Source organism: Oncorhynchus gorbuscha, linkage group LG11 (assembly GCF_021184085.1).
Source record: "Oncorhynchus gorbuscha isolate QuinsamMale2020 ecotype Even-year linkage group LG11, OgorEven_v1.0, whole genome shotgun sequence".
Taxonomy (NCBI): Eukaryota; Metazoa; Chordata; class Actinopteri; order Salmoniformes; family Salmonidae; genus Oncorhynchus; species Oncorhynchus gorbuscha.
Window position 1 is genome coordinate 24,273,407 of NC_060183.1, and position 72,089 is coordinate 24,345,495.

The following is a 72,089-nucleotide window of genomic DNA, read 5'->3' on the forward strand; positions in this document are numbered from 1 at the left end:
GGGAGCTTTTGATCTCCTCAAGAAGCGTTTTACATCCGCTCCTATCCTTGTTACTCCTGACGTCACTAAACAATTCATTGTCGAGGTAGACGCTTCAGAGGTGGGCGTGGGAGCCATTCTGTCCCAGCGCTTCCATTCTGACGATAAGGTCCATCCTTGCGCGTATTTTTCTCATCGCCTGTCGCCATCGGAACGCAACTATGATGTGGGTAACCGCGAACTGCTCGCCATCCGCTTAGCCCTAGGCGAATGGCGACAGTGGTTGGAGGGGGCGACCGTTCCTTTTGTCGTTTGGACTGACCATAAGAACCTTGAGTACATCCGTTCTGCCAAACGACTCAATGCTCGTCAAGCTCGTTGGGCGTTGTTTTACGCTCGTTTCGAGTTCGTGATTTCTTATCGCCCGGGAAATAAGAACACCAAGCCTGATGCCTTATCTCGTCTCTTCAGTTCTTCTGTAGCTTCTACCGACCCCGAGGGGATTCTCCCTGAAGGGCGTGTTGTCGGGTTGACTGTCTGGGGAATTGAGAGACAGGTAAAGCAAGCACTCACTCACACTGCGTCGCCGCGCGCTTGTCCTAGTAACCTTCTTTTCGTTCCTGTCTCTACTCGTCTGGCTGTTCTTCAGTGGGCTCACTCTGCCAAGTTAGCTGGCCACCCCGGCGTTCGGGGTACGCTTGCTTCTATTCGCCAGCGGTTTTGGTGGCCTACTCAGGAGCGTGACACGCGCCGTTTCGTGGCTGCTTGTTCGGACTGCGCGCAGACTAAGTCAGGTAACTCCCCTTCTGCCGGTCGTCTCAGACCGCTTCCCATTCCTTCTCGACCATGGTCTCACATCGCCTTAGACTTTATTACCGGTCTGCCTTCGTCTGCGGGGAGGACTGTGATTCTTACGGTTGTCGATAGGTTCTCTAAGGCGGCTCATTTTATTCCCCTCGCTAAGCTTCCTTCCGCTAAGGAGACGGCACAAATCATCATTGAGAATGTGTTCAGAATTCATGGCCTCCCGTTAGACGCCGTTTCGGACAGAGGTCGGCAATTCACGTCACAGTTTTGGAGGGAATTCTGTCGTTTGATTGGTGCTTCCGTCAGTCTCTCTTCCGCTTTTCATCCCCAGTCTAACGGTCAAGCAGAACGGGCCAATCAGACGATTGGTCGCATATTACGCAGTCTTTCTTTTAGAAACCCTGCGTCTTGGGCAGAACAGCTCCCCTGGGCAGAATACGCTCACAACTCGCTTCCTTCGTCTGCTACCGGGCTATCTCCTTTTCAGAGTAGTCTTGGGTACCAGCCTCCTCTGTTCTCGTCCCAGCTCGCCGAGTCCAGCGTTCCCTCCGCTCAGGCTTTTGTCCAACGTTGTGAGCGCACCTGGAGGAGGGTCAGGTCTGCACTTTGCCGTTACAGGGCGCAGACTGTGAGAGCCGCCAATAAACGTAGGATTAAGAGTCCTAGGTATTGTCGCGGTCAGAGAGTGTGGCTTTCCACTCGTAATCTTCCCCTTACGACAGCTTCTCGCAAGTTGACTCCGCGGTTCATTGGTCCGTTCCGTGTTTCTCAGGTCGTCAATCCTGTCGCTGTGCGACTGCTTCTTCCGCGACATCTTCGTCGCATCCACCCAGTCTTCCATGTCTCCTGTGTCAAGCCTTTTCTTCGCGCCCCCGTTCGTCTTCCCTCCCCCCCGTCCTTGTCGAGGGCGCACCTATTTACAGGGTACGGAAGATCATGGACATGCGTTCTCGGGGACGTGGCCACCAGTACTTAGTGGATTGGGAGGGTTACGGTCCTGAGGAGAGGAGTTGGGTTCCATCTCGGGACGTGCTGGACCGTTCGTTGATTGATGATTTCCTCCGTTGCCGCCAGGGTTCCTCCTCGAGTGCGCCAGGAGGCGCTCGGTGAGTGGGGGGGTACTGTCATATTTTGTCATTGATTGTCATGTCTTGTCCCTGTGCTTCCCCTTCTATTCGTTTCCCCCTGCTGGTCTTATTAGGTTCTTTCCCTCTTTCTATCCCTCTCTCTCCCCCTCCCTCTCTCTCTCTCTCTCTCTCTCTCTCTCTCTCTCTCTCTCTCTCTCTCTCTCTCTCTCTCTCTCTCTCTCTCTCTCTCTCTCTCTCTCTCTCTCTCTCTATCGTCCGTTCCTGCTCCCAGCTGTTCCTCATTCTCCTAACTACCTTATTTACTCTTTCTCACCTGTTCCCTATTTTTCCCTCTGATTAAGTCCCTATTTCTCTCTCTGTTTTCGCTTCTGTCCTTGTCGGATCATTGTTTGCTGTTCTGTTTCCTCGTTCCGTCCTGTCGTGTTTTTGCCTTCTTCAGATGCTGCGTGTGAGCAGGTGTCTAGATCAGCTACGGCCTGCGCCTTCCCGAAGCGACCCGCAGTCTGTGGTCGCATCTCCAGTTGTTCCCCTCTACTGACTAGAGGGTTTCAGTTTTCCTGTTTTGACTTGGAATAAACTCTGTTTCTGTAAAGTCGCTTTTGGGTCCTCATTCACCTGCATAACAATTATAGTGGATTTATCGGTAGTGACAGTGTTTCCTATCCTCAGTGCAGTGGGCAGCTGGGAGGAGGTGTTCTTATTCTCCAAGGACTTCAGTGTCCCAGAACTTTTTTGAGTTTGTGTTGCAGGAAGCACATTTCTGCTTGAAAAAGCTAGCCTTGGCTTTTCTAACTGCCTGTGTGTATTGATTTCTAGCTTCCCTGAAAAGTTGCATATCACGGGGGCTGTTTGATGCTAATGCAGAATGCCATAGGATGTTTTTGTGTTGGTTAAGGGCAGTCAGGTCTGGAGAGAACCAGGGGTTATACCTGTTCCTGGTTCTAAATTTCTTGAATGGGGCATGCTTATTGAAGATGGTGAGGAAGACATTTAAAAAAATAACCAGGCATCCTCTACTGACGGGATGAGGTCAATGTCCTTCCAGGATACCCCGGCCAGGTCGATTAGAAAGGCCTGCTCGCTGAAGTGTTCCAGGGAGCGTTTGACAGTGATGAGTGGAGGTCGTTTGACCGCTGACCCATTACGGATGCAGGCAATGAGGCAGTGATCGCTGAGATCTTGTTTGAAAACAGCAGAGGTGTATTTAGAGGGCAAGTTGGTTAGGATGATATCTTTGAGGGTGCCCGTGTTTACGGCTTTGGGGTCGTACCTGGTAGGTTCATTGATAATTTGTGTGAGATTGAGGGCATCAAGATTAGATTGTAGGATGGCTGGGGTGTTTAGCATGTTCCAGTTTAGGTCGCCTAGCAGCACGAGCTCTGAAGATAGATCGGGGGCAATCAGTTCACATATGGTGTCCAGAGCACAGCTGGGGGCAGAGGGTGGTCTATAGCAGGTGGCAACAGTGAAAGACTTGTTTTTAGAGAGGTGGATTTTTAAAAGTAGAAGTTCAAATTGTTTGGGTACAGACCTGGATAGTAGGACAGAACTCTGCAGGCTATCTCTGCAGTAGATTGCAACACCGCCCCCTTTGGCCGTTCTATCTTGTCTGAAAATGTTGTAGTTAGGAATCGAGATTTCAGAATTTTTGGTGGTATGTTAACCCTTTGTGCAATTACAGATTAATTTAGTTTTTACCATGAAATCTTCATTTAATCAGAACCAGTATTTTTGATCTGACATAACAGGTTTATATTTACCAATACCATATGTTGGTGTAGAGGAAATCATGTGTGTAGTAGAAAAACAAAATTAAAAAGGAATGCGTGCAGGTGCAAAAATAAGTGAACCACAGGTTGCATTAGTTAAATCAAGTAGGTATGTAGAATCAGGTGCGTAAATAATTGGGTACCAAATGAACCAATCAAAGGAGAGATCATTAGGAAAGCGTTTGGGTGGGATAAATAAAGATAAGAAACCTGGTCAGTTTGATGTTACCCATCCAGGTGAATGCATAACACACCATGCCGAGAGGAAAGGAGAGGACATCTAAGAGGACATCGGTCTGGGAAAGGCTATAAAATCATCTAAAAAATATATCAGCTCCATCAGTCCACTGTAAGGCAAATCATTTACAAATGGAGAGCATTTAACATGACAACAACTCGGCCTAGAAGTGGACGCCCTTTCAAAATATCCCCAAGAGCCTCAAGAACAATAATAAATCAGGGAAAAGCCAACCCAAATATTGCATCTAGAGATTTGCAGACCTCCCTTGCTGCATCTCCGGTAACTGTGCATACTTCAACAATAAGAAGAACACTGAATCTAAATTCCTTTCATGGGAGGGTTGCTAGGAGAAACCTCTGCGGTCAAAAAAATAACCCAACTGCCCATCTTAACTTTGCCAGAAACCACCTGGACAAACCTGAAGCTTTCTGGAAGTCAATTCTTTGGACTGATGAGTCCAAAATGGACCTTTTTGGTCAATCAACACCTCTATGTTTGGCAAAAACCCAACACGGCCTACCTCCAAAATAACCTTATCCCAGCAGTCAAGCATAATGGTGGGAATGTCAAGATCTGGGGCTGCCTTTCCTCCTCTGGACCTGGATGACTCCACATCATTAAGGGAACCATTAATTCTTAGGTATACCAGGAGATTCTTGAACCTCAGGTCATCAGTCAAGGAGCTAAAGCTGGGCTGAAAATGGGTCTACAACCCAAAGCATTCAAGCAAAACTACCAAAGAATGACTCAGGAGAAAGAAGACTTGTGTTTTGGAAGATGCTGTGGCAGGACCTGAACCGGGCAGTTCATGCCAGACAACCCTCTGTCACGCCCTGACCTGAGATATCTCTGTTTTCTTTATATTTTGGTTAGGTCAGGGTGTGACTAGGGTGGGTACGCTAGTTTTGTATTGTCTAGGGTTTTAGTATTGTCTATGGGTTTTGTATGTCTAGGGTTTTGTAGGTCTAGGTGTTTTGTAATTCTATGTTGGCCTGATATGGTTCCCAATTAGAGATAGCTGTTTATCGTTGTCTCTGATTGGGGATCATATTTAGGTAGCCATTTCCCTTTGGTGTTTGTGGGATCTTGTTCTATGTTTAGTTGCCTGTCTGCACTATTCGTATAGCTTCACGGTTCGTTTGTGCTTGTTTGTTTTGTTTTGCTGAGTTTTGGTTTTATTAAAAACATGTGGAACTCTACTCACGCTGCGCCTTGGTCTCATCTTTATAACAAACGCAGTGATGTGCATGGTGTCTACAGTGCCCAGTGCATCTTGTGCTAGCGCCCCGCACTTGCCGGGCTCAAGTGAGCATCCAGCCAGGACGCATTGTGCCAGCTCTATGCTCCATATCTCCAGTGCGCCTCCACAGTCCAGTAAGTCCTATGCTGCTCCCCGCACTTGCCCTGAGGTTCGTGTCACCAGCCCGGTACCACCAGTGCCGGCACCACGCATCAGACCTCCAGTGTGCCGCCACAGTCCAGTACGTCCTGTACCTCCTCCCTGCACTCGCCCTGGGGTGCGTGTCATCACCTCTGTACCACCAGTACCGGTCCCTCGCATCAGGCCTCCAGTGAGCCTCCACATTCCAGAGCTTCCGGCGACAGTTCCCAATCCAGAGCTTCCAGCGACAGTTCCCAGTCCAGAGCTTCCGGCGACAGTTCCCAGTCCAGAGCTTCCACCGACGGTCCCCAGTCCGGGGTCTCCAGCGATGGTCCCCAGTCCGGGGTCTCCAGCGACGACGATGATCCGCAGTCCAGAGCCTCCGACGATGATCCACGGTCCAGTTCTGCAAAGGCGGAGGGATCAGTGTAAAGAAGGGGGGCTGCATCCAGAACCGGAGCCGCCACCGAGGGTAGATATAGGTTCAGGTTTGCGGCCGGGAGTCCACACCTTTGGGGGGGAAGGGGGTACTGTCACGCCCTGACCTGAGATATCTCTGTTCTCTTTATATTTTGGTTAGGTCAGGGTGTGACTAGGGTGGGTACGCTAGTTTTGTATTGTCTAAGGTTTTTGTATTGTCTAGGGTTTTGTAGGTCTAGGAGTTTTTGTAATTCTATGTTGGCCTGATATGGTTCCCAATCAGACACAGCTGTTTATCGTTGTCTCTGATTGGGGATCATAGTTAGGTAGCCATTTCCCTTTGGTGTTTGTGGGATCTTGTTCTATGTTTAGTTGCTTGTTTGCACTATTCGTATAGCGTCACGTTTCGTTTGTGCTTGTTTTGCTGAGTTTCGGTTTTATTAAAAACATGTGGAACTCTACTCACGCTGCGCCTTGGTCTCATCTTTAAAACGAACGTGACACCCTCAAACCTCACTCAATTGGCTGAGTTCTGTAAGGAGGATTGGGGAAAAAAATCCTCAAAACAGATCTCATAGACTGATTACTGGCTATAAGAGACATTTACTCCATGTTCTCTCTGCTAATGGAGGTTACACAAGCTATTGACTGAAGGGGTTCAAATCTCAGTTTCTGTTAAGTAAACAATGAATATATATATTTTGGGGTTTATGTAATTTACTTGGAATGTCTTTATTGTCAATTGGGGTTTAGATAAGGATAATATATGATTATTTCAATATTTTAAAGCAAAATAATGACCAGCCCTGTAGGGTTTACATACTTTCCAGCAGCACTGTATATAAGACATGCAGTATTAAAACAGGATTCAAAAACTAAAGACTGTTGTCTAGCAGCACACAAAGTCGAGGCGGGATTGCTATATACTATTCTCTCTGCTTAGTGAACTGGTGGATGGGGGACAGGTCAGCAGACACATATAGTACAATGTACAATGTACATAGTATTCATAAACCCACACAAACAAACAGGCACACTTATGAACAAGTGCATGCTTCCAAACAGAGGGATGTGGAGGAGGCTTTGGACACAATGTACATTTTAGAACTCTTCTATATTGGGCTCGCCTCGGTTCCTATGGCAACAGTGACAGACGGCCACACACTGCCCATGAGTTCCTCTTGTCTCACCCCCCCCCACACACACACACACTGGGTACAACTGGGGTAGAGGTATCTGGTGTTGTGTGCCCCCACCACCATCCCCCAAGGGCGAGAGTAGGTGAAGTGAGGTCTAGAAGCCAGCTGCCTACAATTTTTGACAAGTGCATGCACATACTCTTTCTCTGCCAACACACACACACACACACACACACACACACACACACACACACACACACACACACACACACACACACACACACACACACACACACACACACACACACACACACACACACACACACACACACACACACACACACACACACACACACACACACTTCCAGTCTCCATCTCTCTGGCACACATGCCCTCATACATCCTCATTTACATGCCACTTTCTCTCTCAAAAAGTACACATGCACACACGTGTGCACAGAGACACCGTTGTCTCAAATGTCAGTTCTTCCTCTTTTCCTTTCGATGTGCTTTCGACACGCACACACAGATCCTCCCCTGCTCTCCAGCTTTGATCTGAGGGAACAGAAGATATTTTTTTCTCATCTCTACCAGACCTGGAACATCCCTCAGCAGTCTGCTCCGACCTAGAGAGCTATTTCACATTGCAATCATCGGGTCAAGACCTCATGCTCCAGGGTTTCCCACTGCGATGGAAAAATATTGTTCCATCTCTAGTTCCTACAGTGTGTCTGATACTTCACTGTTGTGGAAATGTCAAAATGTTGTAAAATACCATCCACCATCACATAGAATTTCTATGTTTCATCCAATCATGCCCTGCATCACCCAACATGCTGTGAAAACATTGAAATTCTAAGATTTAGATTTACTGCCCTGGTAATTATTTTCCATTTAACAGTTGTGAATCACTCGGTGTACATTTGAAATAGTCAACCAGTCATACAGCTGGATATTTACTGAAGCAAACCAGGTTACAAGGCCTTTTCAAAGTGCACAACAGCTGCATGCCTAGAGATGCATTCACAGTCCACCAGCAAGCCTCCAGTAGTCTCTGGTCTACATTTCAAACACTGAGGTAATATTACCATAATATTAAGTCAATCCATATTCCGTGATGTTTTTGATGGGAAATTCATCAAGCCTCAATTTCTCAAACATTCATAGAAGAAGAAAATAATTTGCTTCACGGGGCAAAGGACTTGATCTTAAGGAATTGTGACGGGTTGTTTCCTGCACACACATTGATGCTGATATATTCATTTGATCATAAGCACACTGCACTGACATAATTGGGCAAACATACACTTGATAGATGAGATACTGTGATATCAGGCATGATGAATGCTGCCTGTCAATCACAGTCTCCTCCTGTTACGGATATTAGCCTCTGCTGAGAGAGCGTAACTGAAGAGGATCTAACACTTGATATGTAGACGGCTGCTATCCGTCCGAGTCAATTTGCCCTGCTATTTCCCATCCTTTGACCATCTTGCTCATGTAACGGAGTTAAGAATGGAGGGGAGAGTGAGGTATTCACAATGTTTTTACATTCAGTATCACTACATCAAGGAAAATATAGTATTATTTCTAACAAAGATATCTACATATATCCCTGGAAATAATCTAAATGAATTAAACAGTATTGAAAACATAGCTTTTAAAAAAGTGGTCTCGGCACAACTTACCCCGGGGTAAGTTGAGCATAGGGACAGGGTAAGTTGAGCCGCCTTGGGGTAAGTAGGCGATGGTGTCCTGTGACAGTGGGTGCTGGTAGGTCAAAGATGAATTCATGGAACAGAGTTGTGGTATATTGTATATCTTAAATGTACGTCTACATTTAGATATAGATCTCTCTGTTCAATATCACTTACCCTTCCATTTCTTGACCAGTTGTCTGGGACAAGGTATGGGGTAAGTTGAGCATAGGGACAGGGTAAGTTGAGCCGCCTTGGGGTAAGCAGACGATGGTGTCCTGTGACAGTGGGACAGTGGGTGCTGGTAGGTCAAAGATTAATTCATGGAACGGAGTTGTGGTATATTGTATATCTTAAATGTACGTCTACATTTAGATATAGATCTCTCTGTTCAATATCACTTACCCTTCCATTTCTTGACCAGTTGTCTGGGACAAGGATGTTGTTTCGATGTACCAAATCGTAGGAACGTACAAAAGCTGAAGAACAAATTCACATTTAGGTACTTTTAGCAGGTTCTGGAGTTATGGGTGAATGCATGAAAAATTAAAAGGAAAACTTTGCACTGCCCCTATATATAGGACCTTCCACCCCCATCTGAGATATGGATGCCTGATGAAGACCTAAGGGGCAAAATGTAGTTATAATGAAATCACCTAGGTGCATGAGCAGCAGCGTGTTGCGTTTTTTTTTTTTTGGGGGGGGTTGAGATTATTCATATGTTTAACAAGCTCAGACTCCGTAGCCGTAGTTACGCCTTGCATTTACATGTGGTTGTCATCATCCAGTCAAGATGATCCGATCACTATGTGATCGAGATTTGTTGCGTCTACTCATGGTAACAAAATGTGTCTCTTATCTGCCCACATCATCTGTATTGTGACCAAATTATCTGGTCCCTCCCTGTATGCTAATTAACCCAACCTGCCTTGCACCTCCCCTTGTGGCACAAGCTGTATAAATCGACAGAAAACAGCACACTTTCATAGTCAATAGTTCTATACTCTCATCCTTAGAGCCCACTTTTGTTATCCAATTATTTAAGACTGGGCGTCCACAGCAATGCAAATAAATATTCTGAGAATCTCTCCCATCCCTAAAACATTCAACATACAAATGAGCTGAGTATCTCGATGTGTGTAAAAAAATAAATAAAAATAAAGCACATTATAAATAAAAATGCCACTTAGGTCCTAATGCATACACTAAAAACATAAACAGGTCAAGTTACAGAATAGGCTACAAAGGGCATCTCTGAATGGCACAGCACATTTATCCACACAGGTCTGGACAGGGTTGATCTTTATGCATGGATGTTTAGATATGTTGTCTTTATATTAGTGTAATCTTGTATTGTAAACTAGATGTACATTTTCCATGAAGAAAAACTGTGTGTCTTGCTTCAGTTCTTTGAAACTATTTTTGCGACTATGGATGGGATATGTGAAAGTTGGTTTGGTGTCTCTTGCTTGAAGGGTTCAAGAGTTACTGTTGCTGAGTCATTTTATTCAAATGTAGCACATTTATATAGGTGTAGTTTACAAAGATCCTAAAGAATTTGAAGTTAGGATAGCCTGAATGTTTTAAAGTTGTTTTAATGTTTTAAAGATAATTGCCGGGAAGAGTATCATACAACCCATTGGGTATCTCACTGCACCCTCATAGGACATATGCAGACGGACGGATTAAAAGTATGTTTACACTGTAATACTTTTGACTGACAACTTTCTAACTTCGCCCATACCCTTTGGACTTTATAGCATTCCCAGAAGGCATGGAGTATTGAGTTATTGTTAGTTTTACATTGTTATCTTATGTGCATCTGTTTGGACATCTTCTGCACTTTATTCTTAGCTTGAAAATGCTCAAAGATTCACAGTATTTAATATAATATAATGCAATCTAAAATGATTGCATTACAATATCCATGTATTATTTTCATAACTGATATAGCTACTGAATTAGACTATACCTCACCCTCCCACAGTTAATTTTAGATCTAACTTTAGTCATTTAGCAGATGCTGTTATCTAGAGCAACTTACGGGAGCAATTAGAGTTAAGTGCCTTACTCGTGGGCACGTCGGCAGATTTTTCATCTAGTCAGCTCGGGGATTCGAACCAACTGACTTTTCGGTTACTGGTCCAACGCTATTAAACGCTTGGCTAACATTAGGTCTACACATTATTCCTTGTTATACACTTGTCATTCAATGTGCTCTTCTACTGCAACTCCATCATTGTCCGTCCCATGCATCCCCAATACATTTCCAGTTCAGTTTATATTCTGCTATTACACTCCTTGGCCATTCTGTATGATGTTTTTAAATATTTGATTTTGCGCTGGCATTGGACGTGGGATGGCGAGAACCCTATTTATTTTGTTTGGGACGATATCTCTACGTAAATATATTTTTCTACATGCCCATTTTATTAAGAGCTGGACACGGTATTGGACTGTGGCATCCGTTTAAAGTGCCAGTAGCCAGATGGTTTCTAATGAAGACTATGAACTTAATTCAACTGACCGGTGGGATTTTTTTTTAGGGCAGGACAACTGTGACGTTGGCCAAATGTATGCGATCGTAACCATGTCATAATATGTCATAAAAGCTAATATGGTCATAACACTTTCGTGACACTTACAGTCCATTCAATGGATTTTCTTTATTTGTACTATTTTCTACATTGTAGAACAATAGTGAAGACATCAAAACTGTGAAATAACACATATGGGATCATGTAGTAACCAAAAAAAGTGTTGAACTAAGCAAAATATATTTTATATTTGACATTCTTCAAAGTAGACACCCTTTGCCTTGATGGAAGCTTTGTACGTTCCTAGCATATATGATTATGATGGTCATAATGCTTCTTGACAGTGTCATGAAGTGTATTTTCTTAGTCCAAGTAAAGTGACACAGGATGGTCATAATGCTTCATGACAGTTATTTAAAATGTGATTTAAAAAAAAGCATGACTGTAAAGAGTTCATTACAACAACAAAGGATTTAAGGGTCCCGCTTTAAATGATGTCCAGCTTAGGCTTAATAAAACCTTCATAATGCCTTCATTAGCACTACATAAATGTCTTACAAAGCATCTACATTTACATTTAAGTAATTTAGCAGACGCTCTTATCCAGAGCGACTTACAAATTGGTGCATTCACCTTATGACATCCAGTGGAACAGTCACTTTACAATAGTGCATCTAAATCTTAAAGGGGGGGGGGTGAGAGGGATTACTTATCCTATCCTAGGTATTCCTTAAAGAGGTGAGGTTTCAGGTGTCTCCATTCCTAAAGAAAATAATGTACTTTTTACTCCCTACATTTTTCTTGATACCCAAAAGTACTCCTTGCATTTTGAATGCTTAGCAGCGCAGGAAAATGGTCCAGTTCTCGCACTTATCAAGAGAATACGTGGTCATCTCTACTGCCTCTGATCTGGCGGACTCACTAAACACATGCATCATTTGTACATTTTGTTGGAGTGCGCCCCTGGCTATCCATACATTTTAAAAACAAGAAACTGGTGCCGTCTGCTTTGCTTAACATAAGGAATTTGAAATGACTTTTACTTTTGATACTTAAATACATTTGATCAATTACATTTACTTTTGATAGATAAGTATATTTAGAACCAAAAACTTTACTCAAGTAGTATTTTACTTTTACTTGAGTAACTTTCTATTAAGGTATCTATACTTTTACTCAAGTATGACAATTGTGTACTTTGTCCACCACTGGTTCTGACACACACGCGCACACACACACACACACACACACACACACACACACACACACACACACACACACACACACACACACACACACACACACACACACACACACACACACACACACACACACACACACACACACACACACACACACACACGCAAGTTTTACAGGTCCATCGACCCATTTAAATACCTCGAACACCCTACAATAACCTGTGGATTGCTCATGAGATCACCTTCATAAATCAGCAGAACGTTAATAACCTATTCATTGACACTTTATGTAGTGTCCTGTTAATGCTTTGTTTGAAGTGAGACACCTTCGGTCATTCATAACAAATCTATAAAGACTTAATGACACAAATGTATTTCTCCCATGACCCTGTACTTAATTTAAAGTCAGACCCCCTTGGTCATTTATAACACATACATAAATGCCTTGTATCATATGACTCTGTACTTTCCATAAATTCACACACCTTCCATAACACATACATAAAGGCTTAATGACGTAAACACAAATGTATTAACACTTCGGGAATGATTACTAACAGCCAAAACAAATAAACATTAAAGACGTTTAAACTATACATTTCCTTTTATCTGTACATTTTTAAACAACACAAATACATTAAGTTTCAAAACATCCAGCAATGCAATTACATTGAACATTACACAGGGCTGTGAATGGTGGAGGAATGGTTCTTGCCTCTCTTCCTGCTGGAGGTACTACATGTTGATTCCAACCTTAAAAGTAACAACAACGAACGTTAGCAGGTCTGTTAGGAAATGACTTTGTCACACTATTTGGATAAGGGTATTCTGTGCTGCGCCAGAAACTCAAAATGGGAAGATGGGGAAACTTCATTCAATTCGTATGATTATATTCCTCGTTCATTGACAAATCTCATAATGTGACTATGAGACGTGGCTGTATCTAGGGGGATTTGTATTTAGCTGAGCTTGATAGCGAGCAAAATTTTGGCGAGCTAGCAATTGCTGTGAAGTCACAAGGAATTATTTGAAATTATGATTGAGTTAGCTACAGTATGTAATCTAACTCAACACTTAACTACTACAAACACATTTAAATGACAATAAATAAAGGTTAACTTACTTGCTTTTTGCTGTCCAGTGGCAGCCCAAGTGGGCATTTGATTTGCGAACTCATCACATGATCAGCGTCTCAACGGCAACACTAAAAAAGTACTTCTGGGTCATAGGATTTCAGAAAAGTGCCCCACATAATAGCAGAAAAGTGTCAATATTCATGAAATATTCATGAAATATCCAAAATAATTGTCTTGCAATAACAATGATTCATATTTGCTCCTATTTAAGTGACATTTGCATTAAACGTGGGTTTTAAAACATGTTCCAAGATCAAATAAATGTGTATGGAATACATATTGGCTTAGAGCAATAACTATTCTGGATGCAGTAAAAGTATTGCAGGGAATACTCAGAAGGGTCTGTAGAATTGATTTATGGTGTCATTTCACGGGGCTCTGAATAATATGGAGTGTTGCTGGCCTTTTACTCCACCCATTCCATTGGTGGCCGAATCACATGTGCACTTACTGCACTACAGAGAACTCTTTAACCAGACAACAGTGCAGGTCATGCTCACTAAATTAAAGGGCAACTACACTCAAAACTACACTCCCAGTGTCAAAGGTGTGTACGGGGGTCGAAGTCAGGTGTAGGAGAGCAGAGTGTAGGCTTTAATTCCGTTCCAAAATACACAGCACATAAAAACAATAACGTGTCAAAAACACAGAACATCACATTTATTTATACAGCCCTTCTTACATCAGCTGATATATCAAAGAGCTGTACAGAAACCCAGCCTAAAACCCCAAACAGCAAGCAATGCAGGTGTAGAAGCACGGCGGCTAGGAAAAACTCCCTAGAAAGGCCAACCCCTAGGAAGAAACCTAGAGAGGAACCAGGCTATGAGGGGTGACCAGTCCTCTTCTGGCTGTGCCGGGTGGAGATTATAACAGAACATGGCCAAGATGTTCAAATGTTCATAAATGACCAGCATGGTCAAATAATAATAATCACAGTAGTTGTCAAGGGTGCAACAAGTCAGCACCTCAGGAGTAAATGTCAGTTGGCTTTTCATAGCCGATCATTGAGAGTATCTCTACCGCTCCTGCTGTCTCTAAAGAGTTTAAAACATCAGGTCTGGGACAGGTAGCACGTCTGGTGAACAGGTCAGGGTTCCATAGCCGCAGGCAGAACAGTTGAAACTGGAGCAGCAGCACGGCCAGGTGGACTGGGGACAGCAAGGAGTCATCATGCCAGGTAGTCCCGAGGCATGGTCCTAGGGCTCAGGTCCTCCGAGAGAGAGAGAGAGAGAGAGAGAGAGAGAGAGAGAGAGAGAGAGAGAGAGAGAGAGAGAGAGAAAGAAAGAAAGAGAGAAAGAGAGAATTAGAGAGAGCATACTTAAATTCACACAGGACACCGGATAAGACAGGAGAAATACTCCAGATATACTCCCGACACATAAACTACTGCAGCATAAATACTGGAGGCTGAGACAGGAGGGGTCAGGAGACACTGTGGTCCCGTCTGATGATACCACCGGACAGGGCCAAACAGGCAGGATATAACCCCACCCACTTTGCCAAAGCACAGCCCCCACACCACTGGAGGGATATCTTCAACCACCAACTTACCATCCTGAGACAAGGCCGAGTATAGCCTGCAAAGATCTCCACCACAGGGGGGGGGATCCACAATACCAAACAAACAATTACACACAAAGACATGATGGGAAACAGAGGGCTAAATACACGTAGAATGATTAGGGAATGAAAACCAGGTGTGTATGGGACAAGACAAAACAAATGGATATATGAAAAATGGAGCCCCCGAAAAAGGAGAGGAGCCGACTTCGGTGACACCCAGACCCCAAAAGTCATCCCCTTAAGTGGTATAAGTGTTGTTGTGATCACAGAAAAACATTTTTTTCTATTAAAAATGTGTGAAAAAAAACACGGGGGTAACAAGAAAAAAATGGGGGAAATTCGAAACCTGGAAAAACAAAACCGAGAAAATGGAATTTGGCAACAAAAAAACAGAAGTAGGCATAACATACAAATTGATTTTAAAAGGCCCTACCAACTTTTGAGTGTGTGTCATCCTGCAGCACAGCATTTTGGGGGAAGTTGAGGTCAGGTCCAATGTTGACTATGCACCCAAGAGGGAAAGAGGTTGGGTCATCCTAGAAATGTTTTCGTGAAATATAATATATAATATTTAGTAGATGCTTTTATCCAAAGCTTGAGTCATGCGTGAATACATTTTTACATATAGGTGGTCCCAAGAATCTAACCCAATATCCTGGCATTGCAATTGTCTACCAAGATGCATGACAGGGTTATAAATGCTTTGTGAAGCCTCCATTTAATATGATTTATAAGGCCTTTATTAAGCGGTGCTTATGACACTTTATAAAGCAGAGGTTTATTTGCCCTATAGGGCGGCGCACAATTAGCCCAGCGTCGTCCGGGTTTGGCCGGTGTAGGCCGTCATTGTAAATAATAATTTGAATTTGTTCTTAACAGACTTGCCTAGTTAAATAAAGGTTCAATAAAACATTTTTTTTAAATGTCATATTTGACATAGTGAGTTATGTCACATTTGACATTGTTTGTTATGTCACACAGTTATGCCACATTTATGAACCCTTTATAAAGCATGTCATATGATTATAGATGCTTTGTAAGACATTTATGTAGTTCTTATCAAGACATTATGAATTCTTTACAAGCTGGATGTAATTTAAGAGGGACCAATTTAAGAAACACACTTTCAAACTAAAGGAAACTTCTTGGCAGCCATAAAATAACGCAATATATGTCACAACAGGTATAAATATATAGGTTGTGACAGTGTTATGACAAGTTATGTCAGCTGTCATGACCTATTATGACACGGCTATGATCATGTTATGACACTGGGTGTCAAGTAAAATGCTACTCTTTTTTGTCAGGATTTGTTCACACTTCAAGGATATCCATACAAGATGTGTTTTCGACGACCTCCGGAAGTGGTCAGGAAGATCTAATCACAATCAGATCACAATTTATCTTTTGATTGTCTACACCTGTGTGCCTCTGCTACATAGCCTCTCTTTCTTACAGGTACATGTTATTTTCTTTTATTGTCAATGTAGCTCTTCAATGTAATTCAGTCTATTTTTTCATCCCTTGCTGTTACTCGAATGGACTTCTTCTCTTCTTCTCTTCCCTTGGCTGCTATCTCAACAATCTCAAGGGGGGCCGGACCCCTGCTTGTTTAACCTTTCTAGCGACAACATTCCACTGAAAGGGCAGCGCGCGAAATTCAAAAATAATTTTTAGAAATATGTAACTTTCACACATTAACAAGTCCAATACAGCAAATGAAAAGATAAATCTCTTGTTAATCTACCCATCGTGTCCGATTTCAAAAATGCTTTACAGCTAAAGCACAACATATGATTATGTTAGGTCATAGCCAAGTTGAAAAAACACAACCATTTTTCCAGCCAAAGATAGGAGTCACAAAAAGCAGAAATATAGATACAAATTAATCACTAACCTTTGATGATCTTCATCAGATGACACTCATAGGACATCATGTTACACAATACATGTATGTTTTGTTCGATAATGTGCATATTTATATCCAAAAATCTCAGTTTACATTGGCACCTTACGGGCAGTATTGTTTTTATTCCAAAACATCCGTGTCACGCCTTGCTCTTAGTGTTTTGTGTTTTCGTTGATTGTTTGGTCAGGCCAGGGTGTGACATGGGTTTGTTTTGTTGTATTTCGTATTGGGGTTTTGTGGTTATTGGGATTGCGGCTGAGTAGGGGTGTTGTATGGGCTTGGCTGCCTGAGGCGGTTCTCAATCAGAGTCAGGTGATTCTCGTTGTCTCTGATTGGGAACCGTATTTAGGTAGCCTGGGTTTCGCTTTGTATTTCGTGGGTGAATGTTCCTGTCTCTGTGTAGTTTCACCAAATAGGCTGTAATTAGGTTTTCACGTTCCGTTTGTTGTTTTGTTTTTGTATTAAGTTATTTCATGTATCGCTCTTCATTCATTAAAGACATGAGTAACCACCACGCTGCATTTCGGTCCGACTCTCTTTCTACAAACGAAGAACGTCATTACAGAATCACCCACCACACACGGACCGAGCAGCGTGGTAACAGGCAGGAGGAGCTGCGAAGGGAGGACGTTATGGACAGCAGAAGCTTGGAGTATACTACGTGGGAAGAAATAGACAGGTGGGCGGTCGACCCAGAGAGAGTGCCGGAGCCCGCCTGGGATTTGCTGGAGCAGTGCGAGGAGGGCTATAGGAGAATGGAGTCGAAGAGAAAGACACGGCAGCACAGAAAGAAACCCGAAAGTCACCCCCAAATATTTATTGGGGGAGAGCTCAGAGGGAGAGTGGCTGAGTCAGGAGTCAGACCTGAGCCAACTCTCCCTGTTAATAATGAGGAGCAGCTGCAGTGGGAGAGGCTGCACCACTTGGAGAATTGGACATGGGAGGAAGAACTGGACGGAAAAGGACCCTGGGCTCAGCCTGGTGAATATCTCCGCCCCAAGGAGGAACTAGAGCCGGCTAAAGCGGAGAGGCGCTGGTATGAGGAGGCAGCACGGCGACGCGGATGGAAGCCCGAAAAGCAGCCCCCAAAAATTATTGGGGGGGGCTTACAGGGAGTATGGCTACGCCAGGTAGGAGACCTGCAGAAAGTCCCTGTGCTTACCGGGGGGCTAGAGAGACCGGCAGGCACCGTGTTATGCTATGGAGCGCACAGTGTTTCCAGTGCGGGTGCATAGCCCCGTGCGGTTCATACCAGCCCTTCGTATTGGCCGGGCTAGAGTGGGCATCGAGCCAGGTAAGGTTGGACAGGCTCGGTGCTCAAGAGCTCCAGTGCGCCTGCACGGTCCGGTCTATCCAGAGCCAACTCTCCTTGTTCATCGTGAGGAGCCAAGGAGGAGACCAGAACCAGAGCCGGTGTTAGAGGTGAGCGAAGCAGAGACGGAGTTAATGGGGAAAGTGGAGGAGAGAGTAATGAGGGAGTTGCTAGTATGGTGCTATAGGTACGATATTCATCCGGCGGAGAGTGTCGGGGATTTAATGGCACCTGGGTCAGCGCTCCATACTCGTCCTGAGGTGCGTGTTAGTCGGCTGGTGAAAAATGTGCCAGCCTCACGCACTAGGCCTCCTGTGAACCTACCTAGACTTGCACGTCCTGTGCCAGTCCTGCTCTCAGGCTCTCCAGTACACGTTCACGGTCCAGTCCATCCTGTGCCACCTTCACACACCAGTCCTCCGGTAGCAGCTCCCCGCACCAGGCTTCCTGTGCGTGTCCTCGATCCAGTAGCACCAGTTCCAGCACCACGCACCAGGCCTTCAGTGCGCCTCGCCTGTTCAGTACAGCCAGAGCCTTCCTTCCCTCCTGCGCTGTCGGAGTCTCCTGCCTGTTCAGCGCTATCAGAGTCTTCCTCCTCTACAGCGCTGCCGGAGCCTCCTGCCTGTTCGGAGCAGCCAGAGCTGTCAGTCTGCATGAAGCAGCCAGAGCTGTCAGTCTGCAAGGAGCTGCCAGTCTGCAGGGTGGTGTCAGCCTGCATGGAGCAGTCAGAGCTGTCAGTCTGCATAAAGCAGCCAGAGCTGTCAATTTGTATGAAGCAGTCTGAGCTGTCAGCCTGCATGGAGCAGTCAGAGCTGTCAGTCTGTATGAAGCAGCCAGAGCTGTCAGTCTGCATGAAGCAGCCAGAATTGTAAGTCTGTATGAGGCAGCCAGAGCTGTCAGTCTGCAAGAAGCAGCCAGAGCTGTCAGTCTGCAAAGAGCTGCCAGTCTGCAAGGAGCTGTCAGCCTGCATGGAGCAGTCAGAGCTGTCAGTCTGCATAAAGCAGCCAGAGCTGTCAGTTTGTATGAAGCAGTCAGAGCTGTCAGCCTGCATGGAGCAGTCAGAGCTGTCAGTCTGTATGAAGCAGCCAGAGCTGTCAGTCTGTATGAAGCAGCCAGAGCTGTCAGTCTGCAAGAAGTAGCCAGAACTGTCAGTCTGCAAAGAGCTGCCAGTCTGCAAGGAGCTGTCAGTCTGCAAGGAGCCGTCAGTCTGCAATGAGCTGCCAGTCTGCATAGAGCAGCTAGATCCGCCAGTCAGCCATGATCTTCTAGATCTGCCAGTCAACCAGATTCTTCCAGATCTACCAGTCAACCAGTCTCTTCCAGATCTGCCAGTCAACCAGAATCTTCCAGATCTGCTAGTCAACCAGAATCTTCCAGATCCGCCAGCCAGCCAGGATCTACCGGAGCCGGCTACCTACCTGAGCTTCATCTCAGTACTGGGCTTCCTCTCAGTACTGGGCTTCCTCTCAGTACTGGGCTTTCTCTCAGTACTGGGCTTCCCCTCAGTTCCGGGCTGCCCCTCACTCCCGGGCTGCACCTCAGTCCCGGGCTGCCCCTCAGTTCCGGGCTGCCCCTCAGCCCTGAGCTGCCCGTCAGTCCCGAGCTGCCCCTCAGTCCCGAGCTGCCCCTCAGTCCCGAGCTGCCCCTCAGTCCCGAGCTGCAGTAGTCACGAGCTGCTCCTCAGTTCAGTGGGGTTCTGGGTGAGGACTATTAGGCCATGGTCGGCGGCGAGGGTGGATTATCCCAGGAAGCGAAGGTGAGGAACTAGGACATTAATGGAGTGGGGTCCACGTCCCGAGCCGGAACCGCCACCATGGACAGACGCCCACCCGGACCCTCCCTATGGTTTTGAGGTGCGTCCGGGAGTCCGCACCTTAGGGGGGGGGTTCTGTCACGCCTTGGTCTTAGTGTTTTGTGCTTTCGTTGATTGTTTGGTCAGGCCAGGGTGTGACATGGGTTTGTTTTGTTGTATTTCGTATTGGGGTTTTGTGGTTATTGGGATTGCGGCTGAGTAGGGGTGTTGTATGGGCTTGGCTGCCTGAGGCGGTTCTCAATCAGAGTCAGGTGATTCTCGTTGTCTCTGATTGGGAACCGTATTTAGGTAGCCTGGGTTTCGCTTTGTATTTCGTGGGTGAATGTTCCTGTCTCTGTGTAGTTTCACCAAATAGGCTGTAATTAGGTTTTCACGTTCCGTTTGTTGTTTTGTTTTTGTATTAAGTTATTTCATGTATCGCTCTTTATTCATTAAAGACATGAGTAACCACCACGCTGCATTTCGGTCCGACTCTCTTTCTACAAACGAAGAACGCCGTTTCAATCCGGTGATTTTGCAGAAATACTCATAATAAACATTGATAAAAGATACAAGTGTTTTTCACATAATTAAAGATAGACTTCTCTTTAATGCAACCGCTGTGTCAGATTTTTTAAAATCTTTACTGTCACGTCCTGACCGTAGTTCCTTTTTTATGTCTTTTATGTGAGTTGGGGTGGGCATTCTATGTTTTGTTCTGTTTTGTATTTCTGTGTTTGGCCTGGTATGGTTCCCAATCAGAGGCAGCTGTCTATCGTTGTCTCTGATTGCGAACCATACTTAGGTAGCGTGTTCCCACCTGTGTTTGTGGGTAGTTGTTTTCTGTCTCTGTGTCTGCACCAGACAGAACTGTTTCGTGTTGGTCTATTTTTGTTATTTTGTCTAAGTGTTCTGATTTAAATTAAATATTAACATGGACACTTACCACGCTGCGTTTTGCTCCCATCTTGACTATTCTTCCTCAGACGAAGAGGAGATTCGTTACACTAACGGAAAAAGCATAATTTGAGAACGGCGCTCAGAACCCAAAACTGCCAGAGGAATATCCGCCATTTTGGAATCAACAAAGTTAGAAACAACACCATAAATATTCACTTACCTTTGATGATCTTCATCTGAAGGCACTCCCAGGAATACCAGTTCGACAATAAATGACTGATTTGTTCCATAAAGTTCCATCATTTATGTCTAAATAGCCACTTGTTGTTAGCGTGTTCAGCCCAGTAATCCATCTTCATGAGGCGCGAGCATTTCGTCCAGACAAAAACTCAAAAAGTTCCGTTACAGTCCTTTAGAAACATGTCAAAAGATGTATGGAATCAATCTTTAGGATGTTTTTAACATGAAACATCAATAATGTTCCAACCGGAGAATTCCTTTGTCTTCAGAGAAGCACTGGAACGAGAAGTAACTCTGTTGGGAGCGCGCGTCATGAGACCAAGGCTCTCTGCCAGACCACTGACTCAAAGAGGTCTCATGAGCCCCTCCTTTATAGTAGAATCCTCAACCCAGTTTCTAAAGATGGTTGACATCTAGTGGAAGCCCTAGGAAGTGCAAACTCATCCATATCTCAATGTGTATTCGGTAGGCCAAGCTTTGAAAAACAACGAACCTCAGATGTCCCACTTCCTGGTTGGATCTTCTCAGGTTTTCGCCTGCCATAGGAGTTCTGTTATACTCACGGACATCATTCAAAGAAAAGAGTGTTTTCTATCAAATACTAATAATAATATGCATATATTAGCATCTATTCATCCAAAAGTGAAAATGCTGCCCCCTATCCCAAAAAGGTTAACGTTTGTAACACGGGGAATGATGATATCTGCTCTGTAAAAATACAAATGCACATCTTGAGTTCATATCTATGACACGTTACAAAAATACTATGCATATTATGCATAAAACTGACCAAATCTACTTGGTTTAGACACAAGCAATTTGATTTGGCTTCCTAACTTGCTTACCACTTTTTCCATGTGGTTTCTTCCTTGACAAACTCCATGAAATTATGACCTCATCCTGAATATTTGGTCACATGATTAATTTTGTATATGGTTTCCTAGAAATAAGATGTGGCTCAACTAACCCTTTGGCTCAACTAACCCCACTCTCCCATACCATAAGCTCATGCTACAGATAGCTTGAAATGTCGCCGATGGAGCTATTGAATTAGATTTGTTAGCTGAAATGGTTGGCATGTTACCAAAGAGGGCCGTCACATGTGCTAGCAAAGCAGAGGTCCTGGGTTCGAGCCTCGGTGTCAGCCGAATCAGGAGGAGGCACTCGTTAAGCAAGCAGTATGATTTCTGTAACACTCACAAACCAGTCTTCAATTTCTGCTAACTGCCTTGCCTCCTAACAATTAAATGTAGCATAGCCTAGCATCTCCCCATAGCCCGAGCTTAACAACTCAACACCTCTACTGAGCTTGACAACTCCATCCACCCATGAAACATCTTGGCTCCTTCCATCCTTGCCTATCAGCTCCACACAGCTTGTATTTAGAGACCCTATTCCTCTCCGGCAAGATCCGAGGTATAGGCTGCTGGAGTGGTTAATGCTAACTGAATTAGTCTGCAGTTCAGTCGCTATGCTACTGTAGCTAGCTAGCTACCTCAGGTCACCTGCCCTTCAAAGAGCGGGAGAACATTCTATTGCACATTACAATATTCCACACGCTAACTTCAGCACTCTCTCTGCCACATTGACCTTTCCGGAGCTTTTGTATTGTGTGACCTAATTAGCTTAGTGCAGCAGCTGCTACAACCCACCATTTCCCAATCATCCAACTCAGCCCCATTATGAATATACCACTAATGCCTCAGATCAAAGAAGGCAACATTAGCACGTGCTGAAGGGTGGCGGCTGATAATTATTTTCGTCCACCGTGGCATATACCAATTGCTCTCGACCTCTTTGAGGTCCGCCAGATAACTCCTATCTACGGATGTGTTAATTGGTCTTTCAGCAGGAAGTCGGCTTATTAAAGCAGTCTGAGGGGCTAGTGTACACACCAGACCAAAGCCTCGGGAAATGAGACGTGCTTTGAGCTGACCTTCAGCTAATGTGCAGTCGAAAGGACAGTCTAGGACTGGATTTGCATACACAGATAGACCGAGTGGAATTAAATGCAGGGAAGAAGGAGGATAAACTAAGACATTCAGCCATTTGTAGATGTTAATGTTAATGCGAATTGTCATCTTAACATTATATAAAAAGTTGGCATCAGTGGTGTACAGAAAGTTTTATTTTAGCTCGATATTAAACATTTTTATTTGTTTGCATGTTAAAGACATTATACATTTGTGCATTTACATAATTCAACTGGCTGGTAAAGACCAGTGTAGGATCAGGATGTAACTGGGGTAAACAGTAGGCTACTCAGTACAGAGCTAAAAATCAACACTACACAATGTGATCATAATGCCTACACAACCTAATAACAGTCTGTGACAACTGACTCGACACTTATGACAACTGACATGACACTGTTCTGATGTATAATGTTGTGTGATGTTGAACGAAACTATAAATATTCACCATATCACACAGCAAAACAGTGTATGTCATAAGTGTAAGGCTACACATAAGCAAGTTATGCAAGCATTGGGACCGCCATTTCAAGTGTCTCTAGACTACCCCTGTCATTATCTACATTATTGCACAGACAGACAGTGGGACCTAAGGCAGAGCTATTAAGCGTTCTTACAACCAATGGGAGACTGATGCTTCACCCTTTGAGTGATCACAGAAAAGCTGCGCCCAGATTGAGGTCTATGAACCATCGATCTCTGACTACGGACACCCTTAAATTGTGACATCTGACCAGGGCACTGCAGGACTAGCAGGTAGGTGTTCGAGAGACAATGAAGGACTAATTAAGATGATTTGGACATATTTTGACAATGTAATTAGTACAACAGATGTATTTACATAGCATATGTGATGGAATGAGACCGACTTTGATGAGATAGAGATAGTAGAACAGACGTATTGTATAATACGTAGTGACTTCAGAAAGTATTCATACCCCTTGATTTATTCCACATTTTGCTGTGTTAGAGCCTGAATTCATATAGAATTAAATATGTGTTCCCCTTCTCTCCTACACAATACCCGATAATGACAAAGTGAAAACATATTTCTAGAAATTTGTGCAAATTTATTGAAAATGAAATACAGAAATGCCTATTTTAAGTATTCACGCCCCTGAGTCAATACATGTTAGAATCACCTTTGCCTGCAATAACAGAGTCTTTCTGGGTAATTCTCTAAGAGCTTTGTACACCTGGATTGTACAATATTTGCACATTATTCTTTAAAACATTTTCCAGCTCTGCGAAGGGGGTTGTTGATCATTGCTGGACAGCCCTTTTACAATCATGCCATTGATTTTCAAGCCTATTTAAGTAAAAATTGTGACGAGGTCAGGAACATTCAATGTCATCTTGGTCAGCAACTCCAGTGTATATTTGGCCTTGTGTTTTAGGTTATTGTCCTGCTGAAAGGTGAATTTGTCTCCCAGATTTTGAACCAGGTTTACCCTAGGATTTTGCCTGTGCTTTGCTATATTCCGTTTATTTTATCCTAAGAAACTCGCTAGTCCTTGCCGATGATAAGCATACCCATAACATGATGCAGCCACCATAGTGCTTAAAAATATGAAGAGTGGTACTCAGTGATGTGTTGTATTTGCTCCAAACATAACACTTTTTATTCAGGGCATAAAGTTAATTTCTTTGCCACATTTTTAGCAGTCTTACTTTAGTGCCTTATTGAAAACTGGATGCATGTTTTGGAATATGTTTTATTCTGTAAATGCTTCCTTCTTTTCAGTCTGCAATTTAGGTTCGTATCAATGCTTCTATTACAGCCATTCAAATTAAACTTTGAAACTGTTTTAAGGTCACCATTGGCCTCATGGTGAAATCCCTGAGGAGTTTCCTTCCGCTCCGGCAACTGAGTTAGGAAGGACCCTTGTATCTTCCAAGTGACTGGGTGTATTGATACACCATCCAAAGTGCAATTAATAAGTCCAGCTTGGTCAAAGGGATATTCAATGTCTGCTTTTAAAAATGATTACCCATCTACCAATAGTTGCCCTTCTTTGTTAAGCATTGGCAAACCACCCTGGTATTTGTGGTTGAATCAGTGTTTGAAATTCACTGGTTGACAACTGAGGGACCTTACAGATAATTGTATGTGTGGGGTACAGAGATGAGGTAGGCATTCAAAAATCATGTTAAAAACTATTATTGCACACAGAGTGAACCCATGCAAATTATTATGTGACTTTAGTCACATTTTTACTCCTGAACATATTTAGGCTTACCATAACAAAATATTTGACTACTTACTGTCTCAAAACATTTCAGCTTTACATTTTTATTTAATTTGTAAACATTTCTAAAAACATAATTCCACTTTGACATGATGGGGTTTTGTGTGTAGGACAGTGACACAAAATATAAACTTTATCCATTTTAAAATCAGGCTGTAACACAACAACATTTGGATAAAGTTAAGGGGTTGTGAATACTCTCTGAAGGCACTGTATATATATATATATATATATACACATGACTACATGACCAAAAGTATGCGAACACCTACTCGTTGCACATCTCATTCCAAAATCATGGGCATTAATATGGAGTTGGTCCCTCCTTTGCTGCTATAACAGCCTCCACTCTTCTGGGAAGGCTTTACACTATACGTTGGAACATTGCTGCAGGGACTTGCTTCCCTTTAGCCACAAGAGCATTAGCAAAGTCGGGCACTGATGTTGGGGGATTAGGCCTGGCTCTCAGTCGGTGTTCGTTCCAATTCATCGACAAACCATTTCTGTATGGACCTCATTTTGTGCCCCGAGGCATTGTCATGCTGAAACAGGAAAGGGCCTTTCCCAAACTGTTGCCACAAAGTTGGAAGCACAGAATAGTCTAGAATGTCATTGTATGCTGCAGCATTAACTGTGACCTTAATTGCCTACCGTCTGTAAGCTGTTACTGTCTTAACGTTAACGTTAGAGCTGTTAGTGTCTTACCGACACTAACGTTCCCTTCACTGTAACTAAGGGGCCTAGCCCGAACCATGAAAAACAGCCCAAGACCATTATTCCACCTCCTCCAAATTTTACAGTTGGCACCATGAATTGGGGCAGGTAGCGTTCCCCTGTCATCCACCGATCCCCGATTCGTCCATCGGACTGCCAGATGGTGAAGCGTGATTCATCACTCCAGAGAACGCATTTCCACTGCTCCAGAGTCCAATGGTGATGAGCTTTACACCACTCCAGCCGACGCTTGGCAATGAGCATGGTGATCTTAGGCTTGTGTGCGGCTTCTCAGCCATGGAAACCCATTTGTTGCTCCTAGACGTTTACACTTCACAACAACAGCAAATACAGTTGACAGGGTAGCTCTAGCATAACAGAAATTTGACGAACTGACTTGTTGGAAAGGTGGCACCCTATGACGGTTTCATGTTGAAAGTCACTGAGCTCTTCAGTAAGGCCATTGTATTGCCAATGTATAAATATATAAACTCAGCAAAAAAAGAAACGTCCCTTTTTCAGGAGCCGGTCTTTCAAAGATAATTAGTAAAAATCCAAATAACTTCACAGATTTTCATTGTAAACATTGTTTAAACACTGTTTCCCATGCTTGTTCAATGAACCATAAACAATTAATGAACATGCACCTGTGGGACGGTCGTTAAGACACTAACAGCTTACAGACGGTAGACAATTAAGGTCACAGTTAGCACAACTTAGGACACCAAAGAGGCATTTCTACTGACTCTGAAAAACACCAAAAGAAAGATGCCCAGGGTCCCTGCTCATCTGTGTGAACGTGCCTTACGCATGCTGCAATGAGGCATGAGGACTGCAGATGTGGCCAGGGCAATAAATTGCAATGTTCGTACTGTGAGACGCCTAAGACGGCGCTACAGGGAGACAGGACAGACAGCTGATCGTCCTCTCAGTGGCAGACCACAACACCTGCACAGGATCGGTACATCCGAACATAACACTTGCGGGACAGGTACAGGATGGCAACAACAACTGCCCGAGTTACACCAGGAACGCACAATCCCTCCATCAGTGCTCAGACTCTCAGCCTATTGCGGACAGAGGCTGGACTGAGGGCTTGTAGGCCTGTTGTAAGGCAGGTTCCCACCAGACATCACCGGCAACAACGTCACCTCTGGGCACAAACCCACCGTCGCTGGACCAGACAGGACTGGCAAAAAGTGCTCTTCACTGACGAGTCATGGTTCTCTCTCACCAGGGGTGATGGTCGGATTTGCGTTTATAGTTGAAGGAATGAGCGTTACACCGAGGCCTGTACTCTGGAGCGGGATCGATTTGGAGGTTGGAGGGTCTGTCATGGTCTGGGGCGGCGGTGTGTCACAGCATCATCGGACTGAGCATGTTGTCATTGCAGGCAATCTCAAAGCTGTGCGTTACAAGGATGACATCCTCCTTCCTCATGTGGTACCCTTCCTGCAGGCTCATCTTGACATGACCCTCCAGCATGACAATGCCACCAACCATACTGCTCATTCTGTGTGTGATTTCCTGTTAGACAGAAATGTTAAATGTTCTGCCATGGCCAGCGAAGAGCCTGGATCTCAATCCCAATGAGCACATCTGGGACCTGTTGATCGGAGGATGTGGACTAGGACCAATCCCCCCCAGAAATGTCCGGGAACTTGCAGGTGCCTAGGTGGAAGAGTGGGGTAACATCTCACAGCAAGAACTGGCAAATCTGGTGCAGTCCATGAGGAGATGCACTGCAGTACTTAATGCAGATGGTGGCCACATGAGATACTGACTTACTTTTGATTTTGAACCCCCCTTTGTTCAGGGACACATTATTCCATTTCTGTCAGTCACATGTCTTTGGAACTAGTTCAGTTTATGTCTCAGTTGTTGAATCATGTTAAGTTATTGCAAATATTTACACATGTTAAGTTTGCAAAAAAAAGAACGCAATTGACAGTGAGAGGACGTTTCTTTTTTTGCTGAATATATATATAAATATATATATATTTTCAGTTGAAGTCGGAAGTTTACATACACTTAGGTTGGAGTCGTTAAAAGTTGTTTTTCAACCACTCCACAAATTTCTTATCAACAAACTGTAGTTCTGGCAAGTCGGTTAGGACATCTACTTTGTGCATGATACAAGTAATTTTTCCAACAATTGTTTACAAACAGATGATTTCACTTACAATTCACTATGTCACAATTCCAGTGGGTCAGAAGTTTACATGCACTAAGTTGACTGTGCTTTTATAACAGTTTGGAAAATTCCAGATAACAGTTTGGCCATAATGACCATTGATATGTTTGGAGGAAAAGGGGCGAGGCTTGCAAGCCAAAGAACACCATCCCAACGGTGAATCACGGGGTGCTTTGCTGCAGGAGGGACTAGTGCACTTCACAAAATAGATTGCGGAAAAGGAGGGAAAATTATGTGAATATATTGAAGCAACATCTCAAGACATCAGTCAGGAAGTTAAAGATTGTCCATTTGGAAGAACCAAATGGACAATGACCCCAAGCATACTTCCAAAGTTGTGGCAAAATGGCTTAAGGACAACAAAGTCATGGTATTGGAGAGGCCAACACAAAGCCCGAAGAATACCCGAAACGTTTGACCCAAGTTAAACAATGTAAAGGCAATGCTACCAAATACTAATTGAGTGTATGTAAACTTCTGACCCACTGGGAATGTGATGAAAGTAATAAAAGCTGAAATAAATCATTCTCTCTCTTATTAGTCTGACATATCACAATCTTAAAATAAAGTGGTGATCCTAACTGACCTAAGACAGGGAATTTTTACAAGGATTAAATGTCAGGAATTGTGAAAAACTTTGAAATGTTGAAATGTATTTGGCTAAGGTGTATGTAAACTTCCAACTTCAACTGTATGTAGAGTACCAGTCAAAAGTTTGGACAGACCAACTTATTGCAAGGTTTTTTCTTTTGACTATTTTTACTATTTTCTACAATGAAGAATAATAGTGAAGACATCAAAACGATGAAATAACACATATAGAATCTTGTAGTAACCAAAAAACTGTTAAACAAATGAAAATATATTTTATATTTGTGATTCTTCAAAGTAGCCACACTTTTCCTTGATGACAGCTTCGCACACTCTTGGCATTCTCTCAACCAGCTTCATGAGGTAGTCACCTGGAATGCATTTCAAGTAAAGGTATGCCTTGTTAAAAGTCCATTTGTGGAATTTTTTTCCTTCTTATTGCATTTGAGCCAATCAGTTGTGTTGTGACAAAGTAGGGTTGGTATACAGAAGATAGCCCTATTTGGTAAAAGACCAAGTCCATATTATGGCAAGAACAGTTCAAATAAGCAAAGAGAAACAACACGCCATTATTACATTAAGACATGAAGGTCAGTCAATACGGAACATTTCAAGAACTTTTAAAGTTTCTTCAAGTGCAGTGCAAAAACCATCAAGAGCTATGATAAAACTGTCTCTCACGAGGACCTCCACAGGAAAGGAAGACCCAGAGTTCCCTCTGCTGCAAAGGATAAGTTCATTACCAGCCTCAGAAATTCCAGTACAGATCAATGCTTCACAAGTAACAGACATCTCAACATCAACTGTTCAGAGGAGACTGCGTGAATCAGGCTTTCAATGGTCAAATTGCTGCAAAGAAACCACTACTAAAGGACACCAATAAGAAGAAGAGACTTCCTGCCAAGAAACACGAGCAATGCACATCAGACCGGTGGAAATTTGTTCTTTGGCTCTGAGGAGTCCAAATTTGAGATTTTTGGTTCCAACCTCCATGTCTTTGTGAGAGTTTGTGAACTGATGATCTCTGCATGTGTGGTTCCCACAGAGGAGCTGTGATGGTGTTGGGGTGCTTTGCTGGTGACACTCAATTCTAAATCAATCACAGACAAGGCACACTTAACCAGCATGGCTACCACAGCATTCTGCAGCAATACGCCATCCCATCTGGCTTGCGCTTCGTGGGACTATCATTTGTTTTTCAAAAGGACAATGACCCAACACACCTCCAGGCTGTGTAAGGGCTATTTGACCAAGAAGGAGAGTGATGGAGTGCTGCATCAGATTACCTGGCCTGTACGATCACCCAACCTCAACCCAATTGAGCTGGTTTGGGATGAGTTGGACCTCAGAGTGAAGGAAAAGCAGCCGACAAGTGCTCAGCATATGTTGGAACTCCTTCAAGACTTTTGGAGAAGCATTCCAGGTGAAGCTGGTTGAGAGAATGCCAAGAGTGTGCAAAGCTGTCATCAAGGCAAAGGTTGGCTACTTTGAAGAATCTAAACACTTTTTCAAATGTAACACTTTTTTGGTTACTACATGATTCCATGTGTTATTTCATAGTTTTGATGTCTTCATTATTATTCTACAATGTAGAAAATAGTATAAATAAAGAAAAACCCTTGAATGAGCAGGTGTGTCCAAACTATACATACATACATACATACATACATACATACATACATACATACATACATACATACATACATACATACATACATACATACATACATACATACATACATACATACATACATACATACATACATACATACATACATACATACATACATACATACATACATACATACATACATACATACATACATACATACATACATACATACATACATACATACATACATACATACATACATACATGTGAAGACGGAAATTGCCATGAGAACTCATGGCTAGCAGGGTGGTGTTGTTATTCATACTAGGGAGGTGTTGTTGCAGAAAAACCAGACAAGTCAATTATGTTTGATGTTTTTGGGAGTGGACAGGAGCTGAGAAACTAACCAGAAAATCACGGACTGTCACTATAGCAACAGGGATGATGGTCTGTCATCATTGAAAGGAAGGGAAGGGTGAGACTCACTAACAAACAAACACATACACACACAAACACACAACTGTAAGACATGACAGTAGCGGCAGCTTAGCAGATAAATAGAGACGAATGCTGGATAAAGCAGCATACAGAGTGCTTTTTAGCACATGTGGACGTGTGAAACTTACACGGAACCCAAACCGGCTGCGTGCGTGCTCCATCCTCCACCCCACCCCCCCACCCCTCACACCAGACTTGCAGCGCGATCTGCGTGACAAATAGAACTGACTTCTATTTTAGCCCTTGGCAGCGCAGATGCTTGTTAGCGCGCGCGAGCAGTGTGGGTGCAATGTTTGAATAATATAGATTTCAAAATTGATTTTGCAACACTTGTGCACGCGAACGCGAGCGGTTTAGTCGGGGTGTTACTCCTCAGCCTGTAGTGTCCCCACTTGCTAGCTTTTTGCGTGGCGCCGACGGGTAAGACGCTCCAGGAGAGCGGTCACGTGTGCAGAGGTCCTGGGTTTAAGGAGGAAGTTGTACTCACTAAGCAAGCAGCGTGACGTCCTTTGCACTTATGTAACTCATTTTCTTTTTCCCCCCCCGTGAGATGAGACTCTCGCCATGCAACGGCCTCTATTGATCATCAGCCCACAGCATGCCAAAGGGGAGAGAGAGATCATCCCACCAGACAACACAACATGGCTCAGAGACTCATTCGCAGGAGAAAGACAGGCAGATGAGAGGTAGGAATGAGTGAGCGAGAGAGAAAGGAGAAAAAGGTGAAGGACAGAGAGTAGGAAAATTGGGTGGCTGGGGATTTGTGGAGCCTGGAGTGAACATGGGATCTTTGAACACTTGTGTTGGAATTGCTTTGGTAATGTTATGCAGTATGTATGTGTGCAGTAATACAGAAAAGCAGTAATTCAGTAAAGTACTTGATTGAATTGAGTTGTGAGTAAGGCGAAGGGGACTATTGATGGTCAAGATGTGCTCAGGTCATGATGGGGTCACGGTGTTCAGAATGTGCTCGGGGCGAGACATTACCAGTGTTAAACAGTACTATTCCAATGGGCCCTGTTCCGATCCCTCCCACACTCTAAAGGCTGCTACTGTCCACCAAATATCGTCCCGGGTTTCTGCACCATGATTCACCACTATACAGAGCATGATCTTTTTATAGCTTTCCTATACTGTATATACTTTGCCATATTCCTTTGCTACATACAGTGCATTGCTCTAAAAAGACCATAAAATCCTGTAACCCCTCCCAGTAGTAAAACTAAATTAGTAAAGCTACATGGTTGAACTACCTGACGATGATACAGTGTACCACTTCACATATGAAATATTTACAGTATAAAGTCAATTTTTCCTATTAACATTTCTCCCCCATTACGAAGAGCGCGTGATTTAGTTGTTCAAACACACACATATACACCCATATACATACACACACACAGTCCCACACACAAATAGCGGGTATAAAATAAGCAATCGCTGGACTCTATTCTATAACAGCTTCCAAGCATTTGAATGTCAATATAATAAATCATTTATTTTCACACCTGAAGATACCTGTGCCTGTATGAACCAATGAGCACACTGTGCCTGTATGAACCAATGAGCACACTGTTACTCTATGAAATGTGTCTGTTTGTCTACCAGAGGAAATCACTTGTATCCCTAATAAGGAAGTCATTGTGAGACAGGAGGTGACCCGCTAAGATGTCCTGAGATAATGGGGGAATCTCATTTGGATTTGCTCAACTCCTGTGTCCTCTCTCCTGCGTCCTCCCTCTCTCGCTTACTATATATGAAACAAGACTCTTTCTCCACTTGCGCAATATTAGGCAAATTATGTTTACAAGGGTGGAATCATAGAGATATATGTTATATATCCATGGGTGGAATCCCCAAAATAAATGTTTGAAGTGATTAAAAACTAATTTAGATAGTTGTGCAAGACATTTTATAGATAAAAGGATAAGTAGCATATCGTTTTTAAATGTTTGCATGCTTTTCACCTTCATGAAAACAATGGCTGATTCAAAGGGGCAGGTATTAAAATACTTCGGCGCTTGCCACCACGAGGATACTCCTGTGCTTCCTCTGCAGAAGTAGGTAATCGAGGAGGTGAGCAGGCTCCTTCGTTCGCCTACTAACGAATTGACACTCTCCTCCACCACTCGAACACTTATCGGTTTTCGGATCATGGAGAGAAGAGACGGAGGAGTCGAGGAGAGGACAAACTTTTACCCAAATTAGAATCTCCCGATGTCTGACAGCAAGGTCCTATCTCAGTCCAGACAGTCTAGATGAGCAATGTCCTGTCGTCATAGTAACTGCTCCATTGGAGAGTCACTTTCACATATTTTCTTCTTTTGAAAAACGATCCTTCTCCCCTATTGTCCATAGCCATTTTCACACTTTAGAAGTGTTCAGAAAATCTGTGAGATCCCATTGGTTCAGCGATATGTCAGCTAGAAGATCAGTTTTCCCTATTGGATTACTGGCTCTCAGATCAACTAGTTTTCTAAAGAAAGTCACCTGACCAGCTAACGTTTCGGCCTCCCCAGGTTAAATGTATTCATTGAGAGAGAGAAGTGGAGGAAGAAAGACAAAAAATTGAGAAAGGAGGGAGAAAGGAGAGAATAGATGTGACATCAGGGCATTGCGTGTTTTTACCAAACTCCTTGTTTAGAAATGGCTAGCGTTGATTCTTTCGTTAGCATCATTAGCAGTCTTACTTACTCAGAAGCAAAATGGCTGAACAGCAGAACGAGTTGCTGTGAGAAACGGTGACAGTCAGTGGACTCTTGAATGTTGCTTCTCCAACTCTTAGGTCACAAATCAAAATGACAAACGCATGCTCTAGTGATGACTCGTCCGATAGTACGCTGTTGTGAGTGATTACACCAATTTCTGTGGCACAGTCAGGATTTTGACATTGGGGTTCTTCTCGGCAGCGTTGTAATACGTCATCCTTTCACTCCAGTCTCAATGGCAGTCGCTATTACTTTGCACAGCTTCCGATCGCTTTGGCAACAGCCACAAACACTGCTGCTCATCCCCTCATTCTCAGACACAGATCTCTATGGCAGTAGCCATCACCATCTGGCTCTTGGTCTTCTCCCGGCCCGGAGAAGAGTGGTGCTGGCCAGGAGACTCCTCCTGAGGGGAATGGGTGTCAGAGAGGACACTCCTCTTCAGGGGCGCTGGGCGCAGGAGTGAGGTCGTCCCAGGGGGGGTGGAAGGCTCTGGGTGTCTGTGGGAGCGTGATGAGGAGGAAGACGAAGAGGAGTTGGAGGTACAGCTTGCGGAGCATACGCCAGACGAACTGGACCTCTCGCCTCTCTTGGCCCGGCAGGAGGCGCGGCGTCGGAGCTCGCTGACCAGTTCGTACTTGACAAAGCAGAAGACGTCCTTCACGCCGCAGCGCTTCTCTGGCTCGGCGGCGAGCAGCCGCTGGAACATGCGTAGGGCGTCATCAGTGAAGCGGCGCCACTGGGACGGGTAGGCCGCCGTTGGGCACCCTGCTCGCTGCCAGCGGCGGAATTCCTCGTAGAAGGCATCGGCGGGCAGCGCTGCCTCCCAAGGGAAGTTACCCGTCAGCATGCAGAAGACGAGCACACCGAAGGCCCACACGTCTAGACTGGTGGTCACCAGGAAGCCTTCGGCACGACTGGCGCGGCACACCTCTGGCGCCGTGTACGGGATGGTGCCACTCACGCGCTTCACGCGACAGCCCACGCGCCTTGTCATGCCGAAGTCAGCCAGCTTGATGCGTCTGCACTCACGGTCGAAGAGGAGCACGTTCTCGGGCTTGACGTCACGGTGCACAAGATTCTTGCTGTGCATGAAGTCCAGAGCCAGACCCAGCTGCTGCATACAGCGCTTCACCATCTCCTCCGGAAGACCAACCTACAGGGAGGAGGATAGGAAAGGAGGAAGGAGGGAAGAAAGAGAAAGGGGTGAACAGATTTGTTTTAGTGTATAGTGGAGGGGAAGAAAACCAAGTGCAATAAATGAAATGAGATAGAAACAGAATAGAGGTGTAGAGGGAGTAAAGTGGGACCAAATAGGTTTTGTTAAGCATTATATTTGCACTCATATTTAACAACCTAGAGTAAGAACCTTTGAGTCAAAGGTAGCCCTCCACTGAAAAGCACTGGAATTAAATGAGAGCCTTACAGTGCACACTAAAGGAGCATGCAGCTCAAATCTGAGTAGGGACTTAGACAAGGCGCCAATTCCAGAAGGGCTTGTTAAAACCACATTGCTTTGAAACACTGCGCTTGATTGGCTAAGGTGTGGGAGAACAGGAATTGGTGGGCAGATGATAAGCATGATCCAGAACAGTACCTGGGGGGGAATGATGTCGAACAGGTCTCCCGCGGGGGCGTACTCCTGTCCGAAGACGTAGCTATCCTCGGTCTCGAAGAGTACATCCAGGACTTTGATGATGAAGGGGCTGCAGCTCAGTGTGCCCGTCAGGCTGTACTCCCTCAGGAAGCTCTTCAGCTTCGTCTTGCTCTTTGTCACAAACTTCAGAGCCATTTTGGTGCCTGATATGTTCACACAGAGAAGAACAGAATGAATGAATGAATGAATATTGTAATGTCCCATGGGAAAAGTTGTTTGGCAACACTTCAGAAGACAGACAGACTGTATCAAAATACTGTACAGTATCTTATGTACAATATTTTAGGCAAACGTATAAACTAAACTGACATTTATTAATTGAATTTAACTAAATATGCCTGTGCAATCTGATTCTGTGTATCTGAAACCTCCTCCACTCCCCTCTCTGTACCAGCTGCCTCTGTGCTCTGAAACACACCCTCAGCTGTTGACTAAGCACACAGCTGTGCAATCAGAGCATATTAGAAAGCTCCCACTGCACTTTTACCCAGTCTAGTGCCCTCTTCACCTTAATGGCATGTAACCTTATAATGAACTATCAACCTAAAGAGCCTTTTCAAACTGAAGTCTTACACTATTGTGACCTTTGACCTCACAAACGCCCTGTCACTGTAGTGCCACGTTTAATTGAACTCTTGATTTAGCCTACATTCTATTGCACCATCTGGCTCTCTGGTTCTGTTGTGGTATGACCATGTAAACTCTATTGAAACCTTTGCTCCCAACAAAGTCCCTTCACCACACCCATGCATGCCCTCTGACTCACCCTGTGTGCGGTGTGCCACCAGGTCCACCTTGCCGTAGGTGCCCTTGCCCAGCTTGCGAATGTGCTCGTAGTGTTTGGCCACATCTGCAGCCGACAGGGAGGTTATGGCCAGAGCCTGCATGTCCTCCACAGGCACACCGCCACCACCGCAGTAGCCCACCTTGGAGGTGGGAGAGCCCCTGCCGCTGCCCACCTGGCCCGGCCCCGACGGAGACAGAGACAGGCTTGCCTTGACGCTGTGGGGCACACTGGGGACAGAAGAGAACACACAAACATAACATTATGTAACATTATGTCATGTCTGAGACAGTAAAGACTAGGAGAGTTTCATGCTAAATACAGCAAGCTTATTGGCGATCAAACACACACACGTGACAACTTTGACTTTGACAGTGCACAACCGACAGGTTCGAGTACATCTTCATTTGCATACAATCAATGCAGTGACAGGGGAGTAGAAGGGGATTGGGTTGTGTGCCTGGTAGTGGAGGCTGGTGGGAGGAGCTATAGGAAGACAGGCTCTGTGTAATGGCTGAAATGGAATTCATAGAATGGAATCAAACATGGTTTCTATATGTTTGATGTGTTTGATACTGTTCCATTGATTCCATTCCAGCCATTACAATGAGCCCGTCCTCCTATAGCTCCGCCCACCAGCCTCCTTTGGTGCCTGGTAAACATATTTGACATAGAGTCCCTCTGGGAAGTTAGCCATGTGTCTTAGACTGGGTCTAAGGGTCGCGGATCTTCTAGGAACTCATGCAGACAATATTGACCTTGACAGTACACGAGTTGGATGTAGGGATAGAAACAGCTGACAGAAATGGTAAAGACAGTGGTGGATATAATATAATGATAATAATATAATCCAGATTATACTCAAGTGCCTTTTCCAATAGAAATGCATTTCCATACAATCCATAGCGTGAAGGAAGAAAAAGGGATTACTTTAGTTGTGCCCAGTAAATATTATTTGGCTTGTAGTGGCTCTGGGCTAGCTGTTGGAATGTTGGTTGTCGACTCAAGTTGCTGAACCCTGAAAAAGTTGTCGCTGAGATGTTTGGTAGGACTTTGCAATAGGGCGGACTGACCATTGGAGGACAATGTGGTCGTATAGGGCATCAACACTTCATTACACTCTTTGACCCAATAGATAAGCTTATTCGGAATGCTAGGCTGACCTAAAAAACTAACAAATGTATACATCTCTACCATTGTCATTATGTGTGACTGTTTGTACGTGCTGGGTGTTTACTTGTACTGTACACACAGATGGGGTTATTGATAAGGCAAGGCTAATCTCACATGGAGATGTCGTCTATTGTGCATGAATATCAACACACACACAAACCCCAACAGTGTGTACTTCCTCCCGGGTGGCGCAGTGGTTAAGGGCGCTGTACTGCAGTGCCAGCTGTGCCATCAGAGACTCTGGGTTCGCGCCCAGGCTCTGTCGTAATCGGCCGCGACCGGGAGGTGGCCTACCCCGGCCTCCCCTAACCCAGAAGATGCTGGGCCAATTGTGCGCCGCCCTATGGGATTCCCGATCACAGCCAATTGTGATACAGTCAAGGATCAAACCAGGGTCTGCAGTGACGCCTCTCAGGCGTGACGCCTCACTAAGTATCTTTCATAAGAATACGAATTTATCAGTCACGATTAGAGAGATATATAGACATACTGTAAGTTGCAGCATGTCTTCTGCCTAGGAGTGAAAACTGTACAGTTGCTCATGTGCTGCTATCAAAAAAACTGCTTTGAACAAGTTTGGTTCAATTGCCCAAATAGCCTTTGAAAGTTAGAAACAGATTGACTAGACCGGATCCCCGCTCCTGATCCATCAATCATAATGAATGTTTGTTTACTGGCTTTCCCTCAGCTCTAGCATGCTAGTCGCAGCCACCTAGGGCTCCACGGGGAACATGTAACGCTCTGCCATCAAGTCTAATCGCATTACTCAGCCTCCACTAAGACAAAAACAACCCGAACCAAAGACGCTGCTACCTCATTTCCTGTGCAGAGCATGATTAAGAGGCCCAGAATGTGATGAGGGAAAGAGATGCATCAGCTGCACTCTAAAGTTCTAAATGGGAACCAGGAAATGGGAACCTGCAAAGTGCTTTGTGAGTGTGTTGATGGAGGGTTATGTGTGAGTCTGGGTTTGGATGAATGTGTGTGTGCATAAGTGTGTGACCGAGCTACGTTTGCATGTGTATAGGTTTTTGTGTGAGCGTCTGTCTATGTGTGTCTGTGCACTCATTTGCGTATATGTGTGTGCCCCCCGTACACACAGTCTGGCAGTGACACTGTCAAAGGGCCATTGTGTTTTCTACCTCTCCCAGAGAGCAGCTGCGGCGCTGCATGAGGGAGGCAGAGCATCTCCACCGGGTCTCTTTCCTCACGACTCAGAGTAAATGTTCAGTTAAGGCCACATGCCATACTGTGCTCCCATACTGCTCTCTGATCCCACTCTTTCTTCGGCAGCTATAGCAGAGTGGCACCGTGGATATATACGGATTTCACTGGTGTGAGATCCTTATGTCCCTTGCTTTATTGAGCCAGTGTAGATCATTAAAATAACTGAATAGAGTCTGCACACTCAAATGATCCATACACACATGTACATTTGAAGTCGGAAGTCTACATACACCTTAGCCAAATACATTAAAACTCAGTTTTCCAGAATTCCTGACATTTAATCCAAGTAACAATTCCATGTCTTTGGTCAGTTAGGATCACCAATTTATTTTAAGAATGTGAAATGTCAGAATAATAGGAGAGAGAATGATTTATTTCAGCTTTAATTTATTTCAGCACATTCCCAGTGGGTCAGAAGTTTACATACACTCAATTAGTATTTGGTAGCATTGCCTTTAAATTGTTTGACTTGGGTTAAACGTTTTGGTTATCCTTCCACAAGCTTTCCACAATAAGTTCGGTGAATTTTGGCCCATTCCTCCTGACAGAGCTGGTGTAACTGAGTCAAGTTTCAGATCTGCCCACAAATTTTAGATAGGTTGGAGGTCAGGGCTTTGTGATGGCCACTCCAATACCTTGACTTTGTTGTCCTTAAGCCATTTTGCCACAACTTTGGAAGTATGCTTGGGGTCATTGTCCATTTGGAAGACCCATTTGCGACCAAGCTTTAACTTCCTGACTGATGTCTTGAGATGTTGCTTCAATATATCCACATAATTTTCCTCCCTCATGTTGCCATCTATTTGGTGAAGTGCACTAGTCCCTCCTGCAGCAAAGCACGCCCACAACATGATGCTGCCACCCCTATGCTTCACGGTTAGGATGGTGTTTTTCGGCTTGCAAGCATCCCCCTTTTTCCTCCAAACATAACGATGGTCATTATGGCCAAACAGTTCTATTTTTGTTTCATCAGACCAGAGGACATTTCTCCAAAGTGTACGATCTTTGTGCCCATGTGCAGTTGCAAAGTGTAGTCTGACTTTTTTATTGCTGTTTTGGAGCAGTGGGTTCTTCCTTGCTGAGCGGCCTTACAGGTTATGTCGATATATGACTCGTTTTACTGTGGATATAGATACTTTTGTGCCTGTTTCCTCCAGCATCTTCACAAGGTCCTTGTTGTCCTTGCTGTTGTTCTGGGATTGATTTGCACTTTTCGCACCAAAGTACATTCATCTCTAGGAGACAGAACGAGTCTCCTTCCTGAGCGGTATGACGGCTGCGTGGTCCCATGGTGTTTAGATGAACGTAGTACCTTCAGGCATTTGGAAATTGCTCCCAAGGATTAACCAGACTTGTGGAGGTCTACAAAAATATATATATTTTGATTTTCCCATGATGTAAAGAAAAGAGGCACTGAGTTTGAAGGTAGGCCTTGAAATACATCCACAGGTACACCTCCAATTGACTCAAATTATGTCAATTAGCCTATCAGAAGCTTCTAAAGCCATGACATTTTCTGGAATTTTCCAAGCTGTTTAAAGGCACAGTGAACTAAGTGTATGTAAACCTCTGACCCACTGGAATTGTGATACAGTGAATTATAAGTGAAATAATCTGTCTGTGAACAATTGTTTGAAAAATGACCTGTGTAATGCGCAAAGTAGATGTCCTAACCGACTTGCCAAAACTATAGTTTGTTAAGAAATTTGTGGAGTGGTTTTATTATTTTATTTATCCGTTATAAACTTGAAAAACAAGTTTTAATGACTCCAACCTCATTGTATGTAGATTTCCGACTTCAACTGTATCTACTAAGATCAAAACACTTAAATAAAGGTATGTTAGTCAAATAATACAGTTTGACTGCCATTAAAATGGGTGAGCGGATTGCAGTGAGAGATCTATTCCACCTCGCAAGCCCTTCATTTGCAGCTTGCAGTGATTTTCCTATTTTACATTCATAGTACAATTCAATGTGTTTAATGCAGGCCTGAATCACTTCATTGAATATATCTATTGTTCCCTGGACGGAAGATAGATGGCAGTATAGCACAGCTGTTGAACAGTAAGGCCGAACTGGAACGTTTGCCGAAATAAAACGCAACTGTTCAGCTACAGCGATCTACACATATCAGTTTGCTACTAGCTAATTTTGCAGTCTGTCGACATGGATCATTTATTGTAAAAAATAAACGTAAATCTATTGACAATGAAAATGAGGGGGAAGAGCTGGAGAACAACGTGACAGCTATGACCAAACAACCACCGGAGAACCAGGAAAATGAGGAAGATGGCGGCAGGGAAATGCAGCTAGCTAACATAGCTAACATAGCTAATGTGGCTTCGATGGCTAAGAGAAGGAAATCGACCGAAAGTTCCAAGAGAAATGGACAGACAAGTATTTTTGTAACTGCATGATGGGACCAGCTCACTTTGTCTTATTTTCCAGAAGGCAGTCAATAGTTTTAAACGAGCAAATGTAGAGTGACATTTCCAGTCACATCATGCCCACTTTGACAAAACATATCCGCCACAAAGCAACATCAGAAACAACAAAATAGCGCAGCTCAAAGGACAACGACAAATGATGGACAGATCTAGCACTGTTGCAGAGATTGCTTGGATATTCGCGAGAAACAAGGCCTTCACAGACGCAGCAGAGATTGCTTGGATATTCACGAGAAACAAGGCCTTCACAGACGCAGCAGAGATTGCTTGGATATTCGTGAGAAACAAGGCCTTCACAAACGCAGCAGAGATTGCTTGGATATTCGTGAGAAACAAGGCCTTCACAGACGCAGCAGAGATTGCTTGGATATTCGTGAGAAACAAGGCCTTCACAAACGCAGCAGAGATTGCTTGGATATTCGTGAGAAACAAGGCCTTCACAGACGCAGCAGAGATTGCTTGGATATTCACGAGAAACAAGGCCTTCACAGACACAGCAGAGATTGTCAAATAATGTTTTTTTTGGCCTCAGCCCTAAATATTGTATGCTGATTTCACAAACATTGAAGCTATTTTAAAGCAAATTAAGGGACTGCAACTCTCAGCCTCGACAATAACAAAACGGATAGAAGACATTGACGAGGACATCGGTAAGCAACTGATTACTGACATATCCGTGGCGCTGTGTTTCAGTATTGCGCTTGACGAAGGCACTGATGTAAGTGACATTGCCCAATTATGTGTTTGGGTCCGATTCCCTCAAAATGAGTCGTTCAGAGAGGAACTTCTATGCCTCTTCAGGGACAAACATGAGGAGAGGATATTTCGAAAGTCCTTGTTACATTGTTTGCTGATAATATTGACTGGTCAAATCTGGCATCTGTGTGCGCTGACGGTGCCCCAAACATGCGAAGAAAGGAGAAAGGACTCATAGGCCTGATGAGAAAGATAGAGGATATTCCCGAATTTGTTACGTTTCACTGTATCATTCATCAGGAAACACTCAAAGACTGTGACTTACAGAATGTGATGCAGCAAGTCGTGTGCGTGGGTGAACATTATTATTGCGAGGGTACTGAATCACCGGCAATTGCGCGAGTTGCCGGAGGAACACCAGGCAGAATACGAAGACTTGATAATTCACAATGAGGAGAAATGGCTGTCTCGTGGCAGAGGTTTTGGAAAGATTTCTCTCCTCCTTTAAATCCGCGAATTTGTTGCAAGCAAGGGGAGAGACGAGCCAGAGCTGGATGATCCACAGTGGATACTGAAGCTTTCTTTTCTAACTGACACCACCTGCCACCTGAACACGGTGAATCTCCAGCTCCAAGGGAAAGCTACAACTCCAGGCAAAATGCTGCGTGTGGTCACAGCGTTTCAAAATAAAATCACCACACTGTTTGTTTGACAGACAGTGTGTTCATTTCCCAAAGCTCAGAGCAGTCACCACATCCAACCCAGACATACTGCAACATTTGAGCTATGATGTATTTGTGCGTGTGCTGGAAGAGTTGAAGCTGGAGTTTGAGTCAAGATTCAAGAATATCATGGAGTACAAGGAGTTTTTTCAACTTCATTGAGAACCCCTTTCATGTGCCAGTGTCTCTGACCGCAGTCATCACTGCCCTCTGTCCTGACCGTGCTGGAATAGAGAGTGAGATAGTGGAGCTGCAGGCACATGACACATTGCAAGGTGAACTAAGATCAGGTGTTACCCATCTCTGGAGCCTTGTGGCAGACACAGAGTATCCACTTCTGAAGCAGTGTGTGCAAAAGGTAACACAATTTCTGGTCAGCACTTATTCATGTGAAGCAACATTTTAAAGAATGAACATTGTGAAACAAAAACAGAGAAACAAAAACAGAGAAACAGACTGACCAATGCACAAATGGATTCAAATCAAATCAAATCAAATTTTATTTGTCACATACACATGGTTAGCAGATGTTAAATGCGAGTGTAGCGAAATGCTTGTGCTTCTAGTTCCGACAATGCAGTGATAACCAACAAGTAATCTAACTAACAATTCCAAAACTACTGTCTTATACACAGTGTAAGGGGATAAGGAACATGTACATAAGGATATATGAATGAGTGATGGTACAGAGCAGCATACAGTAGATGGTATCGAGTACAGTATATACATATGAGATGAGTGTGTAGACAAAGTAAACAAAGTGGCATAGTCAAAGTGGCTAGTGATACATGTGTTACATAAGGATGCAGTCGATGATGTAGAGTACAGTATATACATATGCATATGAGATGAATAATGTAGGGTAAGTAACATTATATAAGGTAGCATTGTTTAAAGTGGCTAGTGATATATTTACATCATTTCCCATCAATTCCCATTATTAAAATGGCTGGAGTTGGGTCAGTGTCAATGACAGTGTGTTGGCAGCAGCCACTCAATGTTAGTGGTGGCTGTTTAACAGTCTGATGGCCTTGAGATAGAAGCTGTTTTTCAGTCTCTCGGTCCCAGCTTTGATGCACCTGTACTGACCTCGCCTTCTGGATGATAGCGGGGTGAACAGGCAGTGGTTCGGGTGGTTGATGTCCTTGATGATCTTTATGGCCTTCCTGTAACAACGGGTGGTGTAGGTGTCCTGGAGGGCAGGTAGTTTGCCCCCGGTGATGCGTTGTGCAGTCCTCACTACCCTCTGGAGAGCCTTACGGTTGAGGGCGGAGCAGTTGCCGTACCAGGCGGTGATACAGCCCGCCAGGATGCTCTCGATTGTGCATCTGTAGAAGTTTGTGAGTGCTTTTGGTGACAAGCCAAATTTCTTCAGCCTCCTGAGGTTGAATAGGCGCTGCTGCGCCTTCTTCACGACGCTGTCAGTGTGAGTGGACCAATTCAGTTTGTCTGTGATGTGTATGCCGAGGAACTTAAAACTAGCTACCCTCTCCACTACTGTTCCATCAATGTGGATAGGGGGGTGTTCCCTCTGCTGTTTCCTGAAGTCCACAATCATCTCCTTAGTTTTGTTGACGTTGAGTGTGAGGTTATTTTCCTGACACCACACTCCGAGGGCCCTCACCTCCCCCCTGTAGGCCGTCTCGTCGTTGTTGGTAATCAAGCCTACCACTGTTGTGTCGTCCGCAAACTTGATGATTGAGTTGGAGGCGTGCGTGGCCACGCAGTCGTGGGTGAACAGGGAGTACAGGAGAGGGCTCAGAACGCACCCTTGTGGGGCCCCCGTGTTGAGGATCAGCGGGGAGGAGATGTTGTTGCCTACCCTCACCACCTGGGGGCGGCCCGTCAGGAAGTCCAGTACCCAGTTGCACAGGGAGGGGTCGAGACCCAGGGTCTCGAGCTTGATGACGAGCTTGGAGGGTACTATGGTGTTGAATGCCGAGCTGTAGTCGATGAACAGCATTCTCACATAGGTATTCCTCTTGTCCAGATGGGTTAGGGCAGTGTGCAGTGTGGTTGAGATTGCATCGTCTGTGGACCTATTTGGGAGGTAAGCAAATTGGAGTGGGTCTAGGGTGTCAGGTAGGGTGGAGGTGATATGGTCCTTGACTAGTCTCTCAAAGCACTTCATGATGACGGAAGTGAGTGCTACGGGGCGGTAGTCGTTTAGCTCAGTTACCTTAGCTTTCTTGGGAACAGGAACAATGGTGGCCCTCTTGAAGCATGTGGGAACAGCAGACTGGTATAGGGATTGATTGAATATGTCCGTAAACACACCGGCCAGCTGGTCTGCGCATGCTCTGAGGGCGCGGCTGGGGATGCCGTCTGGGCCTGCAGCCTTGCGAGGGTTAACACGTTTAAATGTCTTACTCACCTCGGCTGCAGTGAAGGAGAGACCGCATGTTTCCGTTGCAGGCCGTGTCAGTGGCACTGTATTGTCCTCAAAGCGGGCAAAAAAGTTATTTCGTCTGCCTGGGAGCAAGACATCCTGGTCCGTGACTGGGCTGGATTTCATCTTGTAGTCCGTGATTGACTGTAGACCCTGCCACATGCCTCTTGTGTCTGAGCCATTGAATTGAGATTCCACTTTGTCTCTGTACTGACGCTTAGCTTGTTTAATAGCCTTGCGGAGGGAATAGCTGCACTGTTTGTATTCAGTCATGTTGCCAGACACCTTGCCCTGATTAAAAGCAGTGGTTCGCGCTTTCAGTTTCACGCGAATGCTGCCATCAATCCACGGTTTCTTGTTAGTGAATGTTTTTATCGTTGCTATGGGAGCGACATCTTCGACGCACGTTCTAATGAACTCGCACACCGAATCAGCGTATTCGTCAATATTCCCATCTGACGCAATACGAAACATGTCCCAGTCCACGTGATGGAAGCAGTCTTGGAGTGTAGAGTCAGCTTGGTCTGACCAGCGTTGGACAGACCTCAGCGTGGGAGCCTCTTGTTTTAATTTCTGTCTGTAGGCAGGGATCAGCAAAATGGAGTCGTGGTCAGCTTTTCCGAAAGGGGGGCGGGGCAGGGCCTTATATGCGTCGCGGAAGTTTGAGTAACAATGATCCAAGGTTTTACCACCCCTGGTTGCGCAATCGATATGCTGATAAAATTTAGGGAGTCTTGTTTTCAGATTGGCTTTGTTAAAATCCCCAGCTACAATGAATGCAGCCTCCGGATAAATGTTTTCCAGTTTGCAAAGAGTTAAATAAAGTTCGTTCAGAGCCATCGATGTGTCTGCTTGGGGGATATATACGGCTGTGATTATAATCGAAGAGAATTCTCTTGGAAGATAATGCGGTCTACATTTGATTGTGAGGAATTCTAAATCAGGTGAACAGAAGGATTTGAGTTCCTGTATGTTTCCTTCATCACACCATGTCCCGTTAGTCATGAGGCATACGCCCCCGCCACTCTTCTTACCAGAGAGATGTTTGTTTCTGTCCGCGCGATGCGTGGAGAAACCCGTTGGCTGCACCGCGCTGGATAGCGTCTTCCCAGTAAGCCATGTTTCCGTAAAGCAGAGAACGTTGCAGTCTCTGATGTCCCTCTGGAATGCCACCCTTGCTCGGATTTCATCAACCTTGTTGTCGAGAGACTGGACATTGGCAAGAAGAATACTGGGAAGTGGTGCGCGATGTGCCCTTTTTCGGAGTCTGACCAGAACACCGCCGCGTTTCCCTCTTTTTCGGAGTCGTTTCCTTGGGTCGCTGCATGCGATCCATTCCGTTGTCCTGTTTGTAAGGCAGAACACAGGATCCGCGTCGCGGAAAACATATTCTTGGTCGTACTGATGGTGAGTTGACGCTGATCTTATATTCAGTAGTTCTTCTCGACTGTATGTAATGAAACCTAAGATGACCTGGGGTACTAATGTAAGAAATAACACGTTGCCTCACAACAACAGACTATACATTTAGAATGAATTCAGTCAATGAGCAGAAGGGACATTTTCGCTCATCCAACTACTGAGGTAACCCTTAATATGGGTTTTACACATGTGATGTAGCCTATTTGATGTGTGTACAGTGGGGAGAACAAGTATTTGATACACTGTCGGTAGGTTTTCCTACTTACAAAGCATGTAGAGGTCTGTCATTTTTTATCATAGGTACACTTCAACTGTGAGAGACGGAATCTAAAACAAAAATCCAGAAAATCACATTGTATGATTTTTAAGTTATTAATTTGAATTTTATTGCATGACATAAGTATTTGATCACCTACCAACCAGTAAGAATTCTGGCTCTCACAGACCTGTTAGTTTTTCTTTAAGAAGCCCTCCTGTTCTCCACTCATTACCTGTATTAACTGCACCTGTTTGAACTCGTTACCTGTATAAAAGACACCTGTCCACACACTCAATCAAACAGACTCCAACCTCTCCACAATGGCCAAGACCAGAGAGCTGTGTAAGGACATCAGGGATAAAATTGTAGACCTGCACAAGGCTGGGATGGGTTACAGGACAATAGGCAAGCAGCTTGATGAGAAGGCAACAACTGTTGGTGCAATTATTAGAAAATGGAAGAAGTTCAAGATGACAGTCAATCACCCTTGGTCTCGGGCTCCATGCAAGATCTCATCTCGTGGGGCATCAATTATCATGAGGAAGGTGAGGGATCAACCCAGAACTACCCGGCAGGACCTGGTCAATGACCTGAAGAGAGCTGGGCCCACAGTCTCAAAGAAAACCATTAGTAACACACTACGCCATCATGGATTAAAATCCTGAAGCGTACGCAAGGTCCCCCTGCTCAAGCCAGCACATGTCCAGGCCCGTCTGAAGTTTGCCAATGACCATCTGGATGATCCAGAGGAGGAATGGGAGAAGGTCATGTGGTCTGATGAGACAAAAATAGAGCTTTTTGGTCTAAACTCCACTCGCCGTGTTTGGAGGAAGAAGAAGGATGAGTACAACCCCAAGAACACCATCCCAACCGTGAAGCATGGAAGTGGAAACATCAATCTTTGGGGATGCTTTTCTGCAAAGGAGACAGGACGACTGCACCGTATTGAGGGGAGGATGGATGGGGCCATGTATCGTGAGATCTTGGCTAACAACCTCCTTCAATCAGTAAGAGCATTGAAACACACAGCCAGGGCAACTAAGGAGTGGCTCCGTAAGAAGCATCTCAAGGTCCTGGAGTGGCCTAGCCAGTCTCCAGACCTGAACCCAATAGAAAATATTTGGAGGTAGCTGAAAGTCCGTATTGTCCAGCGACAGCCCCGAAACCTGAAGGATCTGGAGAAGGTCTGTATGGAGGAGTGGGCCAAAATCCCTGCTGCAGTGTGTGCAAACCTGGTCAAGAACTGCAGGAAACCTATGATCTCTGTAATTGCAAACAAAGGGTTCTGTACCAAATATTAAGTTCTGCTTTTCTGATGTATCAAATACTTAGTGGGGCAAAAAAGTATTTAGTCAGCCACCAATTGTGCAAGTTCTCCCACTTAAAAATATGAGAGAGGCCTGTCATTTTCATCATAGGTACACTTCAACTATGACAGACAAAATGAGAGAAAAAAATCCAGAAAATCACATTGTAGGAGTTTTTATGAATTTATTTGCAAATTAGGGTGGAAAATAAGTATTTGGTCACCTACAAACAAGCAAGATTTCTGGCTCTCACAGACCTGTAACTTCTTCTTTAAGAGGCTCCTCTGTCCTCCACTCGTTACCTGTATTAATGGCACCTGTTTGAACTTGTTATCAGTATAAAAGACACCTGTCCACAACCTCAAACAGTCACACTCCAAACTCCACTATGGCCAAGACCAAAGAGTTGTCAAAGGACACCAGAAACAAAATTGTAGACCTGCACCAGGCTGGGAAGACTGAATCTGTAATAGGTAAGCAGCTTAGTTTGAAGAAATCAACTGTGGGAGCAATTATTAGGAAATGGAAGACATACAAGACCACTGATAATCTCCCACGATCTGGGGCTCCATGCAAGATCTCACCCCGTGGGGTCAAAATTATCACAAGAACGGTGAGCAAAAATCCCAGAACCACACGGGGGGACCTAGTGAATGACCTGCAGAGAGCTGGGACCAAAGTAACAAAGCCTACCATCAGCAAGGGCATTGAAGATGAAACGTGGCTGGGTCTTTCAGCATGATAATGATCCCAAACACACCGCCCGGGCAACAAAGGACTGGCTTCGTAAGAAGCATTTCAAGGTCCTGGAGTGGCCTAGCCAGTCTCCAGATCTCAACCCCATAGAAAATCTTTAGAGGGAGTTGAAAGTCCGTGTTGCCCAGCAACAGCCCCAAAACATCACTGCTCTAGAGGAGATCTGCATGGAGGAATGGGCCAAAATACCAGCAACAGTGTGTGAAAACCTTGTGAAGACTTACAGAAACGTTTGACCTCTGTCATTGCCAACAAAGGGTACATAACAAAGTATTGAGATAAACTTTTGTTATTGACCAAATACTTATTTTCCACCATAATTTGCAAATAAATTCATTAAAAATCCTACAATGTGATTTTCTGGAGAAAATGTCTGTCATAGTTGAAGTGTACCTATGATGAAAATTACAGGCCTCTCTCATATTTTTAAGTGGGAGAACTTGCACAATTGGTGGCTGACTAAATACTTTTTTGCCCCACTGTATGTCATGCAATAAAATGCAAATTAATTACTTAAAAATCATAAAATGTGACAAATTAAAGATCTGTCTGGCCCTCTGAATGATTGTCTCAACCCAAAGTGGCCCCCTTACAAGAAATAGCGAGTAACACTGTTCTAGAGTCTAGAGATCACCACATGCAGCCATTTAGTATTTTCTGCAATGTTTCCTGTGCTGTGAACTGAAAAATGACCTCTAGCAGCAATCAGCGCAGAGGTCGTCTACTTCGCTAACCCTAACAGATAAGACATCCCCTTTAAAGCCCAGAATGCCCTAACAGACAAAAGCATACCATTTAAGGTCCAGAATAGTCCACACTAACAGACAGAAGAAACTGCGTGAAAAACACACACACACCAACATTTCTGCTAAATTGCAAAAACTGTATTATTATATTAAAATGGTCTACAGTAACAGCCTGGACCTCCATATGCCCAGACACGAGATGGCTAGTGAAATAGCCAGACGACCTTTACTGAACAAACTCTTGGCTTGAGATGAGAATAGAGATGAACCCTCCGAGACTAATGCCAAAATGTTTTATTTTTTGTCTCAGTTTGTATGGCTGGGCCACTCAAGGACTTTCACATTCTTGTTCTGATGCCAATCCAGCATTGCTTTGGCTGTATGCTTGGGGGTCATTGTCCTGTTGGAACATAAATCTTTTTCCCAGTCTAAGGTCGTTTGGACTCTGAAGCAGGTTCTCATCAAGGATTTCCCTGTATTTGGCATTCATTGTTCCCTCTATCCTTACCAGTCTCCCAGTCCATGCCGCTGAATAATCCCAATAGCATGATGCTGCCACCTCCATGCTTCACAGTGGGGATGGTGTTAGACGGGTTTGCATTCAGGCCAAAATGTTCAATTGTATCGTCAGACCACAGAATATTTTGTCTTATCTCAGAGTCTTTCACGTGTCTTTTTGGAAACTCCAGGCGTGCTGTCATGTGCCTTTTTCTCTGGAGTTTCTTCCGTCTGGCCACTCTCCCATAAAGCCCAGATTGGTGAAGTGCTGTAGAGACTGTTATCCTAGCCAAGAAACTCTGTAGCTCTGTTAGAGTGGTCATTTGGGTTCCTGGTCAACTCTCTAACCAAGGTCCTTCTTGCCCGGTTTCTCAGTTTGGGCGGACAGCCCAAGGCAGAGTCTGCATAGTTCCATTTTTTTTTTCATATGATGGAGACCACTGTGCTCTTGGAAACTTTGAATACTCTAGAAATGGTTTAATAGCCGTCCCTAGATTTATGCCTCATCCCAATTATATCTTGGAGATCTACGGACAGTTCCTTGGACTTTATGGGGGTATATTTTCTGCTCTGACATGCACTGTCAACTGTGGGACCTTATATAGACAGGTCATGTCCAAACAATTTAATTTACCACAGATGGACTCCAATCAAGTTGTAGTGAGTGACATCTCAAGCATGATCAAAGAAATTGGATGCACCTGAGCTTAATTTGTGGTGTCATAGCAAAGAGTTGGAATACTTATGTAAATAAGGTATTTCTGTTTTTAATTTGTAATAAATGTGCAAACATTTCTAAAAACATGTTTTCACTTTATCATTATATGGTATTGTCTATAGATGGATGAGAAGTTTTTTAATCTATTTAATCCATTTTGAATTCAGGCTGTAACAGAACAAAGTGTGGAAGAAGTCCAGGGGTATGAATTCTTTCTGAACGTGCTGTATATCTCCTTTGTTCTTTACTAAACTTAGCGTTGTTTTGTGTAAAGATTGTTTGGTCTTGAATCTATAATTGATCCCTCGTGCCTCATCTCATCCTTTTCCCATATTCACTGAAATGTTCTATCTGTACAATATTGGCCTCGTGTTTGAGTGCCTATTCATCTCCATTCATCTCAACATGAGAACACATCAATAATTAGGCTCTTTTGTCTTTCATATTGGTGTTAAATTAAAGGCCCAGTGCAGTCAAAAATATGATTTCCTGTGTTTTATATATATTTCCACACTACTATTTCCACACTATTCAACCAGTTTTTGTCCAGTGGGCACTCCCAGACAGTCCTAGCAAAATTCTTGCTTGAGAAATTTCTCTTTGCAAAGAAGCTATTTTTGTTTATTTTTGACCATTTTAATTGAAAACAATCACAGTAAGGTACTTAATTGTTACATAGAAATGATTTGATATTGAGATAAAAACGGCTGCATTGGACCTTTAACATTACATTTCCATGGGAACCGTTTCTCCTGATAATAGACGCAGCTTGGCAACTTCAAGTGGACATCTCTCTCTTACACGTTAATACTGCAGTAGGGATCTCATCTACACAGTAGCATCCTGTACTCTGAGTCTGGCCATTTAATTAAAACTGTATGAATAACGCAATCAGAGTTAATTGTAGCCTGTGAGAAAAAAGTTCTGTGATGAATGTCATGTCATAAGCTTGAGTTGAGGCGAATCAGCCGATATAAAGAATATTTTAAAATGGCTTTATTTAAAAGGTATTGCTTTGGACAGCTCACGTTATTCAATCATAGCTGTATTAATGTCACCATTAGGTCTGCTTGTCACGCCCTGGCCATAGAGAGGCTTTTATTCTCTATTTTGGTTAGGCCAGGGTGTGACTAGGGTGGGCATTCTATGTTCATTTTCTATGTTGTTTGGCCGTGTGGTTCTCAATCAGAGGCAGCTGTCTATCTTTGTCTCTGATTGAGAACCATACTTAGGTAGCCTTTTCCCCACCAGTGTGGTGTGGGTAGTGTGTGTGTTTTGCACCTGATGGAGCTGTTTCAGTTGTTCTTTTGTTACTCGTTGTGTTCAGTTTAATAAATAACATGAACACGTACCACGCTGCGCTTTGGTCCACACCTTCTTCCACCAACAGCCGTTACAGACCTACCCACCCCCAAAGGACCAAGCAGCATGGTAAGGAGGAGCAGCGCTATCTGGAGAAATGGACATGGGAGGAGATACTGGAAGACAAGGGACCCTGGGCACAGTCTGGGGAGTATTGCTGTCCACAGGAGGAACTGGAGGCAGCTAAGGCTGAGCGACAACACTACGAGGAGTTGGCACGGCTGGCAAGGAAGCCCGAGAGGCAGCCCCCCAAAAAAAACATTTTGGGGGGGTTACATCTCAGCTCCCCGCATCTGCCGGGCTAGGGTGAGGATCCAGCCAGGACGGCTGGTGCCAGCCCTGCTCTCCAGACCTCCAGTGAGTCTCCTCGGGCCAGGATATCCTGTGTCGGCGCTGCGCACTGTGTCACCCTTGTGTCTGCTCAGCCCAGTGCGTCCTGCGCCCCGCACGTGCCGGGCTAAAATGACCATCCAGCCAGGACGGGTTGTGCAGGCCCGTAGTTCGAGACTGCCAGTGCGCCTCCACGGCCCGGTCTATCCTGTGCCTCCAAGGACCAGGCTGTCTCTCCGTCTCCTCCCTCCAGAGCCTCCCGCCTGTCTGGCGCTGCCAGAGCCTCCCGCCTGTCCACGTCCCGCACCAGAGCCGCCGCCATAAAAAAGGCCCACCCGGTCCCTCCCCTTTAGAGTCCACACCTTTGGGGGGTGGGTACTGTCACTCCCTGGCCATAGAGAGGCTTTTATTCTCTATTTTGGTTAGTCCAGGGTGTGACTAGGGTGGGCTTTCTATGTTCATTTTCTATTTTTTGGATTTCTGTGTTTGGCCGGGTGTGGTTCTCAATCAGAGGCAGCTGTCTATCGTTGTCTCTGATTGAGAACCATACTTAGGTAGCCTTTTCCCACCTGTGTGGTGTGGGTAGTTATTTTCTGTTTAGTGTGTTTTGCACCTGACGGAGCTGTTTCAGTTCTTTTGTTCCTTGTTGTATTTAGTGTTTAATAAATAACATGAACATGTACCAAGCTGCGCTTTGGTCCTCACCTTCTTCCACCAACAGCCGTTACACTACTTTAGCTGCTGTGTTAGAGGGGTCAAAAACCTTCAATGAAATGAAACATGGCCGCTCTTTACAATCCATTCTGAGGAATTGGCCTACTGATTCTAAAAAGTGGGGGCGTGGGTGTCTGACACAACAAATCAATATGGAGAGTTTGCGCTCTTCATAGCTTCTAAAGTCCACCTTCTCAATTCCCTCTTCTCTATTCTTGAGAAATGTAAACAGGAGACTAATGAAATAAATAATTTGATTGCATCGTCTGACTCACTTCTCTCTCCCAGGCCCTAATGGACTCTACATTTTGTCTCAGCTGAAAATTCAGCTGGGTTTTCTATTACAGCATATTGGATGACCATCATTCATATGACATTGATAGGTTTAGGCTACTCACATTTGCCGTATACCCATCATGCGGTTGCTACAACCTAGCCTACAAATAAAAGTTCATAATGTAGTTGCACAGGTCGAGAGACAAATTGCAGTAATCAAGGTGAGACAGTGACGTGTTCAATACCGTTTTGCACACTCTTGCCTGTATCTAGCTGATCTGAGGGGTAATCAATAGTCCAAGTAGTTGCATTCCGTTTTGCAACTAAAACGAGAGTTTCTATTGGACAAATTCAGGTAGGTTCACCCAAGTTTCGTTCCGCTTCTGTTTTAAGGAATATTTTGCAACCGAATCGGCAGAATGAATACACCCCAGATAACCCGCACACACCTTTCACTTTCATAGGATCCACATACAGCATCATCACTTTGCTCGTTGTATAATTCTCTCACATCTACGCACTCCTCCTCTCAGCTTTTCCCTTCACTTGTGGATTTCAGTGCACAACACAACGAAATGTAGCTAGCTCTCTCCCTCTGCATCTCCTTAATTTTGAAAGATCAACCATTTTGAGCAAATTAATTTAACTATTGTCCTCTCTATTTGAGTCAACAACTCACCATACTGCAGTGCTAGCTAGCTGTAGTTTATACAGCTTATGCTTCCGGTAATAGAGTAATTCTCTGAACCTTTGATTGCTTGGACAACATTTCAGTTCATGCTGCGAGAGCTTTGATAGGTCGGAGGACGTCCTCTGGATGTAGTCATAATTACTGTGTAAGTCTATGGAAGTTGGTGAGAACCATGAGCCTCCTAAGTTTTGTATTGAAGTCTCCTACCCAGAGGAGGACGGAAAATAGCTGTCCTCCGGCTACACCATTGGTCTACCCTAGAGGCTGATGTTGAGGCTACTGTAGACCTTCATTGCAAAACAGTGTTTTAACCAGTTATTTGGTGACATGAATATGTTTAGTATAGTTTCAACTTTACATTTAAAAAAATGAAATTCACTGAGTAGGATGGTCCTTCCCTTCCTTCTCTGAAGGGTCTCCACTGTCACAAACACACACACACTGTATCACAGTTTGTGCGCACTGAGGACATGCTTGAGAGGAACAACAAAACACTTTATTCAATAGAACCTCAATAAACAACTTGTTCAATAGGAGCGCCCTGTGAGTGTTATCTAGCTCCGCGGTCCACCACTCAGTAGTAAATAACTGAATCATCTACCTTAACAGCACGAGGGCCAGTAGAGCCAGGTAGGAGGAGAGCTAGCTACAGTAGCACTCCTCAGTTTTCCTCACACAGGCCCATAACATTGGAGACTTCCTGCTGGCCGGTGATTGGACAGACCAGCAGCCGGAGCCACATCCACTCATTTTGACAAATCACCTTCACTCTGCTGATCCGGCTCTCTCTTCTCTGTCCTCCACCCCCCCACTGAGCCTCTGAGCCGTGCGGGTGCCACTTGACTCCCTCTCTCTTTCTCTCTCTCATGCCGCCTCAACACCTGCTGCTTCTGCTGAGAGCTGTCAGGGACGGTCAGGGACAGTCAGGCACAGTAAGGCATCACCTCGTCACCACGCCTAGTGGGACTGGACAACACGGACCGCAGCACAGAGCGGTAACCCTACCCGAGGGTAAACACCCAGAGAGCAGTCAGCTGTCCACCTATTATTGCTCTATTGTGAGCAGAGCAGCTAGATTCAAAGAAACTAGACCGTGTGCTACTGCTAATTACAATGGATTGAACTATAAGGATGTAGAGCACCATTCAACATGAAATAGCTAGTACACCATTCCACATGAAATGTCTAGTCTACATCATGCAAAAGCAATTATCAAAACAGTAGAGCCACACAAAACCACTCAACAGTCAAAAAGCTGTGCTCAGCCAGCCAATAGGAAAATATACCGTATGCCCCCTCACCCTGTATGCACACTACAGTGTAGGAATGTTTCATGTCATGACTGACACTATAGGGTTGAGGACATGAAATGGGAGTGAAACACAGCAGTCTTCCCCAAGGCAGGGAGGATAATTAATCTCTTTGATATGAAATGGATGGGTAACCGTGACTCCACAGCTGTACTGACAACAACTGTAGCAGACTAGAGTCTAGAAGAGTCTACAACAGGCTGGGAAAGACACAATTTGACTGTATTATGATGAGGAGGATCTAAAGAGAAACTTGGCCATTGGCTGGAGGGGACCACTGTAACCAGAGAATCAGGCCTTGATGTATTACCATGACGATGGGGGGATCCTACCGCCAAACGCCAACCCTGTGGTGACATCAGGCTGGATTGATTGCTGAGGCTGCTGAGATCACTGAACCAGATGGGCTGAAATCCAATCAAGTCCAATCCTCTCACTCGTTCCTTCCCCTTTCCTCTGGCCTCATTGACTTCGGATGGAATGCCTCCTCCGTAGATGCCTCCGCTGATCTAACATCACGCCTATCCATTCAGTTAAGCACATCAATTTACCTGCCACCGAAGCGTGTCATGATTTACCAGCCCACCAGGTCTGTCGTGTCCAACCTGCCCCCTGTCTACACGCTACACATGACACAGGCTATACAGTAGGTGTACTGCTCAGTGCACTGTGTTAATTGCAAAACAGGGCAGAGTGGTGTGCATGCTGTCGACAGGACAGCGTGTTCTATTATATATATATGGTACGCTACAGTGTATGATAGGCTACCATGAATTATACAGTATGGGATTTAACCATTTTCCAGTATATAGAGTGAAACTGTACTGTGATTTATTCATATAGTACAGTAACGTACTGGCTTCACGAAGTTGTTAATGAACACTTTGCAGCGCTGTTAGTGAACAATGGTCCTGTGATTGCCCTGCAAGGTCAAGGAAGTAACACTGTTTCATCAAGCAATAAATGGTGAATAAAATGAATGTCCAACTCTTCGCCGTCATCATGTTTCATTTAGAGTCCGTTACACCCCAGAAGGCCTGCTTCTTTTATTGATTTTTGTTCAATACATGCCATTATCAGTGAGATATTTACGCCACTGACCAGAGTGTACACTCGCTTTATGGTGCTTCCGAGAGCCCATTGTGTTACTCTATTAGTGCATAATGGTGCTAAATAACAAATGCAAAGTGCTGGCTGGGTAAGGAAATCCTGCCTGATTTAAAATGTACATGCATTATGGAAATGTGTGGAGGAAAACTCAATCACATCCACCTAGAGAGAGAAACACACATTCAAGTTCACCTGGAGAATACACTGAATAGCCCGTCTACCTTGAAGGTATGTCTGTGCTCATCAAATCGTTTAATTGTAAAAAAATAAAATAATAATAATACGTATTTAAAAAAAAGACAGGTACAATTGAAACAATTTTGAAGATGTTACCACATATTGCATAGGTGAATAGGTGAATAGTGAAAGAAATATGGTTCTTAAAATCTATGCGAAATAATGATCACAATTTGTTGAATGAATTGTCCACAATCCACTTGCAAATAAATAAAGACCATTGAAAACCTTTAGAGACCAGGCTACACTAAAAATGATGCACATAGCCTAAAGCACAATACATAGAAACAAACAAGCAAACACAGACTGACCAATAAATAACGGTTCATTGCGTTTATGATCCAAGTTTCCATTGCATCATATTTCCCAAGATGTGTGCATATGCTAATGAGGTAACTTTCACACGATCTGTGTGATAATGAAGTCCGATCAGAGGTTGCAACTTAACTCACCTGCTGGCGACCTGTCTGTCTCCTCCATGGTCCTGCATTTGCGCAGCGCGAGGAGCCCCTGCGCTCTTCAACTGACCGGTTGATTCACCGGGGTTTTGGTGGCAATAAACCGAAGAGATCTCCTGTTTTTTAAACTATTCTATTTTAAATTAAATGAATCATATTTCAACATCAACGAATGAGTCAATATATGAAAGTTTTATTTTTAAACTGCAGTTGTGTTTTTGTTTCAACTATGCAGGGTTCTCTTGTCTGAAAAATGAATAGCCTATAGTGTGAACTGACTTCAGGTCCGTCTTTGTGTCTTGTTTTCCCCTCTGTGTTGGTAATAATTCTCTGTTTGGTTCCGTGCGTAAAGGCGCTCTTCTATTTAGGGTTATTCGGTGCCAATGGAGAATTGACTCCGTTATCTTCTATGGTTTTGCGAATGGTCGGTAAGATTGCCCGTTTGTCTCTTGAAAGCGCACATCCACCCTCAACCTGCGAGGCAACTAGAGGCGGGTATGTGTTTATCTTTCGCTCTTCTTGGGGTCTGCATGACCCAATTCAACACCACACCAAATCCATTCATTTGCAGCATACTTTTCAGCCTGCGTGGAAAATGACCAGACTCTCTATCTGCACCTATTCACCGTTTCTCCATGTGTCCTCTTTGAATCAGAGTGCTATTGTTGCTTTTCGCTCTCCTTTTCACAGCTGTTCCAATCTCTCTGCTGCTTAGCACTACCAGCCAGCTCTTTCATTGTTCCCTCCCGTCTCGTCGTCTCCACCACTCCACCTTCTGGCAGCAGAAGCGCGCTCTCACGTGCACTGGGTCCTAGTGCCTGGGGTTTGTTCCCAATATGTCTTTGACTTACCACACCAATGACTGTTGCGTAATTCAGTAGTTTATGGCCTCAAGTACTGTCAATGAATTTACTGGTTGGTGGTTCCCTGGCCTTGTTTAACAACAGGCAGGCATGCAGGCATCTTTGTCATCCTGAATAGATTGGATTGGTGGAATGGGATTAGAATAACAGGGATAACCTTATCAATCTTAGCGCATAGTCGCCCACTAATCCTTCGTGAGCAGTCATCAGAAATCACGGATCAGAAAGGTTGACGGGTAGAGGAGTTGAACGGTTGGGAACTCGTTGTCGCCATATCCCCCTCAGGCTGGCCATTTGTTCCACTCAAGACCCACTGCTCCAGAACTAAGACAGCCTAGGCCTACAGGGTGCGGAAGATAAGCTGGTTACACACATAACCAGGACTGGATCAGCCCACGGGAAGAGGAAAGAAAAAGGAGCTTCAGCCTCTGTAACAACTACACGGCCAGTTTATTAGGTACACCACCCCGTTCACGAAAATGGATCGCTCCTACAGACAGTGAGTCGCCTGGCCATGGCTTGCTGTATAAAGCAGGCAGACAGGCATTGAGGCATTCAGTTACTGTTCGATTGAACATTAGAAGGGGGAAAAAGTGTTGCCTAAGTAACTTTGATTGTGGTAGGATCGCCGGTGCCAGGCTCGCCGGACCCAGTATCTCAGAAACGTCCGCCTTCCTGGGATTTTTACGCACGACAGTATCAAGGTGTTACCGAGAATTTTGCCACAAACATAAAACATCCAGTCAGATGAGGCCCTGTGGGCAAAAACAGTTTGTTGATGTCATAGGTCTAAGGAGAATTGGAAAGAATCGTGCAAGCTAACTGGCGGGCCACAAACAGACAAATAACGGCGCAGTACAACAGTGGTGTGCAGAATGGCATCTCGGAATGCACAACGTACCTAATAAAACTGTTCGGTGAGTGTATGTCAGTACTGAGAGTATGTCTGCCTCTAACTATGGCTTGAAACAATATCAGTGACCTCAGAGTATTCTATTTCAGTCTTTTCCTGTTCAAGTAACATGTATTAAAAAGACAGTTATTTGATAAAGTATCATCAGTTCGATGATCTCACCTTTTGAGAGGTTCAAGACTTCTCACACTCTTTGGGAATTGGGCAAGAAGCAGTGAGGCAGAGAGTGAGAACTAGGCTGTCATAAATCATGTTGAAGGTCAAGTACTGTGGACTGACAAAAGGGAGCGGTGTGGGTCAAGTAAGTCCAGGGGGGCTTGAGCCGTGAACAAATAGAGCAACACTACTTGTCTGCTCTCCCCTCTCTCCCTCTCTCTCACACACTCTTTCTCTCTCCAGAGAAGTTGCTCTGTATCCTTCCTTCCTTCCTCCATCTCTCTCTCTCCTCTTTTTTCAGACACCAGACCTTCATTGCTCTTGTCCTAGTTTTCACTTTTGTGTGTCACCTCTTCCTCTCATTTACAGGGGTGGCCTCCTTTCTCCCTGTTCTCAAACTTGTTTTCTTGTTCCCCAAAGTGAACTATAAAACAGTGGACTGTTTCACTGCACTGTTTTTCTTTCTAAAAGGATATAATAACATCAGTTGCCTGTCATGCTTACATTTGTTCTCTAATTCCTCTGAAAATAAATCAAAGCTTGGCAAAAAATGTCATCATGAAATTTAATCTTTCTAACCTTTATTGTCTCTCTCTATTTCCTATTGCCAGTGCAAGAAGGTCTGTGGATATCCATCCTTACACCATACATTGTTTGTAATGTCCCAGTGTTATATAACAAGAGGAGAGTGTTCAAGGGGAGGGTGGTCTAGATATGGAGAGCTTAGATGTGTGTTATAAACAGGGGTGCAACTTTGGTTTTAGAAGTGGTGGGGGACATCATTTTTTAAATATATATTTTTATCCAGTCGGATAAACACTCCAAACAGCCTATTCGACTGCTCTGGGGTGTCCGCATGGTCCTAAAACACACCGTTGCCTCGTTTTGTTATCACATTCCAATGATAAAACTGGGGGAGACGAAAATGCAATTTCATAATGTGGGGGGGACATTTCCCCCCTGTCCCCGGTGAAAGTTGCGCCCCTGGTTATAAATGTGGCTCAGACACTGAGCTGTTCTGACAGCATAGGAGACTTGTTTACTCCACTGATGTTGGGTCAGCTTGAGAGGACGTGTCTGGGATCATCAGCATCTCTTTAGAGAACATCAATAAGACATGTCCTAATGTACAATGCAGACAGGGGGTCACCCTGTACCAGAGAGAGAGAGAGAGTGAGAGCGAGAGCGAGAGAGAGAGAGAGAGAGAGAGAGAGAGAGAGAGAGAGAGAGAGAGAGAGAGAGAGAGAGAGAGAGAGAGAGAGAGGTCATAATAATGGTGTTAGAGCCATAATAAGGAAAGAATAATAAAAGCCAAAAATGTATTTTGTTTGCACTGGACCAAAGCCCTGTGTGGGTGTGACTGTTAAAGTTTTTTTTAAAGGCACTTACCAGAGAAAGTGTATCACCTACAGTAGAGGTTAGTACAATAACCACCTATTCAAATCAAATGTTATTTGGCACATGCTTCGTAAACAGCAGGTGTAGACTAACAGTGAATTTCTTACTTACGGATCCTTTTCAAACAATGCAGAGCTAAAGATAAAAAATATAAATAGTGACATGAGGAATAAATAGACAGTGAATAACGAAAAACAATAACAAGTAAAAAATAACATGCCTTTATATACAGGGAGTACGAGTACCGAGTTGATGTGCAGGGGCAGGAGGTAATTGAGTTAGTTATGTACATATAATAGTGCTAAAGTGACTAGGGGACAGGAACGATAATAAACAGCAGCAGCAGTGTGTGGTGAGTATGAAAAGTGTGTGTGTGTGTATGAGTGTGAGTGTTTGTGTGGCGTCAGTATGCATTTGTGCGTGTTATATGTGTGTGGGCATATGTAGTGTGTGTGTTTATCACAGGAGGTTGGTGGTACCTTAATTGGTGGAAAACGGGCTCGTGGTAATGGCTCGAATGGAATTGTCATGTTTTGTCATTTATTATCTTGTCTTGTCCCTGTGCTTCCCATTCTATTCGTTTCCCTCTGCTGGTCTTATTAGGTTCTTTCCCTCTTTCTATCCCTCTCTCTCCCCCTCCCTCTCTCACTCTCTCGCTCTCTCTTCTCTCTATCGTTCCGTTCCTGCTCCCAGCTGTTCCTATTCCCCTAATCAATCATTTAGTCTTCCCACACCTGTTCCCGATCCTTTCCCCTGATTAGAGTCCCTATTTCTTCCTTTGTGTTCCGTTCCTGTCCTGTCGGTTCCTTGTCTAGAATTCACCGTGCTGTGTTTGTGTATCGCCCTGTCGTGTCGTGTTTTCCTCAGATGCTGCGTGGTGAGCAGGTGTCTGAGTCTGTCTGGTTCAAGTGCCTTCCCGAGGCAACCTGCTGTTCACCTGCTGTTCAAGATCGAGTCTCCAGTTTGTCCTCGTCATTTCGAGTGAAAGTTGTGTTTTTTTGTTTGTATTTACTTTACTGGATTAAAGACTCTGTTTTCGCCAAGTCGCTTTTGGGTCCTCTTTCACCTGCATGACAGAAGGAACCGACCAAGGAATGGACCCAGCGACTTCAGACGCTCGTTACACTGCCGTCGAGATCCAAGGAGCCATGCTCGGCAGACACGAGCAGGAATTGTCTGCTGCTCGCCATGCCGTGGAGAACCTGGCCGCTCAGGTTTCCGACCTCTCTGGACAGTTCCAGAGTCTACGTCTCGTGCCACCTGTAACTTCCTGGCCTGCCGAGCCTCCAGAACCTAGGGTTAATAACCCACCTTGCTACTCCGGGCAGCCCACTGAGTGCCGCTCCTTTCTCACGCAGTGTGAGATTGTGTTCTCTCTCCAACCCAACACATACTCTAGAGAGAGAGCTCGGGTTGCTTACGTCATTTCACTCCTTACTGGCCGGGCTCGAGAATGGGGCACAGCTATCTGGGAGGCAAGGGCTGATTGCTCTAACAGGTTCCAGAACTTTAAAGAGGAGATGATTCGGGTTTTTGACCGTTCAGTTTTTGGTAGGGAGGCTTCTAGGGCCCTGGCTTCCTTATGCCAAGGTGAACGGTCCATAACGGATTATTCTATTGAGTTTCGCACTCTTTCTGCCTCTAGTGAGTGGAACGAGCCGGCGCTGCTCGCTCGTTTTCTGGAGGGACTCCACGCAGTGGTTAAGGATGAGATTCTCTCCCGGGAGGTTCCTTCAGATGTGGACTCTTTGATTGCTCTCGCCATCCGCATAGAACGACGGGTAGATCTTCGTCACCGGGCTCGTGGAAGAGAGCTCGCATCAACGGTGTTTCCCTGCTCCGCATCGCAACCATCTCCCTCCTCTGGCTCAGAGCTTGACGAGCCTCACGCACACTGCGTCGCCGCGCGCTTGTCCTAGTAACCTCCTTTTCGTTCCTGTTTCCACTCGTCTGGCTGTTCTTCAGTGGGCTCACTCTGCCAAGTTAGCTGGTCATCCCGGTGTTCGAGGCACTCTTGCGTCTATTCGCCAGCGCTTTTGGTGGCCGACTCAGGAGCGTGACACGCGCCGTTTCGTGGCTGCTTGTTCGGACTGCGCGCAGACTAAGTCGGGTAACTCTCCTCCTGCCGGTCGTCTCAGACCGCTCCCCATTCCTTCTCGACCATGGTCTCACATCGCCCTAGACTTCATTACCGGTCTGCCTTTGTCTGCGGGGAAGACTGTGATTCTTACGGTTGTCGATAGGTTCTCTAAGGCGGCACATTTCATTCCCCTCGCTAAACTTCCTTCCGCTAAGGAGACGGCACAAATCATTATCGAGAATGTATTCAGAATTCATGGCCTCCCGTTAGACGCCGTTTCAGACAGAGGCCCGCAATTCACGTCACAGTTTTGGAGGGAGTTCTGTCGTTTGATTGGTGCGTCCGTCAGTCTCTCTTCCGGGTTTCATCCCCAGTCTAACGGTCAAGCAGAGAGGGCCAATCAGACGATTGGTCGCATACTACGCAGCCTTTCTTTCAGAAACCCTGCGTCTTGGGCAGAACAGCTCCCCTGGGCAGAATACGCTCACAATTCGCTTCCTTCGTCTGCTACCGGGTTATCTCCGTTTCAGAGTAGTCTGGGTTACCAGCCTCCTCTGTTCTCATCCCAGCTTGCCGAGTCCAGCGTTCCCTCCGCTCAAGCGTTTGTCCAACGTTGTGAGCGCACCTGGAGGAGGGTGAGGTCTGCACTTTGCCGTTACAGGGCACAGACTGTGAGAGCCGCCAATAAACGCAGGATTAAGAGTCCAAGGTATTGTTGCGGCCAGAGAGTGTGGCTTTCCACTCGCAACCTTCCTCTTACGACAGCTTCTCGTAAGTTGACTCCGCGGTTCATTGGTCCGTTCCGTGTCTCCCAGGTCGTCAATCCTGTCGCTGTGCGACTGCTTCTTCCGCGACATCTTCGTCGCGTCCATCCTGTCTTCCATGTCTCCTGTGTCAAGCCCTTTCTTCGCACCCCCGTTCGTCTTCCCTCCCCCCTCCCGTCCTTGTCGAGAGCGCACCTATTTACAAGGTACATAAGATCATGGACATGCGTTCTCGGGGACGGGGTCACCAATACTTAGTGGATTGGGAGGGTTACGGTCCTGAGGAGAGGAGTTGGGTTCCGTCTCGGGACGTGCTGGACCGTTCACTCATTGATGATTTCCTCCGTTGCCGCCAGGATTCCTCCTCGAGTGCGCCAGGAGGCGCTCGGTGAGTGGGGGGTACTGTCATGTTTTGTCATTTATTATCTTGTCTTGTCCCTGTGCTTCCCATTCTATTCGTTTCCCTCTGCTGGTCTTATTAGGTTCTTTCCCTCTTTCTATCCCTCTCTCTCCCCCTCCCTCTCTCACTCTCTCGCTCTCTCTTCTCTCTATCGTTCCGTTCCTGCTCCCAGCTGTTCCTATTCCCCTAATCAATCATTTAGTCTTCCCACACCTGTTCCCGATCCTTTCCCCTGATTAGAGTCCCTATTTCTTCCTTTGTGTTCCGTTCCTGTCCTGTCGGTTCCTTGTCTAGAATTCACCGTGCTGTGTTTGTGTATCGCCCTGTCGTGTCGTGTTTTCCTCAGATGCTGCGTGGTGAGCAGGTGTCTGAGTCTGTCTGGTTCAAGTGCCTTCCCGAGGCAACCTGCTGTTCACCTGCTGTTCAAGATCGAGTCTCCAGTTTGTCCTCGTCATTTCGAGTGAAAGTTGTGTTTTTTTGTTTGTATTTACTTTACTGGATTAAAGACTCTGTTTTCGCCAAGTCGCTTTTGGGTCCTCTTTCACCTGCATGACAGGAATAGGTGGAATGGTATCAAATACATTAACCACATCGTTTCCATGTGTTTGATGCCATTCCATTTCCTCCGTTGCAGCAATTATTATGAACCGTCCTCCCTTCAGCAGCCTCCAGCGGTGTGTATGTATGTGTTGTTGTGTCAGTGTAAGTATGTGTGAGTGTGTAGGTGGAGTCCAGTGTGTGTGCATAGAGTCAATGCAAGAGAGTTAATGTAAAAAAATGGTCAATACAGGTATTCTGGGTAGCCATTTGATCATTTATTTAGCAGTCTTGTTTAGCGGTCTTATGGCTTGGGGGTAGAAGCTGTTCTGTTGGTTCCAGACCTGGTGCTCTGTTACCGCTTGCCGTGCGGTAGCAGAGAGAAAATTCTATGGCTTGGGTTGCTGGAACCTTTGACAATAGTTTGGGCCTTCCTCTGACACCTCCTGGTATAGAGGTTCTGGATGGCAGGGAGCTTGGCCCCAGTGATGTACTGGGCCGTACTCACCACCCTGTGTAGCACCTTGTGGTCGGGTGCCTTGCAGTTGCCGTACCGAGCGGTGATGCAGCCAGTCAAGATGCTCTCAATGGTGCAGCTGTAGAGCTAGTGCTACACTTTCACAAAGACTTACTTGATGGTTGTTCTTAAAAAGCACAAAAAACTGACATCGATATAAAAAATGAACAGTTGGAAAACATGTACAGACACGGGTTTATAACCCATCACAAGAGTGGGAATATCAAAATGTCACACCGCACTTCAGGATTCTGCAGGGGTATTCGTCAGTTGGGACACCTAGTCCAAAGACTTTGATTTAATACCAAGTAAGCCTAGTTCTTCTTAATTTGCTGAATTAGAATGTTAACATCATAGAGATCCTATTAAGTATTCTAATGACTAATTCTGTGGTTAAAGCTGCAATATGGATATTTTGGGCACATGTGAGTTATAAATCTGTCATTCTCATTGAAAGCAAGTCTAAGAAGAAGTAGATCTGTTCTATATGTGCTATTTTTATACTTATGGTTCTTAAGCTTCGTTTTTGGCCCTAATAATTGGAGTCATTGTCCACAAGAGCTGTCTAGTTCCTGCCTATCCTTTATTTGGATTGGTGGATGCATCTCAGCTGAATTGGGCCTCGCTCTTCCCTCTTCCTCTCTAGCTGATGAAGATTATGTCATAGAACAAAATGTATAAGATCTCCTAAGCCTGTGTTGACCACAGACCTTAATTTCGGGGGTGTATCCTACAAAACGCCATTAAATTCCCCATAAGCTTTGTCCAACTGACCATTGTGGAGTTAGTGCCTACAAAAATACGTAATTACTATTTCTCTCCATAGCACTTTCAACATTTTGTCGTACAAGATAGTAACGCAGTTATAATTTTTTAAAAGTATTACACTATAAATCCCATAATGCTATTGGCGAATGTTTTCGTTGTGATTGGTCAGACGCCTGTGAACTGGTTGACGTGTATTACCGTGCGACTTTAACCTTGTCCATGAGGATATTATGAAAGTCTCCTGTTTGTTCGCAGTTTTATAACCCGTCTTATGTTATTTGTGTGTAAACCTTCGAAAAACGATGAGCAAATATATTCTGCCCGTCTCGGTCTTTGGAACAGTGTTTGGGTCCGCTGTTTTATTGAAGTGAGTCGCCAAAGAAATTCCTTCTCAAAAAGCTAGAAGAATCCTAACAACTATACCTTTTGCCATCCGCTGATGCTTCTGTAGTCTTATGACAAAGCTCCCCAATCCATCAGGGGTTTGATGTAATGAAACTGCCAGTGTCACAGTTAAAGATATAATAATGCACAGTGCTATTTAACATTGCATGTTGTAATGTGTAGCCAAAACCTTTCTAAACCATCTCTTACAGCCTGTGTGTCACTGAATTATGATTGTGTCATTTTCCCCATAGGAACCATGTTACTGGAGGCCCTTGTCCCAGTAAGGCTAAAATTCCAGGGAAGACCGTGGTCATAACAGGAGCCAACACTGGGATTGGTAAAGAGACAGCCAAAGAACTGGCCAAGAGAGGTACAGAGAATTAGGCTACATCATAGCGACAACTAACCACTTATTTTACGCAAGGGCTTATTAGTAGGCTACAGAGCACCTATTTAGACAATGCAATTATATTCCATTTTGGTCACTGTGTAAGGGATCTCGTCCTCCTCTTCTGAGGAGGAGTAGCGAGAAGGATCGGAGGATCAATTTGCAGCATGGTAAGTGTTCATGATGTAATATTTAATTAAGCAAATTGAACACTGAAATACAGAAAACAATAAAGTGAACGATCGAAAACCGAAACAGTCCTGTCTGGCGACATACACAAAGATAAAATAAACACCCACGAAACACAGGTGGAAAAAGGCTACCTAAGTATGATTCTCAATCAGAGACAACTAACGACACCTGCCTCTGATTGAGAACACAGAAACCAACATAGAAAAACAGACTGCCCACCCCAACTCACGCCCTGACCATACTAAAACAAAGACAAAACAAAGGAACTAAGGTCAGAACGTGACACACTGGCTATTATTATAGTTTTACTATTATTAATGTTTGTCTTTACTATTATGTGATTGGCTAGTTGTTACAAGTAATTCAAGCAACCATAATTGCTTCAGAAATCAGCCAGAACGACCTTGATCAATTATGAGTTACCTACAGTTGAAGTCGGAATTTTACATACACCTTAGCCAAATACATTTAAACTCCGTTTTTCACAATTTCTGACATTTAATCTAAATGACAATTTCCTGTCTTAGGTCAGTTAGGATCACCACTTTATTTTAAGAATGTGAAATTTCAGAATAATAGTGGAGTGATTTACTTCAGCTTGTATTTCTTTCATCCAATTCCCAGTGGGTCAGAAGTTTACATGCACTCAATTAGTATTTGGTAGCATTGCCTTTAAATAGTTTCTTGGGTCAAACATTTTGGGTATCCTTTCACAAGCGTCCCACAATAAGTTGGGTGAATTTTGGCCCATTCCTCCTGACAGAGATGGTGTAACTGAGTCAGGTTTGTAGGCCTCCTTGCTCGCACACGCTTTTTCAGTTCTGCCCACAAATTGTATATGGGATTGAGGTCAGGGCTTTGTGTTGGCCACTCCAATACCTTTACTTTTTTGTCCTTAAGCCATTTTGCCACAACTTTGGAAGTATGCTTGAGGTCATTGTCCATTTGGAAGACCCATTTGCGACCAAGCTTTAACTTCCTTACTGATGTCTTGAGATGTTGCTTCAATATATCCACATAATTTCCCTACCTCATGATGCCATCTATTTTGTGAAGTGCACCAATCCCTCCTGCAGCAAAGTACCCCCACAACATGATGCTGCCACCCCCGTGCTTCACAGTTGGGATGCTGTTCTTCGGCTTGCAAGCTTCCCCCTTTTTCCTCCAAACATAACGATGGTCATTATGGCCAAACAGTTATATTTTTGTTTCCTCAGACCAGAGGGAAAAAAAAAAAAAAAAAGTACAATCTTTGTCCCCATGTGCAGTTGCAAACCGTAGTCTGGCTTTTTTATTGCAGTTTTGGAGCAGTGGCTTCTTCCTTGCTGTGCGACCATTCAGGTTATATCTATATATGACTCGTTTTACTGTGGGTATACTTTTGTAGCTGTTTCCTCCAGCATCTTCACAAGGTATTTTGCTGTTGTTCTAGGATTGATTTGCACATTCGCACCAAAGTACGTTCATCTCTAGGAGACAGAACGCGTCTCCTTCCTGAGCGGTATGACGGCTGCGTGGTCCCATGGTGTTTATACTTGCGTACTATTGTTTGTACAGATGAACGTGGTACCTTCGGGCATTTGGAAATTGCTCCGAAGGATGAACCAGACTTGTGGAGGTCTACAAATTTTTTTCTATAGTCTTGGCTGATTTCCCATGATGTCAAGCAAAGAGGCACTAAGTTTGAAGGTAGGCCTTGAATACATCCACAGGTACACCGCTAATTGACTCAAATTATGTTGATTAGCCTATCAGAAGTTTCTAAAACCATGACATAATTTTCTGGAATTTTCCAAGCTGTTTAAAGGCACAGTCAACTTAGTGTAAACTTCTGACCCACCGGAATTGTGATACAGTGAATTATAAGTGAAATAATCTGCATGTAAACAATTGTTGAAAAGATTACTTGTGCCATGCACAAAGTAGATGTCCTAACCGACTTGCTAAAACTATAGTTTGTTGACAAGAAATTTGTGGAGTGGTTGAAAAATGAGTTTTAATGAATCCAACCTAAGTGTATGTAAACTTTCGACTTCAACCGTAGCTACTCTTTCCCATTTCCTATCCTTTTCCATCCAATCAGGTGGTCGAATCATTATGGGGTGCAGGGATATGGAGAAATGTGAGGCGGCTGCCAAAGAGATCCGGGGGCAGACACTGAATCCTCATGTTTACGCACGCCACATAGACCTGGCCTCCATCAAATCCATCCGCCAGTTTGCAGAGAGCGTCAACCAAGGTCAGTTAAAATACGCACTGGAGAGACATCAACTCAAATGAGACCCATTGGAAGTAACGGCCACTTTATGAGTTGAGCTACACCCTATTCTCAGACAATGGTGTGTGTGTGTCTCTCTCTCTCTTTCTCTCTGTGTTTCTCTCTGTGTCTCTCTCTGTGTGTGTTTTCATCATGTCATTGCAGAGGAAAAGCATGTGGATGTGCTGATAAACAATGCAGGCGTAATGAGATGTCCAGCAGGGAAAACAGAGGATGGGTTTGACATACAGTTTGGAGTGAACCATTTAGGTATGTTCCTGACAACTCCCAAGTAGTGTGCACTTTCTGCAGGGTTTTATTTCGTACTGTTGCTTTACATTGTATTATAAATACATAGCTATAATATAGGAGAATATGGGCATTGTCATATGTTCATGTTACTGTGTTCCTCTGTTTCTTCAGGTCACTTCTTGCTGACCAATCTGCTGCTGGAAAAGCTGAAGGACTCTGCCCCTAGCAGAGTGGTCAACCTGACCTCTCTCGCCCACATCGTCGGGGAGATCGATTTCAACGACCTCAACTGGGACAATAAGAAGTTTGACACCAAACGGGCCTACTGCCAAAGCAAACTCGCCAACGTTCTATTCACAAGAGAACTGGCCCAAAGGCTAGAAGGTAAGTCCAGTAGCTCTGTATGTGCGTGTGTGTTCTCTGTGTGGGTGGATAGGTTTGTCCTCTGTTTGGGTAGGTTTGTTATTTTTGTGTTGTTGGGTTTGTATTTTCCATTGATTACAGTATTGATTACTGTGTTGTTAATCTTTGTTGTGACAGGTACTGGGGTCACTGTGAATTGCCTACACCCTGGGGTTGTTGCCACAGAGCTGGGGAGACACACTGGCCTCCACCAATCGCAGTTCTCCAGCTCAGTGCTCAGTGAGTCCGCCGCCTTCTCATTGTCTATTACACTTGGAGATCCACTCACGTGAAAATGTTTGCTAAACCATCATATCAGTTTAGATGTAATAGGCTCAGTAGGTCATAGTTGAAGCTCCCAATCTCTCAGGAAAAGTTATTCACAAAATGCTTCAAATGACCCCTAATGTCTCTGCCTCTCCCTGCAGGTCCGTTCTTCACCCTCCTGGTGAAGGGGCCAGAGCTGGGGGCACAGCCTAGTGTTTATCTGGCCGTGGCCGAGGAGTTGGAGGGGGTTACGGGCTGCTACTACGACGTCATGATAGAGAAGGAGCCAGCACCCAAGGCCCTCGACCAGGAGGTGTCCCGGAGGCTGTGGGAGGCCAGTGCCAGGCTGATGGGGCTGGAGCAGGCAGCATCAGCAGCAGTGCCAGCCTCAAATAGGGCCCAAGAGAAGCCCAGCACAGACCCAGACACAAAGATCATAGCCAAGCACTCACTGTCAGTGCTTGAGCAAACAAGAATGAACCCTGGAGTATGAGCCCTGATATGGAAAGAAGTCACAGTGAACGGTTGACTTTGCATAGGTGCCATTTTCTCTTGACAAGAGCATGTACAATGTGAAATAAGAAATCGGAGCTAGCTGGAGATTTTGATTATGGCTCGTGAGACATATGCATATGCTACAGACTAATGCTTGATTTCACCTGCTTGTCCAATGTCCATACATCTGGAGATGTTATCGAGGCAATGATACAGGAGTGACTTGTCCAACAGCACAGTGAGTGTTGGCTTACAGCCAGAAGAGGACTGGCCACCCCACATAGCCTGGTTCCTCTCTAGGTTTCTTCCTAGGTTTTGGCCTTTCTAGGGAGTTTTTCCTAGCCACCGTGCTTCTACACCTGCGTTGCTTGCTGTTTGGGGTTTTAGGCTGGGTTTCTGTACAGCACTTTGAGATATCCGCTGATGTACGAAGGGCTATATAAATACATTTGATTTGATTTTGATTTGATACAGTAGTTTCCAGAGGGAGCAGGTTTTCATTCCAACCAATGTCAAGTTATATTTTAGTGAATAATTATGGAAACCTTTCATGCCCAGATACTCTTGAGACAGAAGGAGATGGAAATCACTGTTATTAAAACAGTTGTAATGTGTTATGAACTGAACACACAGGCTCAAGTTCATTGCATGTATTGTAATGAGTAAAGTATAATGTTGCCTCATCTGGCCATGACAAGGCTCAAGGGAAATGGTTCCCCTGTCATATTATTTTTAACATTTTTAACATTTATTTAACTAGGCAAAGTCGGTTAAGAAAAAAATATTATTTACAGTGACGGCCTTCTCCGGACGACCATGGGCCAATTGTGTGCCGCCCAATGGGACTCCCAATCACAGCTAGATGTGATACAGCCTGGATTCGACCCTGGGACTGTAGTGGAGCCTCTTACACTGAGATGCAGCAGTGCCTTAGACCACTGCGCCACTCGGGAGAAGCAGTTGCTTATCATTGATTATACTATTATTCACTGAGCTAATCTAACAATACTAGGGTGAAAGTCGGAATCAGAAAAGTGGAAACGCAATAATGAGATACCTAGAGTCGCATTATAGATCCCAAACTTTAAAAATATATATATTCTCGGATTTCTCCCACAAGACATGATTAAGATAATGGAATCTGGAGCTGTATTTATGCTTTAACCCTGTCATGTTTGGGCTGGTTTATGTATTATTAATCGTTTGTGGGGAAGAGGGTTAGCATTCTACAGGCTTTGCTAGTGTTTTAAAAACTGTAAAATGGCAATTACCACCACCTGGTGGTGAGCTATCAAACTATGAGGGCAACACATTTTGACCACTTATGTAATGAAGAAAATGGAGACCAAAGAAAACATTTCTTAACCCCCCCCCACAGAGCTTCTGCAAGCTTTGACTGCATGTCACCAAAAATATGTTACTTACATGTCTTGATGTTTTACTGTAGCTGCATTGTTGCTTTATAACAACACATCACCTCACTATCTGGAGTCAGAAAACTGTTGATAAAACTGTCCAGGCTGGCATGCATTAATGGAGACTGTTGGCATACACACAGCCTAAGTGCTTTGGATATATTAGCCCTGAACTATCTGAGGGATCCATTTCACAGGGCTCTTCCTGTCAATAAAATCCCTAAATTCAGATTGAGAGAAAGACATCCACCATCTGAATGTACTCTGATGAGCATCGATCCCTGGAAACTAATACCGTTCACCAGCCAAATCTCGTGTCAGTTTACCAGCAATGACACTCCCTGGTGCCACCCTAAAAAGCTGAGGGTAATAGGATATCAAGGGTTTTCCACATCCCTCTGATTTGGAAAAGCAGGTAATGTTTTGTAAAGTGCAATACCAGAAAGACTTTAACATATGGTTGTGAAGGGCCATATCAGTGTGGATGACGGATCACCACCTCAAGCTGAACTTCGGCAAGACGGAGCTGCTCTTCCTCCCGGGGAAGGACTGCCCGTTCCATGATCTCGCCATCACGGTTGACAACTCCATTGTGTCCTCCTCCCAGAGCGCTAAGAACCTTGGCGTGATCCTGGACAACACCCTGTCGTTCTCAACTAACATCGAGGCGGTGGCCCGTTCCTGTAGGTTCATGCTC

At 44.5% G+C, this 72,089-nt stretch overlaps 2 protein-coding genes across 2 annotated transcripts; one reads left to right on the forward strand and one right to left on the reverse strand.

Moving 5' to 3' along the window:
• Positions 1-32,420: 32,420 nt before the first annotated feature.
• Positions 32,421-57,651, reverse strand: sbk1 (SH3 domain binding kinase 1). Its single transcript, XM_046367926.1, has 4 exons — positions 56,936-57,651; positions 36,075-36,322; positions 35,249-35,451; positions 32,421-34,807 (listed from the first exon to the last, which is right to left on the reverse strand). The coding sequence occupies exons 1-4, from the start codon at positions 56,971-56,973 to the stop codon at positions 33,965-33,967; spliced, it is 1,332 nt and encodes a 443-aa protein (XP_046223882.1). The 5' UTR covers positions 56,974-57,651; the 3' UTR covers positions 32,421-33,964.
• A 7,861-nt stretch (positions 57,652-65,512) lies between these two features.
• LOC124047607 (retinol dehydrogenase 13-like) lies at positions 65,513-70,355 on the forward strand. Its single transcript, XM_046367927.1, has 7 exons — positions 65,513-65,704; positions 65,976-66,094; positions 68,388-68,543; positions 68,727-68,831; positions 68,985-69,197; positions 69,354-69,455; positions 69,644-70,355. Exons 1-7 carry the CDS (start codon positions 65,640-65,642, stop codon positions 69,973-69,975), a joined length of 1,092 nt encoding a protein of 363 aa, XP_046223883.1. The 5' UTR covers positions 65,513-65,639; the 3' UTR covers positions 69,976-70,355.
• Positions 70,356-72,089: the final 1,734 nt, after the last annotated feature.

Excerpts from the sequence above, each read along its gene's own strand:
- sbk1 (XM_046367926.1), bottom strand. The coding sequence starts at position 56,973 with ATGCAGGACCATGGAGGAGACAGACAGGTCGCCAGCAG. Across the intron at positions 36,323-56,935 it reads GACAGACAGGTCGCCAGCAG|TGTGCCCCACAGCGTCAAGG; the intron begins GTGAGTTAAGTT and ends TTCTGTCCCCAG. Across the intron at positions 34,808-35,248 it reads TCGACATCATTCCCCCCCAG|GTTGGTCTTCCGGAGGAGAT; the intron begins GTACTGTTCTGG and ends TCCTCCCTGTAG.
- LOC124047607 (XM_046367927.1), top strand. The coding sequence starts at position 65,640 with ATGAGCAAATATATTCTGCCCGTCTCGGTCTTTGGAACAGTGTTTGGG. Across the intron at positions 66,095-68,387 it reads CAAAGAACTGGCCAAGAGAG|GTGGTCGAATCATTATGGGG; the intron begins GTACAGAGAATT and ends CCATCCAATCAG. Across the intron at positions 68,832-68,984 it reads GTTTGGAGTGAACCATTTAG|GTCACTTCTTGCTGACCAAT; the intron begins GTATGTTCCTGA and ends CTGTTTCTTCAG.